Source organism: Sturnira hondurensis, unplaced genomic scaffold (assembly GCF_014824575.4).
Source record: "Sturnira hondurensis isolate 20B ecotype Veracruz unplaced genomic scaffold, ASM1482457v3 Scaffold0020237, whole genome shotgun sequence".
Lineage (NCBI taxonomy): Eukaryota > Metazoa > Chordata > Mammalia > Chiroptera > Phyllostomidae > Sturnira > Sturnira hondurensis.
In genome coordinates, this window is record NW_028092868.1 from 2,677,958 (window position 1) to 2,747,722 (window position 69,765).

At 48.9% G+C, this 69,765-nt stretch overlaps 2 protein-coding genes, 1 non-coding gene and 1 pseudogene across 5 annotated transcripts; 1 reads left to right on the forward strand and 3 right to left on the reverse strand.

Moving 5' to 3' along the window:
* The first annotated feature begins 2,871 nt into the window (after positions 1–2,871).
* CYP27A1 (cytochrome P450 family 27 subfamily A member 1) lies at positions 2,872–38,271 on the forward strand. The gene is made up of 9 exons (XM_037029383.1): positions 2,872–3,608; positions 31,947–32,137; positions 35,541–35,740; positions 35,866–36,063; positions 36,227–36,399; positions 36,997–37,163; positions 37,364–37,445; positions 37,526–37,738; positions 37,892–38,271. The coding sequence occupies exons 1-9, from the start codon at positions 3,339–3,341 to the stop codon at positions 38,009–38,011; spliced, it is 1,614 nt and encodes a 537-aa protein (XP_036885278.1). The 5' UTR covers positions 2,872–3,338; the 3' UTR covers positions 38,012–38,271.
* On the reverse strand, positions 33,276–33,411 carry LOC118975464 (small nucleolar RNA SNORA48). Its single transcript, XR_005064066.1, has one exon. It is a non-coding gene; the product is annotated as a small nucleolar RNA SNORA48 (small nucleolar RNA).
* Positions 38,272–42,609: 4,338 nt separating the features above from the next.
* PRKAG3 (protein kinase AMP-activated non-catalytic subunit gamma 3) lies at positions 42,610–51,162 on the reverse strand. 3 transcript variants are annotated; one of them, XM_037029386.1, is made up of 14 exons: positions 51,046–51,162; positions 50,676–50,715; positions 50,068–50,223; positions 49,344–49,717; positions 48,326–48,407; positions 47,855–47,913; positions 47,694–47,739; positions 47,449–47,503; positions 47,128–47,254; positions 46,842–47,007; positions 45,537–45,574; positions 45,225–45,371; positions 44,666–44,896; positions 42,610–44,079 (listed from the first exon to the last, which is right to left on the reverse strand). In XM_037029386.1, the coding sequence occupies exons 1-13, from the start codon at positions 51,076–51,078 to the stop codon at positions 44,780–44,782; spliced, it is 1,440 nt and encodes a 479-aa protein (XP_036885281.1). In that variant the 5' UTR covers positions 51,079–51,162; the 3' UTR covers positions 42,610–44,079; positions 44,666–44,779. The 3 variants fall into 3 exon arrangements, with proteins under 3 accessions (XP_036885281.1, XP_036885279.1, XP_036885280.1); XM_037029384.1 differs by having other exon boundaries at positions 50,068–50,241; XM_037029385.1 differs by lacking the exon at positions 42,610–44,079 and having other exon boundaries at positions 44,246–44,896; positions 50,068–50,241.
* A 15,783-nt stretch (positions 51,163–66,945) lies between these two features.
* On the reverse strand, positions 66,946–67,493 carry LOC118975291 (60S ribosomal protein L12-like; annotated as a pseudogene).
* Positions 67,494–69,765: the final 2,272 nt, after the last annotated feature.

The window sequence follows — 69,765 nt, forward strand, 5'->3', positions numbered from 1 at the left end:
AGCGGGGAAGAGGGAGGGAGGGGGAGAGACCTGAGAGCCTTTTGGTCAGGAAAGGGTACAGGGTGAGGTCAGGCAGAAATGAGGATGTTTCAGTTAATGGCAGCATCGGCCAATGGCAGCTGAAGATGAGTTTGGGAAACCTCATATGTGTTGAGCACAATGTAATCCCTCAGTATGAGACCCGACCCCAAGGAAAGAAAAGGGCAGGTGCAATACTTCAATTCTGACATTAACTACTCAGAGTCAGTGCAAACTCACAGGTTTAGGGCACAGTCTGCAATAAGACTGCCTTCCCTTCCCATGCCAACCACAAGCTTGGGGGTTCCCAGGCCTCCCGTACTTTTGTCCAACTGGATATAAACTCAAGGGTTCTCACAACCCCCTTAGACTTGATATTCACTAGAATGACTTTGAAAACTAGAAACGCTTTATATGTACAATTACAATTTTATTATAAAGTACATGAATTAAGACCAGCCCAAAGAAGAGACCTATGGAATGAAATTATTGTATATCAGTGTATATAGGGCTATATCATAGATTTTTAAGGCTACAAATAATTTCAATGCATTGAGTAACCATAATTTATATCATTAGTCCCTTACCGATGGGCCTCCACGTTGTTTTCAATATTTTATTCATCTGTGCAAACAATGCTGTGATAAATATCCTGTGTATTTGTGATTTTGCAAAAGTGCAAGTATATTTATCTGTAGAGTAAACCCCTAGAAGTAGGTAAATTTCTTTTAAAAAAAACTTTAAATTTTGAGAGGTCTGTAGCAATTTGCACTCCCTTGAACCATGACTGAGAATTGTTTTCCTAAGCCCTCCACAGTGTAGTGGTATCAAACTTTTGGTCTTTGCCAATATTATAAGTGAAAAATGGTTTCTTATGCAGTTTTGAGTTGTCTTTTATTATAAGTGAAGTTGAACAATTTTGTATATGTTTAAGAACCATTTTAATTCCTCTTCTATGAATTACCCATTATGTTTTCATTTCATTTATTTATTTTTAAACTTTTATTCAAATTATAAAATAATATTTGCTATTTGAAAATTCTTTTGTTGAGTAAAAAAAAATCCAGCTACATGTTTTTGATTTATGAGAGATACTTCTAAGTCAAGATAACTTATAATCATTGAAAATAGAGGAATGGCCTTGGCTGGTATGGCTCAGTGGATTGAGTGCGGGCCTGCGAACTAAGGGATCTTGGTTCGATTCCCAGTCAGGGCACATGCCTGGGTTGCAGGCCAGTTCCCAGCAGGGGACCCATGAGGCAACCATACATTGATATTTCTCTCCCTCTCTCCTTCCCTTCCTCTCTAAAGATAAATAAATAAAATCTTTAAAAAAAGAAAATAGAGGAATGAATGAGGATATGTCAAACAAATGCTCAAAAATAAGGTGGGAATAATTATAAAATCAATCAAACTAGATCAAAGCAATTTAATGTTTCAAATTTATAAGCAGTGTTATTCATCCAGAACACGTAACTGCCAGGAACCTTTATGAACCTGGCAATAGATCTTCAAAAGCATAAAACAAAAACTGTTGGAAATTCAATAATGTTTTATAAATCTTTATTTTGGAGATACTTGAATGTTTTTCTCTGAGATGTTACCAAATCAAGAAAACAAAAATTAGTAAGGCTGGAGAGGATTTAAATAACAAAATTAGTAAGTCAGTAAAAAATATGTGTTTTTCAAAAATACACACTGGACATGCAGAAAAATAAGCAAACACTAGTTCATCACAAGCATTTTAATAATTCTAAAAAGCAGAACATAGGCACTCTGACCATAATGTAATGACATTAAAAATTAATAACAAAAGAATGATCTCTTTTAAAACAAAACTCCAAGTATTTGCAAGCAAATAAAAACATTTTCCTTACATGGCTCAATAACACAGTAATCAAAATGGAAATGAAAAACTATTTGGAGATGGATGTTAATGAGAGAAACTGTTACTGAATCTTGTTGGATATGGCTGAAATAGCATCATGATATATGTATCATGATATATATATATCTCTCTTGAAGGATCTCTATCTCTATATCTTGAAGTCCTGCTAGGAGAAGGGAAATGGAAATGGGATAGAAGCAGTGTTTAAACAGATAATGCCTGAAAAACTCCCCACACTCAGGAAAGACCCGCAGTCACACATGCAAGAAACCATGACCCCTAACTGGGCAAGTGAAGAGAGATCCACACTCAGCGCCGCCGCTGTCCCTCTGAAGTGAATGTGCCCTTCCCCTCCGGCTGTAAACAACCAGTTCTGCAAATGCCCCGAGAACAGGCTTCACTGTCCTGCTGGTTCTGTCACTAACCGGTCGACTAATCTTTGACCCTGTGTTTCTTTTTTATTTATACAAGTTGTGTTTTTAACGTTTTGAGAAGTGTATTTTGAATATGTAATGAAACAAAGAATTCATGAAGCAATACTTTTTCTTCTTGCAATATTTTCTGTACTTTTTGTTTTCTTTTCCATCTTACTGAAGAGTAATTCTGCTCACACACTGCCCTGATGATGTCAACCTGCAGTCTGAAAAACCCGGCCTTAGCAAACCTGGGGCTGGGTGTGGGGTGCGGAGGAAGAGGGGGGAGCGGGTGGAACGGCATTTAAAAAACCTATTTAAATTCGGTGGTCTGTTCGGCTTCCCGCTCTCCCTCCAGGAACCGGATGACCTCGGACACAGGGCCTTTTAGTTCAGTTTTGTTTTTTCTGCTCTCTCAGCACTCAGACGCTGGGGGCAACTCGGGGCGGGAACGAGAGTGGGGCGGGGCGGGAACGAGAGTGGGGTGGGTGCAGGGGGGGCGGGGGGCGGGGCGGGAACGGGAGGGGCGGGGCGTGTGCCTTAGGACGAGCCGGCGGCCAGTTTAATCTCAGCCGCCGGTTCCCTGGGGCACGAGGGCTGGCTGCACTGGGTGGGGCCTCCTGGCCTTTGGGGGTCTCCGGACCTCCTACAACTTTTTGTGACACAGCGAACTTCAGGTTCTCCTTGAGAGTTCTCGGAAGTGCGAGGTGCGGAGTCACGGAAGGGCCGGCCGTGGTCCGCGCTCTCGGGGTCTCCCTGGGGTCCCTGCGTCTTCTGCCTTTGTGTTGCCTCGTCCCTTCCTGGGGCTGGCAGGCACAGTTGCAGAAAGTGACTTCTCTGTGCTCGTTAGGTCCTGTTTGGAGGGATTGAGGGCCGCGAGGTGAAGTGAGCAGTAAGGGGCCTGGCCGGCCTTTTCCTGTCCCACTCAGGGATACTGGTGCCCTTGAACCTGCTCCTATCTTTGGGCGGGACCCGGGCGTTCAGCACTTGTTTCCAAAGGCGCTGCAGCGGCGAGAGCCATGGATCGTATTGCTGCCTTGGGCTTCGAGAGGTTGCGGTGGGCGCTGCTGGGAACGCGAGTGGCCTGCCTGGGCCTCGGTCCACACGGGGCCAGAGCCAAGGCTTCGATGCCCAATGCCCTCCCAGCGGCCGCCGCAGCCGGGGCTCCCCAAACCGGGCCTGGTGACCAGAGGCTGCGGAGCCTGGAGGAGCTTTCAGGACCAGGGCACCTGCGCTTCTTCTTCCAGCTATTAGGGCAAGGCTACGTTCTGCACATGCACCAGCTCCAGGTAAGCGAGGGACCTTGTGCCTGGGGAAGAGGGGTGAATGAGCCCTGGGACACGGAGGCTGGGAATGGGGAGACACTGGACAAAAAGTGAAGAACGTGGGAACTCAGACCAGCGCTCTGGTCATAACCTGGACATCTGTACGCGTTGTGTGCAAAGGGTAGGCAGAGCCCTTGGAACTGAAATGAGCAGATGGAGGAGTGTTGAGAATCAGGAGGGCACTGGAAAGGAGGTGGCTCTGAAGGCTAGGTTTAAAGTGGACAGAGCCTGAGAGAGGAGGGAACTGTTTTGACAACAGAATGACAGATGCAAGTTGTATAGGCTGCCAGGGGTTTATAGGACCACAGTTTAGTTCTGTGGTCGTACTGGCTACCACAGACTTCTTCCAAAGGAAATGGCTTCAGGAGGATTACAGCGATTCCCCAATTCGCCAGGTAAATTTCCCCTTAGGGGAAAAAAGATGTAACTTCTCAGGGAGTGAAACCGAAATCATAGGCATTAAGAAAAAGGTGTACTTATTGTTATTAAGAAATTGATTTCCAGTGAGGAGTATTTTTTAAAATATTTTTATTGATTTTGTTGATTTGTATTGTTACGGTTGTCCCAGTTTTCTGCCTCTGACCCTCTCCCAGTACCCTACTTCCCTCCATCAATCCCCTCCCTTAGTTCATGGCCATGAGTCATGCATATGAATTCTCTGGCTTCTCCATTTCCTATACTGTTCTTAACAACCCCCTGTCTGTTTTGTGCCTACCAATTTCTATTTCTTAATCCCTGCACCTTTCCCCCATTCTCCTTCCCCCTGCCAGCTAATGACCCTCCAAATGATCTCCATATCTATGATTCAGTTCCTGTCTTGCTTGTTTACTTAGTTTGTTTTTGAGGTTCAGTTATTGATAGTTGTGCATTTGTTGCCATTTTAGTGTCTATAGTTTTGATCTTTTGCTTGTATAGTTCCCTTTAACATTTCATCTAATAATGGCTTGGTGATGATGAACTCTGTTAGTTTTACCTTGTCTGGGAAGCACTTTATCTGCCCTCCCATTCTGAATGATAGCTTTTCTGGATAGAGTGAGTGATCTAGGTTGTAGGTCCTTGCTTTTCATCACTTTGAATACTTCTTGCCAGTCCCTTCTTGCCTGCAAAGTTTCTTTTGAGATATCAGCTGACAGTGTTAGGACAACTCCTTTGTAGGTAACTCTCTGCTTTTCTCTAGCTGCCTTTAAGATTCTCTCTTTATCTTTAATCTCTGGCATTTTAATTATGGTATGTCTTGGTGTGTTCATCTTTAGGTCCAACTTATTTGGGACTCTCTCTGCTTCCTGGACTTGTATGTGTATATTCCTTCACCAAAATGGGGAAGTTTTTTTTCATTATTTTTTTTTTCAAATAAGTTTTCAATTTCTTGCTCTTCCTCTTCTCTTTCTGGCACCCCTATGATTCGGATGTTGGTACAATTGGAGCTATCCCAGAGGCTCCTTATTCTATTCTCATTTTTTAAAAATTATTTTTTCTCTTTGTTGCTCTGGTTTAATGCTTATTTCTTCCTTATGTTCCAAATCATTGATTTAAATCTCAGGTTCATCCCCTCCATCATTGGTTCCCTGTGGATTTTTCTTTATTTCACTTAATGCAACCTTCATTTCTGCCTGGTTCTGTTTTGTGTTGTTGCAGTACCCAGTAATTTCTTTGAGTGTCCTGATCACCAGTGTTTTGAACTCTGCATCTGATAGGTTGCTGATCTCCATTTCATTTAGTTCTTTTTCTGGAGTTGTTTCTGTTCTGTTGTTTGGGCCATATTTCTTTGTCTCCTCAATTTGGCAGCCTCTCTGTGTTTCTTTCTGTGTCTTAGGCAGAGCTGTTTTGACTCCCTGTCTTAACAGTGTGGCCTGTTATAGAAAAGCACCCATCTGGATGAATGTAGCTTCTTTAAACCCTTGGTTGTTAGGCCCTGGCTGGTGTGGCTCAGTGGACTGAGCACCAGCCTGCGAACCAAAGGGTTGCTGGTTTGATTCCCAGCCAGGGCATGTGCCTGGGTTGTGGACTGGGTCCCCAGTAGGGAGGGCATGTGAGAGGCAACCACACATTGATGTTTCTTTCTGTCTCTTTCTCCCTCCCTTCCCCTATGCCTAAAATAAATACAATCCTTAAAATAAATAAATCCTTGGTTGTTGGACCTCTATGCAGCCCAATTATCTGAGAATCTGGGTGATGTTTGTTTTGTAGTTTAGTTGTAACTTTTACTGTAGTTGTGTGTGGAGGTGAATCATGTTTACCTACACCTCCATCTTGGCTAGAAGTCTCTTAATCTGCCCGTGGTCAGCCAGGTGGTCTGTGCAGTGGCCCCTTGTACCCACTGTGCCACAGCCAATTTCCAGTAAGAAGGATTTATCCAGCAAAACACTGATACAAGTGAGGGATGAATGGTTAGCCCACTGACATGGACAGAGACAAGAAAACCCAGTATTGGTTAAGTTGGAGAGGTTTTTAGGAGATCAGCTGAATTAATGCATGCACTCTGCCCCAGGCATTTTCCAAGTGTTAGAATTCAATGAGATAAAGCCAACACCCTGTTAAGGTTTATATACTTTTGGGGGAAGAGGGATGTAAGTGTTATATGCCATTGAGTTGGCTCCAACTCCAGGGGACCCTATGAATGAGCAATGTCCACAGTGTTCTCACCTCAACAGCCCTGTTCAGCCACTATAGGCTCATGTCCTTGGCTTCTTTTACAGAGTCATTCCATCTCATATTTGGCCTTCCTCTTTTCTAGGTCCTAGACTGGGCTGGTGAACAGACTGGCTACCATGTCGCTTTGCTGGGCTGTGGTCAAAAAACAGGAGGAGATATGGGGAGTGGGATAGGACAAGCCTTTCAGGAGGGCTTTGGGGGCCAGAGTAAGGCCCCAGTTCCTCCGAGGGACCATGGTGGGCTCTTGAGCAGACATGGGGTGAAGGTGCCTTCCCAGAGACACTGTCCAGGTTATGGTGTGTGTAGTAGGATGGATTATACAGCAGAGGTGGAGAGGGTCTCAGGCGATGAGGGCTTGGGCGTGGCAGGACCCACCCTCCAGAAAAAGCTGGAGTGGGAGTTGAGTATGAGGGGAAAAAGGACTCTGAGGGTTTGAACACGTAAATTGACCAGTTTCTCTGCACCTGCCCAGACTACTGCTGTCTCCTCTGGGACCTTTCCTGCTGGGGTTGTTTGTGTTTCTGAGACTTGGCAGGCAAATCCTATGGTACTCAGAGATGTTTAAAAAATTATTCCCTTTGGGCTCAGGTCTGAGTAACTAAGCAAGCTAAGAAAACAGAGTCCTGTATACTACTTCTGCTTGATTTGGCCTCTAGAAATTTGAGAGGCCCAGTGAATGGTCCAGGGTGGAGGCTAAAGATTTCTCATCATTTCTGAGTGGGAGTTTACTGGGAGGTTTTGCTCAGGATTTTCTATAGAGCAGTAGCTACCAAAGAAATTCTAGATGGTCCTAGGAGGAGCAGGAGGAAGCAGGAGAAAGCCAGGAATGTGTGTCCTTTTAAAGGAGAGGCCAAGGCCAGGACTCAGGAGAGCCACCTGTCTCCAGCCCTTACACATGGACCTGGGCTATCCCATGGGAAATATTAGCCCTTCCCACCACAACATGTGGATGGTGTGAGTTAATGAAAGACAGAATGCTACACATCTATAAAACCCAGTTAATACCCCTGTTGAGCAATAAGGTGCATTCTAGTGACCCATTTTGTATCATTTCAGATTCATTTGGTTGCCACTCACACTGGCTTAAACTATAAGACAATTTTATTGGTTCATATGATCCAAAAGTCTAGTAGTTGGGTGCCCTTCAGGTACAATTTGCTCTAGGAATTGATAAGATCATCAAAGCTACAGTTTTGTTTTTCTGCAGTTCTCTTGGCTCTGCTGTCTTGCAGAAGTTAGTTGACTGGCTTGGGTTAATTGGCCATCCCTGGACTCACTGTAGTGGCCACAAGCATACTCTAACTTAGCCTAGACCTGTGAAGGTTCATCCTTAAATCTGGGGTTGGGGTCTTTCCCTCTAAGCTCATACAAGGGGGAGGAGTGGAAATAGTATAAGGGCATCTGACTATAATGTTCCCAGCACCTTCAGTTGTGGGAAACTGTACATCCCACATAAAAATTGTTGAATCAGCTCAGGGAAGCATTGTAGGTCTTAGGGGGGTGGAGTGAAAACTGGGACATGTGTAAATCATGCTAGTCCATACATGCTAGTTCCTTTCTTTTTCCTAGCCAAAATAATGTCAAGAGTGTTGGAAAAATAAAATGTCAGTGTATTAAATGTATATGTAAATTTATATTGAGTTGGTATCTTTTAAAGATGTCGACCCTAAAATGGTGTGATCAGCTGTCTATTCTGTAACTCTTATGGCCGACCCCCTAGATCCGTGAGCTCTCTAATGCCCTGTGCACATACTTGTCACTTCATGTATCGTGCTTCTTTTTTTTATAGCTACAAAATATTTTCTTGTGATGAGAACTTTTAAGATCTACTCTCTTAGCAACTTTCAAATATATAATGTGATATTATTCATTCTAGTCACCATGCTGTACTTTACATCCTCAGGGATTATTTATGTTATAACTGGGAGTTGGTCCTTCTGGAGCACCTTCAGTCATTTTGCCCACCCACCCTCCCCCTCTGGCAACCAGCAATCTGTTCTCTATGAGTTCTGTTCTATTTTATTTTAGATTCGTATATATGTGGATCGTTCAGTATTTGTCTCTCTCTGTGTGACATTTCATTGGGCAGAGTGCTCTCAAGGTCTGTCCATGTGGTTGTAAATGGCAAGATTTCCTTCTTTTTATGGCTGGATAATATTCCATTGTGTATGTGTATCACATTTTCTTTATCCACTCATCCATCGATAGACACTTAGGTTGCTTTCATGTTTTGGCTATTGTAAGTAATGCTGCATTGAATACAGGGTTGCATAGATCTTTTCAAGTTAGTCCTTTCATTTTCTTTGGGTAAATAAACAGAAGTGAAATTGCTGACTCCTATGGTAGTTCTATTTTTAATATGTTTAAGGAATCACCACACCATTTTCCACAGTGGCTGCCCCGGTTTACAGTCTCCCACCAGCAGTGCACAAGCGTCCCTTTCTCTGCCTCCTCACCAAGGCTTGTTATTTCTTGTCTTCTTTGATGATAGCCACTCTGACAGGTGTGGAGTGACATCCTCGTGGTTTTGATTTTCATTTCCCTCATGACTAGTGTTGTTGAGCACTTTTCATGTACTTGTTGGCCACCTGTATATCTTCTTTGGAAAAATGTTTATTTAGATCTTTTGCCCATTTTTAAATTAGATTATTTTGCTACTGAGTTGTATGAGTTCTCTATATATTTTGGATATTAACCCTTATCAGACATATGATTTGCAAATATTTTTCTTATTCAGTAGGTTGCTTTTTCATGTAGTTGATGATTTCTTTTTTATTTTTTTAAGATTTAAAAAAATTATCTTTAGAGGAGAAGGGAAGGAGAGAGGGAGAGAATATCAGTGTATGGTTGCTTCTCGTGAGTCCCCTGCTGGGAACTGGCCTGCAACCCAGGCATGTGCCCTGACTGGGAATAGAACCAATATCCTCTAGTTTGCAGGCCCGCACTCAATCCACTGAGCTACGCCAGCCAGGACTACTTGATGATTTCTTTTGCTATGCAAAAGTCTTTTAGTTTGATATGGTCCCACTTGTTTATTTTTGCTTTTGTTGCCCTTACTTTTGGTGTCAAATCCCCCCCCCCAAATGAAGGGGCTTATTGCCTATGTTTTCTTCTAGAAGTTTTATGGCTTCAGGTCTTAAGTTCAATTCCTTAATCCATTTTGAGCTAATTTTTGTGTATGGTATATGCTAGTGGTTATGTTTTATTCTTTTGCATGTTGTTATCCAGTTTTCCCAACACCATGAATTGAAGAATACATGCCCTTTCTTTACTCTGTATTCTTGGCTCCTTTATTGTAAATTAACCATATATGCATGGGCTTATTTCTGGGTTCTCTATTCTGTTCGATTGATCCATGCATCTGTTTTTTATGTCAGTACAATACTATTTTGATTACTACAGCTTTGTAATACAGTTTGAAAATAAGGAAGTATGATGCCTCCAGCATTGTTCTTTTTTCCTCAAAACTGTTTTGGCTATTCAGTATCTTTTGTTGTTCCATACAAATTTTAGAATTGTTTGTTGTAATTCCGTGAAAAAATTTCATTGGAATTTTAATAGGGATTGCATTGAATCTGTAGATTTGTTTTGGATACTATGAAAATTTAACAATAGTAGTTCTTCCAGTCCTTGAACATGGAGTATCTTTTATTTTGCATCTTCTCAATTTCTTTCTTCAGTGCCATAGTTTTCAATGCACAGTGCATAGGTTCATTATTAGCATAGAAACAAGTGATTTTGTATATTAATTTATATACTGCCACTTTGCTGAGTTCATTTATTAGTTCTAACAGTTTTTTTGGTGAAGTCTTTAGGGTTTTCTAAAGACTATATAATATGTCATCTACAAATAGTGACAGTTTTTAGTACTTCCTTTCTGATTTGTATGTCTTTTATTTATTTTTCTTACCTAATTGCTCTGGCTAGAATTTCCAATACTATGTTGAATAAAAGTGGTGAGAGTTGGCACCCTTGTCTTGTTCCTGATGTCAAAGGGAAATCCTTCAGCTTTTCACTGTAGACTCTACTGTTAGCTAGGGGCAGGGGAGGTTTGTCATGTATGGCCTTTATTTTGTTGTGGTTTATGAGAGTTTTATCATTAATGGATGTTGAACTTTGTCAAATGTTTTTAATGCATGTATTGAGATGACCATATGATTTTTATCCTTTATTTTGTTAATGTGGTGTATAACAGTCACTTGCAAATGTTTATCCTGGCATCCCTGGCATAAATCCCACTTGATCATGGTATATGATCTTTTTTAATGTATTGTTGAATTTGGTTTGTTAATACTTTGTTGAGGATTTTTGCATCTATGTTTGTCAGGGATATTCACCTGTAATTTCCTTTTCTAGTACTGTCCTTGTCTAGTTTTAGCATCAGGAAAATGCTGGCTTTGTAAAATGAGTTTGGAAGTATTTCCTCCTCTTCTCCTTTTTGGAGGAATTTGAGAAGATTGGTACTATTTCTTCTTTAAATGGTAGAATTCACCAATGAAGCCAGCTGGTCCTCAGCTTTTGTTTGTCAGGAAGTTCTTGATTACTGCTTGACTCTTCTTACTAGTAACTGGCCTGTTCAGATTTTCTACATCTTCATGATGCAATCTTGGTAGTTGGTATGTTTCTAGGAATTTATCCATTTCTTCTAGGTTGTCCAATGTTTTGGTGTATAGTTGTTCACTGTAGTCTCCTACAGTGAGACTTTGTATTTCTGTGGTATCATTTGTAACATCTCTTTCATTTCTGATTTTATCTGTCTGGGTCCTCTTATCTTTTTTTCTTGGTGAGTCTAGCCAAAGATTGTCTATTTTGTTTATATTTTTTAAATAGCTCTTAGTGTTTTTAAATATTTTATTTATTTATCTTTAGAGGGGAAGGGAAGGAGACAAGGAGAGAAATACCAATGTATGGTTGCCTCTCTTGTGTCCCCTGCTGGGAACCGGCCCACAACCCAGGCATGTGCCCCGACTGGGAATTGAACTGCGAACCTTTGGTTCTCAGGCCTGTGCTCAGTCCACTGAGCTACACCAGCCAGGGCAAATAGCTCTTAGTTTTATTGACCCTTTCTATCGTCTTTCTAACCTCAAGTTCAATTGTTTCCACTGTGATTGTTCTTTCTTCCTTCTACTAACTTTTGAGTCAGCTTGTTCTCCTTCTTTGCTTGCTCCTTGAGGTGTAAAGTTGTGTTGTTTATTTGAGATCATTCTTGTTTCTTATTCTATGTATTTATTGCTGTGAACATCCTTCTTAGGGCTGTTTTGCTGCTTCCCATAAGTTATGGCTTTTATCACTTTTTGCATCCTTCATCTGAGGCCTCGAGTCCAACTCTCCACCAGACAGTAGCATCAAAGGCTAGATAACCCATGACCTTCTCAACCTGGCGGGCTTTGTCCTGCCCAACACAGAGGATGTCATTTCCAGCTCCAGCAGCTCCAGCAGCCCCACCAGGTCAGCCTCTTTGCTTACCTGTGCCTTGGCTGGCAGCGTGAACAGCCCCATCATGACTCTGGGAAAATACGATACCTGGGCTTAGTCTCCCTTGCTTCTTGATCTCCCCAGCTGTCCACTCATGCACCACTGCCACACCGGTGCCCCGAAGAGCATGTTTGGTTATACTGCTCCCCTGCTCAGGCATCACCACAGGGTCCAGGGACTCAGCTCGAAGCTCCTCATATGCACATTTGAGGCCCCAGCTTCCTTTTCCCCAGCACCCCTCCCTTTAAGCGTTGGCATGTTGTATTTCCATTCTCATTTGTCTTTAGGTATTTTTTTATGTTTCTTTTGATTTCTTCTTTGACCCAGTGGATGTTCAGAAGCATGTTGTTTAATCTTCATGTATTTGTGAATTTTCCAATTCTCCTCTTGTTATTGATTTTGAATTTCATACCATGGTGGTGAGAAAAGAGGCTCCATATCATTTTTTAAAATATTTTTGGATTTTATTTATATATTTATATTTATATAGAGAAAAGGGAAGGGAAGAGGAAAGAGAGGGAGAGAAACATCAATCCATTACCTCTGGCATGCCCCCAGTGGGGGACTCAGCCCTCCATCCCAGGCATGTGCCCCGACTGGAAATCGAACTGGCAACTTTTTGGTTCACAGGACAGCACTCAATCCACTGAGCCACATCAACCAGGGTGCTTCATATGATTTACATGTTAAATTTATTTATGATCTATACTGGAGAATGTTCCATGTGTGCTCAAGAAGAATGTGTATTCTGTTGCATTTTATTTTTTGGAATAATGAAAGGTTTGTTGATCAAGAAGGCCCCAACTGAGAAGGTAGAGACCTAATGGTGTGTCAAATCCCTCTTGCTGGACTAAGTAGTAGGGGAGCAGGTATGCTGAAGTGCTGGTGGAGAAGGTTTTAATTGGAGGACCTTGGAAATTGGCCATTTATAACAAACGGGCATCTACTCCAGATCTTCCTGGATGAGAAAGTGTTCTTCCAAAAGCACTCCAATGTTTACGTTCTAGTTCTGTCCTGGTTCTTTGTTCAATGTATATGTGTTGGGTGTAGTCCGCAGCTCAAAGTTCTTACCTCTGCACATGATTTGGCTGCATGACTTGTGGCTTCGGTTTACTAATGAAACACAGCTCAGTATCTCATTACACAGAATAGGATCACGTTGAGCTGCTTTTGTGATTACAAATCTCCCCTTTTTGTTGCTCATTCCTCAGTCTTGAGGGGAAAAGGGCAACTGGTCCAGGTGCAGTTAAGATGGAAGATTAGCCCCGACTGGTGTGGCTCAGTGGGGTGGATGTCGTACAGCAAACTGTGAGGTCACAGTTTTGGTTTGGTTCCCAGTCAGGGCACATGCCTGGGTTGCAGGCCAGGTCTCCAGTTGAGGGCGTGTGAAAGGCAACCAATCAGTCTCTTTCTCTCTCAAAATCAATGATAACAAATTAAAAAAATAAGAGGAGTCATTTGGATTGGGTTCTGGGGAAAAAGCATTTTGAACAGCGGAGTGTGGGCTGCTTAAACATTCTCTCTATAACATACATTAGAAAAGGATAAGCAGAGAATTTTGTAACCCAGGTCAGAAGGATCCAGTGCACTGGAGGAGCCAGACCAAACTCAACACCATCTTTAGTATCAAATATTTTCCTAGATCATGTGAATCTAAAAAGCATGTGGACTAGTTTCTGTCCCAAGAGAGCATGCATAGATAGAGCATCCCAGCTGTTCACACCCAAGCAGCTTTCCCCAGAAATGAAGCAACTTACTCAGAAACTAAACCAACAGTAGACTGAAGCCCAAAGCTCTTTGTTTATTCCAAATGAGCCGTGTGCTGAGGGTGGCCAGCATCTGCCAGGAAAGTCCCTCCAGAGTCTTCGAGGCACAACTTCCTTGGCAACTGCTCAGGACTCATGGAGGGGAACTCCAGCTGGAGTTGGCATGCCATGGCTCCTGGCTGGCTTGCCAAATTGTTACTGAACCCACATTCATGTGTCCCAATTCTTCAAAAGGCCAAAACTCAAAGTGGCAGAGTTTGGAGTAAGGAAAGGATTATTGATGGAGAAGGCACCAACCCAGAATTTGAGAGACCTAATAATGGCTCAGATCTACCTTCTCTGGTGCTTTGGGTATGGAATGTTCTGTACATAACTGCTGTCTCTCTGGTTTAATGTGTCGTTAAGGCCAGTGTTTTCTTATTCATTTTCTACCTGGATGATCTATTCACTGATGAAAGTGGGACGTTAAAGTCATCTACTATTACTGAATGGCCATCTGTTTCTTCCTGTGCAGAAAAGCAAATATCTGTTAATATTTGCTTTGTATATTTAGGTGCACATTTTTAGAAAAGATTTTCTTTCTTTATTTTTAGAGAGAGGAGAAGGAAGGGAGGGTGAGAAACATCAATGTAAAAGAGAAACATCAGTTGGTTGCCCCTTGCATGCACCCCAACCAGCACCCAGGCATGCCCTGACCAGGAATCAAACTGGCAACCTTTCAGTTTTGGAGGACAATGCCCAACCAACCAAGCCACATCAGTCAGGGCATAGGTGCATGTGTTTCTTAACATACCCCATGTATAAAGCTTGGAGGCTGAGCTGTGAAGCTGTGAAGGCTGGACCTATGTCTTTCCCCACTCTTTGCTGCCCCACACCCAATGCCAGGTACAGCCCTGGGCACAGGAGAGGTTCTCAGTAATGTTTGATAAATAAGTAAATGTCATGCATCAGCCAAGGGCTGTGAGTGATAACGAGCAGCAGCTGTATCTGGTGATAAACTTTGAGAGACTCTTCCCAGCTCCTTCATCTGGGTTGGAGTGAAGATGAGGCAGTAAGGGAGGTGGACGGATTGACTAGCCTGGCCCTTCTGCTCTCAGCTTTCCAGGTCAGAAACTAAATTTTGTTAGTATATCCAGCATGGGTGGAGTATTGGGAACTGACCCACACTGGCCAAAGCTACAGAAACTGGCGAACTAGAGTGCCCATGTGTTTCTTTACTGAGGAAGTTAGCACCCCCCCCCCAGGGATCATAACATTCCATCACATAGACACTCCTGTCCTAGTTGTCTATGGCTGTGTAACAAACTGTCCCGAAATGCAGTGACCACGCATGTCAGAAATGGCTTGTCTCTGCTTCACAGTGGAGTGGGGCTTCAGGTCGAATAGCTGAAGATCACGAGGGTGACTCAGTCGAGGTCATATGTCTGAACCTTGAGTCTGGCTTTTGGCTGGCTTCCTCCGTTTTTCACCATAACACGTCTGCTAGGGTTAGAATTTCCGACTTGGCTTCTTTAATTGCCTGTTGGGTGCCTGGCATGGTTTGGCCACAACAGCTGAGTATCTCTCTCTTTCCATGTGTCTGGCTTGGGCTTCCTCACAGTATGGTGGTGTCTGGATAGTCAGACTCCTTCCAGAATTCTGGCTTTCTCCAAAGTGAGTGTTCCAAGAGATAGAAAGTGGAAGTTGGCAGTTTCTTAAGGCCTGGGCCTGGAAACTGGCACAGCATCATTTCCACTGTGTTCTACCCATGGGAGCTGTTACAGAGCCCATCCAGACTCTGGAGGAGAAGGTGTAGGCTTCACCTCTTAGTGAGAGGGATGTCAGAGGCTGTGGCTGTCTTTAATCCACTGTGTCCTCTTCCTAGGACCCAGGTATCTGGGAGAGAAATCTGTGACTGCATCCGTGTGCAGACCCCAGAACTAGAGGAAGGTAACTGTACAGAAGGACCTTTCCTCTAGGCCTCGGAGAAACCTGGTTGGATATGCTTCTCTGGAGTCTGTCCATTACATTAAGTATCTCTATCTTGAGAGAGAAGCGCTGCCAAATTCTTGCTGTCTGGCTCCCTCTTCTGGGTTTTGTAACGGCCACTTCTGTTCTGTTAACACGTTCTTTCTTCAGTTTGGTTAATGCCATCGATTAGGTGGATTTTCTTTCTCAGTACTCACATTACCTCAAGCCTTTCAGAGATTATCCTCTAGGTTACTCTGACTTGGCTCGAGTGTTTCTGCCTCATTTGGCAGACATTGACAGGTGCCCTTGAGGGGCAGCAGAATTAGGTGTACTGTTTATGCCTTCAGGATGGGAAATTTGAAACTAGGTGGTAAGGCCAAGAATGCAAATACCACTTATCAACTGCACAGCCAGAATTTTTATCTTCCAGATAAAGGGAAAGTTTAGCACATTTGAGGTAGCAATATTTCTGATTGGGAAAAATTAGACTGACTTCCGTGTTTCAGTAGGGAAATAATTAAATTATAATACATGTGTATGATGAAGTTTTATGCAAGCATTAGAAAGAATAGGGGCAGATCTGTGTGTGTTAACATGAATCACTTGCTAAGAGATGGGAGGAAAGGAAGGTGCAAAACTGTGTATGTCATCATATGTGGATAATAAGGAGTATGAGGTATATATGCATTTATATGTTTGTGCTGTGCACAAAATATCTCTGGGAAGACACACAAGGAATTGATAGTGATGGTTGCCTCTGTGAAGGGGTCTTGGAGTCTGGAGGTGAGAACCAGGGGAAGATTGGATTTTCATTGCAGGTCTGCATGGACCTCAATCAGAGTTCCTTCTGGCTTCACCCTGTCCAGGCGTAGTTCAACAGCAAAAGAATGGTGAGCAGGAGATAAATGATGGCTGACCAACATAGTATCTGGAGGTTTTTGATGGCCCCTCCTGTTGTGCTTATGTCTGGCTTTGGGTCCTTACTTTCTGTATGCACCTCTATGTCTGCTTCCTCTTTTGACATCTGCATCTGTGGCTGATCATCGACTACTTGTTCCTGAAATACTCTCATTGCTTCACTCCAGCCCAGCCCAGCCCGCAGGTAAAGCTGGGCTTGGCCTACCGCGGTTTGCCTCTGGCTGTGCGAGGGCTGCAGGGGGGTGGTGCTCTGCTTCCTGCAGGCCTCTCTGAGGTCATCCCAGGCAACACCTTTTCTTGGATCTCAGCCTGTTGTTTCTCTGGGGTGCGAAATCAGAAGGGGATTCTTACTGCCTAACTACCTGGTAGCTTACGACGGTTCTGCCTTCTTGCACAAAACCATGTTTTTTGAATGGCTGCACAGGTGTACACATTTTTTGCAGCTTTTTGGGTAAAATCAAAAATTCAGAAACATGTTAGATGGCTATCAACAGGATAAATAAATTGTGATACAGTGGAACACTATACAATAGTCAGAATGAATACACATGATTTTTGTGTATCAAAGTTGAATATAGAATGATGGTACAGTAGAATAGTATTTCTGTAAAATAAAAACCACACAAAAATTCTATAGGCCATTTTCAGATACACGTATATAGTAAAATTATATAAACATAGAAAGGCTACACTTCAAATTTCAGATAGTAGTTACTTTGTGGAGGGAGAGAGGGAGAGGATAAGAAGGGAAGTTTATGTCTGAAGTGTTTTTATTTTTAGAAGATGTGTAGCAAATACGACAAATATTAACAGTTCTTAATTCTGGAGGGTGGGTACATGGGTATTTATAATTTATTTTCTTTCATTATCCACATTAAAGTGTTCACAATACAAAAACACAAGTAATATTGCTCATCAGGTGTCCAGGAGTATCACTGGCTAGGTCTCATCTTGGAAATCATTCAAGGCAAAGTTTGGAGCAAGGGTGACCTGAGAATGCTGTTCATTATTTAGCACCTCTGTCACTTTGAAAAGTGAATTTCACTTGCGTGAGGCTAAAGCCCTGACAACCCTTTGACAGCAGTGGCCCAGCCGGACTCTTTTTCACCTTTGACCCTGTATGCCCGCCTTCCCGGCGTCCATCAGTGTGGGCAAACAAGTGGCCTGGGCCTGAAGTCAGCTCTGCTGTTGAGCCAGCTGCTGGCTGCCCACTTTCAGGGTCAGGTGTGTTGACACTGGCAAAACAGCCCTTGGTGTTTGTGAGTTCACATTTGTCCTCGAGCTGCTCACTTGCGGTTTCAGAGGAGTTTTGCTGTGCTCACACCTTCCCTAAGGAGCCACTAGGGGTGTACTGCACAGCTCCCTAAGGAGAATAGGACATTGTGATCCAGTATCGGTTTTTCCAGGGGGAAATTTTTGGAAGATTTTCATGGTTTTTTTGGATAACAGCTTCATTGACTGCATCTCAATGCAGTCACATACCATGCAGTTCACCCAGTTAACAATGTAATGGCTATTCAGTATATTCAGAGTTGTGCAACTGTTGCCAGGAGAGACCTGGTTCTTCTTGCTGACACATGTAAAGAATTACAGATCAGTAGATCTATTAGTGTGTAATCAGTTTATTAATGACCCACTCCATGGAAGAGAATGGGACTGGGTAGAGTAGGGGGTGAAAGACAAAGTTTCAGGGCAAAGCAGGGAGGCAAAAGTTGAGAGGCTGAAGACCAGGGTGGCGAGCCCCCTGGGCAGCCCGAGGCCAGGTGGCCAGAGGCCAGTGGCCCAGGAGCCAAGAGCATCAAGAGCGCCTGGAGCCAGAGAGAGAGAGACAGACACAGAGAGAGAGAGACCTTTGTTCTGAGGACTTACATAGTTGGTGGAATAGGAGGAAAAAAGTTACATATTGATTAACGGGTCAATGTGGTGCCAGCTTTCCTGGGGGAATGTGACTACCCAAACTTAGGTATGTGTGGGGGTTCGTTAGCCCAAATCCTTACCTTGCTCCAGACCCCATTTGTTCACCTTGTTGTAAAATAAATATGTGACAGGAGGCAGTTGATTAAAATTGGGGCAGTTGCCCAGAGTTATTTATGGGCTCTTTCTGTAAGCATTAGGGACTCCCTGGTAAAACAGAGAGTGACCAGAGGTAGGCAATTAACCAAAGTTGTTTTATGGGCTTTTTCTTTGGGCACCGGGGAACCCTCTCCCACATTCAGGCCTTGGGATGAAAGCACAGTTCCAAGGCTTTCTTTCCTGGATAGTGGAAATGTTACGTAGAATTTTAAGGACTTGCCTTCTTTCTTGCTAACATAGTGTTTCTTGTGGTGTTGGAACACCTGGCAATATTATCAGACCAGGCTCAGGACTGCTGAGTTAGCATATGAGATTAGTCTCCTTTCTCCTCCCTGCCTCGGTTTACTATTTATTCTACCTGTTTGGTAAAAGGGTTTCCTGGCAACCAGGGTGCTAAATGCTGGCCAGGAAGAGTACTGCAGTCTCAGAGATCTTCCTGTGCTGTCTCCTGCCTCACTGCGTCACCACACAATCAATGTTAGGACATGTCCATTCCCTCAGAAAGAAGCCTGTACCTGTTAGCAGTCAGCCCCTTCCCCTCGCTGTGCAGGGACTGTACTCCCCGAGCCGTCCACCCCCCTCATCGGCCCCTGGCACCGCGGATCTACTTTCCATCCCTATGGACTTGCCTGTTATGAACACTCCATTTAAAGGGACTCAGTGAATATGTGGTCTGTTGCGAAAGGCTTCTTTCGCTTAGCATGCTGTTTTCAAGGTTCATCCGTGTCGTAGCAGGTATCAGGGGTCACTACTTGGCTCCTTTTCATGGCTGAGTAATCCTCCATTGAAGGGATGTACCACCGCCTGTTCGTTCATTTTACCCGTCGGCGCACACTTGGGTTGTTTCTACTTTTGGCTTAAGGATACTTCTTGAGTTTTCAAGGTAACTGTCAAAGGTGTTAATTAAAGTGGTGAGCACTGATTTTATTCAGGTCTACTGACAACAGGGAAGCCAGATGAACCCCATTCCAGTCGCGCAGAGGGTGTTTGGAAGGGAGCATGAAGGAGTGGGGAGGGGGACCCGCAGGGGCTTGAGGGGAGTCAGGGAAGTGAAAAATTTCAAAAGCAGGAAGGGAGGACTGGTTTGTGTGAATCTCGTCTGGGTTCGCCAGACAGTGTTTATCTTGTTGAAGTGAGGCTCCTCTCATCCCGCGGAGGCTGGGAGACAGGGGCCTGTCTTCAGGCGTTGGCCGGAACCGACAGCAAGTTCTTCGAGCAGCCTTGAGTTCCCTCAGGCAGGCACTTTCAGGGGGGCTTCATCCTAGTGGTCAAGGTCACCCTAGGGATGGGACCCGGAATTGTTGGAAACTGTGTTGATGGGTTCAAGTCTTTATAGGCCAAGGCTGGGGCCTAGTCAAAAAGAGGGCTGAGAGGAGCCTGGCTAGAATTGAGTTAAGGGGAGAATGTTTGTCACAACCCAAAGCCCATTTGGAGTGTAGGCTGCAGCCAGGCTCCCCATCGGGAAGGCGACTGGAGGCATCAGCAGCCACACACCACCCCCCCACCCCGCCCCTGCTGGCCCCTGGGGGGTCCCAGCCTGGCCGATTGCCCTCTACAATCTGAAGAGTTTAGAAAGCCTCTGCCAGGATGAGGCTAAGGAACAGAAAGCCAATCTCGCTCTGTCGTCTGCAGAGGAAGCCAATCCTTTCTGAAGTCAGCGGCTCTTGGGGGGTTTCTTAATGTTTCCAGGCCCAGGTGCTCTTTGGCCAAAAGTCAGTAGAGGGTGGGTGGTGGCAGTCTGGGTGGTTTCGGCCAGATGCCCTGCAGATAAGTGCTGAGAAAGCGGGAGTAACAGTTCCTCCCTTGGCCCCCAACTGGTCAGCGTTGACCCCTGACACACCACAAGCCAGAGGTGTTGCTCTTTCCACAGCCGTGTGATCTGCGTGACCAGTCCCTCCAGTGATTGCTTCACTCCATGTCCCAATCCTCCTCGTGTCGTACCCTCACAAGAGCCCTGACTTCCCTGAGGTGCCTCTGTCATTTCTTCCTTGTCTACCTCACGCCATCTTAGAACATCTCCCACCCCCTGTCACCTGGGCCACATCAGGACTGTTTGAAGAACTGTCTTCTCATATACATGGTCATTGGCATCGATGCCCACAGCTGCCCAAGGGCAGGAAGCATAGCCAGTGGCATAAGAAGCACCAGGTTAGTTCACTCCCTGACTCTTCCCGCTACTTGTGAATCCCCATAGGCTGCTTCCCCAGGGCTTGGTATGGGAAGACAAGTAGTAGAGTGAGAAAAGTTAGTCATGTGGCTTGGCTCTCTTACAGCCTCTGGGCCTCCTCCCACCTGCCCGGCTCACAGTGAGAAATTCTGTTTAAATGGGCAGTACCCTTCTGCTGAATTGCCACATTTATAGTCCAAACTTTGTTAAGTGTGTGTTCCACTGGGCGCCGAGTCTCGGTCATCCGGTTACCTTTTTCAGTTTCTCCTTTAAGAATCCGTTCTGTTTTTCAGTGGCACCTGCTTCCTGGAGATGGTCCAGGGCAGGGAAGGTCCAGCGCATGTCCCAGGGAGCTGCCCACTGCAGGGTACTTTTGACTACAAAGGTGGCACCCTTGTCTGACTGGATGGTCTTGGGGGATCTGACTGTGCAGCACAGTTCATCTGTGGAAGGGCATTTGAACAGCATGCCCCCCCCACCGTCTGCTGTGTGGGTGGCGATAGCAGCGCCATACCTGGAAGAGGTGTCTACTGCAGTCAGTGCCAACAGTGCCCTTGAGAGCATGGTAGGAGACCTGTGTGGTCTGTTTGCCGGGACAGGCCAGGCCTGATACCCCTCACTGGGTCCCCCAGTCCCCTTTCCCGCTGGGCTGTGTGGCTGGCAGTTGGGGCACAATTGCCGTGCTTCCTTGGTTCCATGAGCCAGAGCCCCTGGTTTTGGAGCCCAGTCTTGGGTTGTAGAAGAGTTGCCGTGACGGGAAATGGCATATTCTCCTGGTCATGGTCCTTACATGGGCACACAGGCCTCGCCCACTTGTCGATTCCACTGATGCTCATCCAAGGAGCCCTTTCCCGTGGGCATCCACCCGGGTCACAAACAGCGGGTGTGGGTCTTGTGTGATCTGCTGCCATAATGTTCATCCCCAAGGAGGCGAAGATTTGGTCTTCCAGGCATTCTGCTGCCTGGCACCAGCCCATGCCACCATGAGGACCAGTGAAAACACAGCAGGGTGAGATGTAGGAGGTCATTTCCAGGGCAAGCACCACAGCTAACAGCTGTGCCTGTTGAGCGGAGTTGTCTTTTCCATGCCAGTTTTAAGCAATGGGGGTTGGGGGGGAACATTGTACAGCCGCAGGCCAGTATACCCCAGGGCCTTCAATTTGGCTGATTCACCCGTGAACCAGGTCTTCGGTGTCCCCCGGCTCTGTCAAGAGTGTCAGCGTAGTGAAGTTCCCAGGAACCACGAGGTGTTGGCATAGACCATGCTTCTTAATCAGCACGTCAGGAGGGCACCTGGCCCCTTCATGCTCAGTTTACTTCTTTTCCTGGAACTATCACTTCCACATATGGCTTGTTAGGTAATACCCACTTTATGGCTGTTCTCGTTTGTGCTCCATTTCGTAACAGGGACATCAGGGCATAGGAGCACTTTGTTTGGCAGTCTCTCAGCGTCCGCCAGCACGGTCGCTCAGACGGGGAGTTCCAGGTGGCGACGGCAGGCTAACCTCATATCCAAAGCCCCGGAGGACCGTTCCCTAAATGGCCACATATTTTTTTTGACGCAGGCTCCAGTCTGCAGAATTGTCGGCCACTGCTGCATGCTGCTCAGGAGTTCCCTGAGCGCGGACTGGTCCACGAGGAAGGCAGTGTGGACTGTGTGGGGCAGGGGGGAGTTTTCTTAGGAGTGTCTGTCTAGTTCTTTGATCAAGGCTGTGATCTCCCTTCCGCCCCTTGCCTTTCCCTGAAGTCCTCCACTTCCCTAAGGATGCCCCATGGGAGCTGGGAGAACTGGGTGAACGCCTGGCAGTCCCCTCAACTTCTCTCGACTACCACTCTTCTTGACGGGGCGTTTCCTCGCTGGGAATGTGCTTCACAGTCCAGAGAAGAATTACATGCGCCGGATGTGTCTAATCTCATGGCACACTCAGCGGTCTCTGTTACAAACCACCCCTTGAGTGCTGAGGCTCATCTCCTGTGAACCTCGTGTATGTCGGCTCGGTGGGGCTATGGGGCCTGGTCAAACACCAGTCTGGGGTTGTGGAGTAGACTGAGTACGGCAGTTTACCCTCCACTGTGTGCGTGGGCCTCGGCCAGTCAGTGGAAGGCCTGTGCGTGAACAGACTACAGTCCCCAGAAGAGGAAGGAATTCTGCCCCTGGACTGCCTTTCCACTCGAGCCTGCAGCATGGACTCCTGATGGGATGTCCAGACTTCTGACCTACCCTGCAAATTTCAGACTTGCCAGCCCCACAGTTGCATGAGCCAGTTCCTTAAAATAAATCAATACATATCCATGTTGAGTAAGTTCCCACTTCGTGTGTCACCAGGTTTTGCAACTGTAAGCAAAGCAACATATAAAGAAACCACTTTGACCAGGGGTTAATTGATCTAAACAAGAGGTTAGGTCCTGTGGCCTTCCATCATTCTGGGTGCCCGTATCCCTACATTCTGCCCCTGTATTCGTTTGCCACGGCTGCCACAAAGTGCCACAAACTGAGCAGCTTAAACAACCGAAATTCATGGTATCACAGCTCTGGAGGTCAGAAGCCCCAAGTCAGGGGTCGGCAGGGCTGCTTTTATCTGCGGGCTAGGAGGGGAGCCCCTCTGCTGCCCTGTAAAATGCCTGTCTTCACGTGGCTGCCTCCCTGGGCGCTCGGGCGCCTGCATCCGCATCCCCTCTCTTCAGGAGGGCCTCAGTTGCACTGAACTCGCACTGAACTCGGGCCACCCCTAGTGACCTCCCTTCTATAGAAGATCATACCTTGCCCTGGCTGGTGTAGCTCAGTGGATTGAGTGCGGGCCTGTGAAGCAAAGGATCGAGGTTCGATTCCCAGTCAGGGCACATGCCTGGGTTATAGACCAGTTCCCAGTAGGGGACACATGAGAGGCAACCACACATTGATATTTCTCTCCCTCTCTCCTTCCCTTCCCCTCTTTCTGAAAATAAATAAATAAAATATTAAAAAATACAAGAAATTTTTTAAAAAAGAAGGTCATACCTTCTACAGAGGTATGACCTCTGTACAGATTCTATATTAAAATAAGGTCACATTCAGAGGTAGTGGGGGTTAGAACTGCAACATATGAATTTTGAGGGGACACAATTCAACCCATCACACCCACCTAACCTGCAGGGCATTTATCTTGGAATTTATCCAGGCTTCCACTCTGGGAAGTTGGTTGCCCAGAGCTAGTTTTTCAGAATGTTTGGGGGGTGCAAGAGAAGATTTGGCTGTCCCCAAAGGCCTGAGGGTGCCTGTTTAACAAACCATAGTCTCTAACCTTGAGTGACTATCTGATCACCTGGGAACTCACGTTTTCCACGATAGATCTAGGCTGGCTTACGGCAGCTCTGAGGGAAGTTATGGCTTCTTCTCTGATCATCCACAGTGCTGATCAGATGGTGGTTTCCTTGTGGGTGTAAAGTTTCACCATAACCAGCACAGTCACTCTTTACTTATTCCTCCTCCATGCTCCTGTCATCAGATAGTCTATCTGTGGCCTGGGCGGCTAGGAAATGGGGTCAGTCATTAGCTGACCAAGTGATTTCTGTTCCTTTCCCATCCAGCAGAACTGGTATGGCTTTCTCTTCTGCAAGCCGGTGCAACCAAACTTCTAGCATCTCAACAGGTTTTTGCCCAAACCTGTGTCTCATTTCTCCTCTCTTGCTCTTTGTACAAAGGGACCTCAGTATACTTCTTAGGGGCTAACTGCCCTTGATGACCGGGGACTATTTTACCTGTGGTCACGGCAACCTATCCAAGCAAAGCAGTTTCACTTTCTTGGTGATTCAGAAAGGAAAGGAACAACCATGAAATGCTTTAAAATTTTTAAGGGGGCTTCTCCTCTTTTACTCCAAACACCAATACAACTAACTCACCAGGACTATCAGGGACAACAAGGACCCTTATCATCTTGTCACCGAACACGTGGGCAGCCAGGTCTGCTAATGCCTGCCAGGATCCTACTCTGTACCTTGCTAGTCAGGCTGCAGGCTCTCCCTGTCTTTTTTTCCAAAAGGATATTGTGACCTTATCGGCTTTGGAGAGGAAAGTTGAAAACCCCGTGGAGTTCATCTTGGGGGTGGGGAGTGTGCGAAGTTTATATCAGGAGCACACTGCTTTTGAGTTGCTAAAAGACAGCAGTTTTTCTTTGTCTGTCAGAGGGATTCAGTGCCGTCATTCCACCAACATTGTTTCCAGAAACCACTCGGATTGTTGCTGGGGACCTTCAACTCGCTCATCAACAGCGTGTTATGTAGTGAAAACTCCAGACATCAGAGGAATTTTCCTAACACCTTGGGAATGCTCACAATGAAGCATTTCCTTGTCTCACATTTCCACCACCAGTCCGTGGGAGGGGATGGGCTCACAGGTCACCTTCCCTTTTGTTCTCTCTTTGCTGTAATTCTCAGCTGTTGGTCGCTGCTTGCAGAAACACGGATGGAAAGGTTTGACACAGGCACTTTAGGAATTTTGCAGAGGCTGGAAGCTGAGGGAGTCTAGGGATGGAGGATGAGGCAGGTGGCAGGGCATATTCTACTGGAAAGCACAGTTTTACACTCACTTTCAATTTGCACTGGCCACTTATGGACAGAATCGATGGGACTGTGGGACGACCCCTATTCCTCTGCAATGCCAATCTTTTTTTTTTTTTTTTAGATTTTATTTATTTATCTTTAGAGGGGAAGGGAAGGAGAGAGGGAGAGAAATATCAATGTATGGTTGCCTCTTGTGCGTCCCCTGCTGGCAACTGGCCTGCAACCCAGGCATGTGCCCTGACTGGGAGTCGAACCTCGGTTGTTTGGTTCGCTCAATCCACCGAGCTACACCAGCCAGGGCCTAATCTTTTTTTTTTTTTAAATAATTTTTATTTATTGGTGAGAGATGTTGTTTCACTTGAGAGAGAGAGAGAGAGAGAGAGAGAGACTTGCTGTTCCACTTACTCATTCTTTGATTGACTCTTGTATGTGCCCCGTCCAGGGATTGATCCTGCAACCTAAGTATATCAGGACGACGCTCTAACCAGCTGAGCTACTCTGCCGGGGCTGCACTGCCAGCTTTATTTGACCTAATCTGACCTGCACACCCCCCACTGTGAATATCGTACCCCTGCCACACCCTCCCTCACACATTCATCCACCTAGCCAGACCATGTGCTATTGGATCACAGAAGTCGATTTATCTCCTACCTGGCCAGGTCTTAAAAGAGCATTGTAACCAACCCTATGTTGGGCACCAACCACGTCAAGTTCACACCTTAGACAAGGCAAGGCCAAGGCCTAACGAATTCTTCTGGGAAAGATACAGTGGGCCACATTTAGATGTAGAGTTTATTACTTGTATAGAAAATGAAAAGAATAATAAGCTAAAGGTCCCAGTTTCCCCAGATCATTGCCCCTGACGCTCCAAAGGATAATCCTGAAACAAAATGGGCCAGATGACTGTAATGCAAGTCCGGGCATACTCCATTGTTGATGCGCCCCCCTATTTTGTGAGGGGGGTAAGGCTGAAAACCCACACCCCATCAAAATCCACAGAGCATGAGAAACTGCCTCACGACAGACTCCTAGGGGACATGGGCAGGTGAGAACGCGGTGGCCTCAGGGCAGCCCGTTGCCGGCATCCGGCCTCTGGCGTTCCTGGAGGACCGCGGGGCCCCCAGCCTGAAGACTCGCAGGAGGCTGGGTTCAAGCCCACATGCAAGGCAGGCAGCGTGACTTGGCAGAGCTGTTGCCCAGCAGAGTGACAAAGGCCGTCGGTGTTGGGGCTGGAGCTGGAACAAAATCTGCTGCCAAGGACTCCCTGACTCGGCGGCTGCCCCTGCCGGCTGTGGGNCAGAGGCTGGAAGCTGAGGGAGTCTAGGGATGGAGGATGAGGCAGGTGGCGGGGCATATTCTACTGGAAAGCACAGTTTTACGCTCACTTTCAATTTGCACTGGCCACTTATGGACAGAATCGATGGGACTGTGGGACAACCCCTACTCCTCTGCAATGCAAATCTTTTTTTTTTTTTTTTAGATTTTATTTATTTATCTTTGGAGGGGAAGGGAAGGAGAGAGGGAGAGAAATATCAATGTATGGTTGCCTCTTGTGCGTCCCCTGCTGGCAACTGGCCTGCAACCCAGGCATGTACCCTGACTGGGAGTCGAACCTCGGTTGTTTGGTTCGCTCAATCCACTGAGCTACACCAGCCAGGGCCTAATCTTTTTTTTTTTTAATAATTTTTATTTATTGGTGAGAGATGTTGTTTCACTTGAGAGAGAGAGAGAGAGAGAGAGACTTGCTGTTCCACTTACTCATTCTTTGATTGACTCTTGTATGTGCCCCGTCCAGGGATTGATCCTGCAACCTAAGCATATCAGGACGACGCTCTAACCAGCTGAGCTACTCTGCCGGGGCTGCACTGCCAGCTTTATTTGACCTAATCTGACCTGCACACCCCCCACTGTGAATATCGTACCCCTGCCACACCCTCCCTCACACATTCATCCACCTAGCCAGACCATGTGCTATTGGATCACAGAAGTCGATTTATCTCCTACCTGGCCAGGTCTTAAAAGAGCATTGTAACCAACCCTATGTTGGGCACCAACCACGTCAAGTTCACACCTTAGACAAGGCAAGGCCAAGGCCTAACGAATTCTTCTGGGAAAGATACAGTGGGCCACATTTAGATGTAGAGTTTATTACTTGTATAGAAAATGAAAAGAATAATAAGCTAAAGGTCCCAGTTTCCCCAGATCATTGCCCCTGACGCTCCAAAGGATAATCCTGAAACAAAATGGGCCAGATGACTGTAATGCAAGTCCGGGCATACTCCATTGTTGATGCGCCCCCCTATTTTGTGAGGGGGGTAAGGCTGAAAACCCACACCCCATCAAAATCCACAGAGCATGAGAAACTGCCTCACGACAGACTCCTAGGGGACATGGGCAGGTGAGAACGCGGTGGCCTCAGGGCAGCCCGTTGCCGGCATCCGGCCTCTGGCGTTCCTGGAGGACCGCGGGGCCCCCAGCCTGAAGACTCGCAGGAGGCTGGGTTCAAGCCCACATGCAAGGCAGGCAGCGTGACTTGGCAGAGCTGTTGCCCAGCAGAGTGACAAAGGCCGTCGGTGTTGGGGCTGGAGCTGGAACAAAATCTGCTGCCAAGGACTCCCTGACTCGGCGGCTGCCCCTGCCGGCTGTGGGTGACCGAGCCGAGAGAAAGCACATGACAGCGAGACAGGCGCTTCTTTCCCATGAAAATTACCCCTGTTCAGAAAAATCCCGTAAGTATGAGTTATGTGCTAATTATGTGTGATTACTTGCCACATTTAAGAGAGAGCATCATTTTGATTTAGTTGAAATTATTTGCAGGATTGGAGAGGGCAGAAAATACGAAGATGCAAAAAGAAGAAAACCCATATTGCCCCCAACCCTAACACCCCAGACGAGTCAGGGTGCCTGTGTACTCGGGTGCTTCACAGGCATTCGTGAGAGGAATCCGTGAAAACCCTCACGACCCCGGGAGTGAGTGAGCCTTGCCCCTGCTTGCTCGTCTGTCCTTGGTGAATGGGCTCCCTCCACACTTGCCCTCATGTGTCATCTGCATGTGCATGGCTTTAAAAACGAAAGCATACCACATACCACATACCACATACCGTATAGTCTCTTTTGCTACTTGCCATTTACTAAAAAATAAATATGAGTAGCTTTCTACATCAGTAAACGCTTCTATAACGGTTTTGAATGAATGAATTCCACACTCCCTCTTTGGAATGTCACTGGGCAGAGGCTAGCCCTGCCACTCAAGCTGGAAGATTCCTCAGGAGACCTGGGTCTGCAACGGGGCACTTAGACAGGGCCTCTCCGAGCAGCTCGGGGCTTTCTAACCAGCTCGGGTTACAGTCTGGTGGTTGCTACGCGGACACAGCACACATCTCTCAGCAAGCNAACGGTTTTGAATGAATGAATTCCACACTCCCTCTTTGGAATGTCACTGGGCAGAGGCTAGCCCTGCCACTCAAGCTGGAAGATTCCTCAGGAGACCTGGTTCTGCAACGGGGCACTTAGACAGGGCCTCTCCGAGCAGCTCGGGGCTTTCTAACCAGCTCGGGTTACAGTCTGGTGGTTGCTACGCGGACACAGCACACATCTCTCAGCAAGCATGCCCCTGTCTTTCTAAAATAAGTTCTTACGTAAATAGATCCTCATTAAGTTCCACTGAGCAAACTTACTGAGAAGAGGAATACAAAGGAAGAGGGGAGAAAGCAAGAGGGGACATGTCCCAGAAAACGCCAGACCTCCAGCTGGGAAGTTGTGCCGGAGTCTTTGGGTTCCCGGGAAGAAGCCGGTGCCTGAGCGAATGGTTGTTGGGTTAGTCTTTTAAAGCAGGACCTTTGTTACCGGCCGATTCCCAGATCACGGTGGACATGTTGACAAACAAATCACGGTCTAGAGGCGAAGGTAAACTGCCTATAAACTATGACCCAGAGGTAACCGCTGTTCAGGTGTCCATAAAAACATGACGTGTAATTTTATTCTAACTTAACAGAAGGAAAAGAAACTAAACTTCAGAGAAATATTTTTTCAAAGTTAGGTATTATTTCTTTAAAAGAGTCTTCTAAAATTAAATCATTGAGACACATATCAAGAGTCTGGAGGTATGTGTGAGGGTCGCACCGTGGGGTGATTGTACCCCTCCGGGGACACCTTTTGGTTGTCACATCCTGAGGCAGCTAGTGGGGAAAGTCCTCCTTCTATGTACACGACAGGCCCCACGACACAGAATTATCCAGCCCCAATGTCAACTGCGTCGTGAGAAACCCTGGGTTGTTGCATAGTTGTGGTGTTCTAAATAGTGCTCCATTTTAAAGGGCCTACATTTGTTTCTAGTTAGTAAGCCATGGTTTCCTTAGGGGTTGCATCACAAGTGGCTGAGAGCAAAGTCAGACCACCTGAAAGTCAGGTGGTCTGCCTCACCAGTATAGTGACCTTGAACAACCAGTATATATGAGCCTTAGTTTTCTTGGCCTCGAAATTGCAGTAATGGTAAACCTATGTTACACAGCTGTGGTGAGGACTGAATGAGCTTGAGACAGTGTCTGGTTTATGCTAAGCTCCATGGAAATATTTGCTGTTGTTATTACTACTAATAATACTAACAGATTAATACTTTGAATAAACCAAATAGAAAATGCAAATTAAGTGTACTTTTAGGATAATTCTCCAATGAAATTTAGGAGACAAAAATAGATTAATAAGAATAGTATTTTTTAATAGAAACTTTAAGAAAAATAAATGAACCTTGGCTGGTGTGGCTCAGTGGATTGAGTGCCAGCCTGAAAACCAAAGGGTCATAGGTTCTATTCCCAGTCAGGGCATGTGCATGGGTTACGGGCCAGGTTCCCAGTAGGGGGTGCATGAGAGGCACACATTGATGTTTCTCTCCTTCTCTTTCTCTCTCCCTCCCCCTCTCAAAAATAAATAAATAAAATCTTTTTCAAAAAAAGAAAAGGAAATGAAATGAATGTCTAGGGCCCACTTCTCAATCTAAGGAGTGTGTATGTGAATTCAGCAATTCAGGAAGGCTTTCCTGGTTTCTTGAATTACCTGATCAATGGTGGGTAACATTGTTTCAGAAAACACTTTCTTTTTCCCCACTTTAGATTTTAAAAATGTGAATGAATTGTCGCAGTTCAAAATTCAGAGCAATAGAATAAGATCGACATCGCAAAGCCCCGCCCCCACTGCTGTCCCCTCCAGCCTCCCTCAGGTGATCACGTCACCTGATGTAATACACCTTTAGTTCCTGATGTATTTCCAGTGTTTCTCTATGAAAGCAAATGTAAATGCTGTGTATTCTTACATAGCCCCTCTTTCTCAGACAAAAGTATCCTATTTTTCCACTTAACAGTCTACCTTGGCCATCTATCTCTCCATGTTAGACACAAGGAGCTGCTTTATTCTCTTGCAAGGTGACATAGTATTCGGTTATGTAGATGTCCTAGACTTTGCTTACAAATGTGTTTGTAAGTTTTACAGATACCAACACATTGTCCTCCACGTGCAGTTGTGTCACTTTAGACTCCCAGTGGTAATGGGTGACGGGCCTGTTTCTCTCCAGGAGTTGCTCTAGTTTACAGCGATCAAGTGGTTAAAGCCTCATGGCACCGACAGGCATCCTGGGAGGTCAAAGTGGAAACACGCCCACATGGACGATGGGGCGTGCCAAGGCTGCCCTAGAACTGGCAGAATGAATGTTAGTTCAGGGTGGATTCTGGGCAGTTGGATACTATATTGAGGGCAATCATGTTGTCTTGGTCCAAGGACAAGCCAGCTTAATGCCAGTAGTAAGACGCAATAAGACTGGTGTTTTTCTAGACTATGAGTTGGGCGAAGTTTCCTTCTGTAATTTGAATGACAGATTTCTACAACTTTGATGTCTATTTTACAGAAGCCCTTTGGCCTAATTTCTACACCGGAGCAGATTCAATTCTCTTAAAATCTCTTTAGTAATATTGTGAAAGATAAATTCCTGAAAGCCACTACATTTCATTTTCTTTCAGTTTGTGTCAATTAGTCAGTGAATTTAGTCTCACTATTTGTGAATTCTCTTTAGATGTCACCCCTGCTGAACCAAAATGTATTTATTTCCTCCCCCGTTCCAGCAGGTATAAAGCACCATAGAAGTATCCATTTCATAGATGCTATGGGTATTGTCAAGTGCTTTGGAAATTCTAAGATTAAATATTTGAGAATTACGTTACTTAAAACAGCAAATAATTATTTTTTAATTAAAAAAATTCCCACCACATAGTTTACTTCGTAGTTGGATTTCTTCTCATCCAGCTTCTTGTTTTTCCTTGGGTTTCTAAGTGTTACATGGGGAGTTTACCCTCAACTCCCTGACAGCAAGCTCTGGGAGATTTACATGCTTCTTTGGAGGAGCCATAGGCATCCTACCACACCTCATCAAAGGGCTCAGTTTCTGTAGAACCTGCACCCCAAATATCTATACCTCAACATACCCCGGGTTGCCACATAGCCCATTTTTTCAAAATCTCATTCCTCTGAGGACCTCAGCTCCTCCAGTTCCACCAGACGTGCATTCTCTCAATGCTCTAACTCCTGTGTGTGTCCTTTTTTTTTTTTCAGTGTTCTCTTTGGAACCACAGGCCAACCCAGTGCCTGCTTCCTACACAGTGTGATTTTGTCCAACCCTTCTGCTTTGGTGTGGCCGTCAGACACTGTCCAATCTTCTCACAATGAAGTGCCTGCCTGGTTGGGCCATGGTTATTCAGATTTGGTTGAACCCCACAGATGCTGTACAAGGCCAAGTACGGTCCAATGTGGATGACCCGTGTAGGACCTCAAAGCCATGTGAACCTGGCCAGCGCCCCGCTCCTGGAGCAAGTGATGCGGCAAGAGGGCAAGTACCCGGTGCGGAACGACATGGATCTGTGGAAGGAGCACCGGGACCTGCAGGGCCTGGCATATGGGCCCTTCACCACGTGAGCTGGGGCCTGGAGGGACTGGAAGGGGGCCCCTGAGGGCCGTGCCCAAGGCCAGTGGCACTGGGCAACCAACAGATAAAGGTTGGGTCTCCCCAGTATTCTGTCAAGAAAGCAGTGGTTGGGATGGACTAAAGCCCAGGGGCCACCCCTCAGCTTTCCCACTAGTATATTGTAGGCCTCTGGACAAATGAATAACTTCCCCTTCCTTGGCCCCGCTTTTCTCACATGTAACCTCTGACATGTGGACTAGCCTATCTTTGAGGTAACTAGGAGCTTTCCAGCTCCATTATTCTACCTTACGGTTGAAAATATACCAACTCAAATCATAAGGGGACATATCTGTTCGTAGTCGAAAAAATGTTAAAACCATATGAGTTAGGAGGGCTCAATTTAATTTTTAAAGATTATTTATTTATTTATTTATTTATTTTTAGAGAGAGGGATAGGCAGAAAGAGAAGGAGAGAAGCATCAGTGTGTGGTTGCCACTCCCACGGCCCCCACTGGGGACCTGGCCCACAACCCAGGCATGTGCCCTGACTGGGAATCGAACCAGCGACCTTTTCATTCCCATGTTGGCACTCAGTCCACTGAGCCGCACCAGCCAGGGCTAATTTCTGAAATATTTCCCAAATTATGTATCATGTAGTGGTTGTCGGATGTAAGTTTCACGGATGCTGTCCATACACAAGAGACAGATGTAGGTTCAGTCTTGAAGCGATGCCTAGAAAAGTCCAGATTATTTCAGCAGTGACAGATTGGAGGGTGGGCTGGGTATGTTATATACCCATATGTCCACTGAGGTAAATAATTGAGAATCACCAGTGATAAACCATTCCCAATGCCACCAGTTGTATTTGGGTATTTTACAGGCCTTTTTTTTTGTTATTGTTTTGCTGTAGTATGTTAACAGAGCTCCATAAACAACGAGTGGCTTTTATTGTACCTAGCTGCTCAGTGTCCCTGTTTTGGCCATTTCTTGAGGGAGTAAGGTCGATCCTGGTGGCAGGAGTAGTAGGAGCAGCAATGGTAGTGACTGTGTGTTTACAACACACCAGGCATCAGGCTGGTCTCTTTACATGCATTATTTCATTTTATCCTCATGACATGCCCATGAAGGACAGTTTTTAAAAAAATCCATGTGTCCAAGGCATGAACCAGGCATGGGCACACACCAAAAGCCAACCTGGGATAAACAAGGAGTTGCTTTGTTCCTGGCTGATATGAGCCAAGCACCACTAAGCCAGGAGCAACTCTACCCAGATCAGGGACAGCATGAAGGAAACTTTTATTCCCATTTCATAGATGAAGAAACTGGCCTAGAGGGGTTTTCGCGTCACTGGGCACAGGTGACAACCACTAGCGAGTGGAGGAATAGATCTCTGACTCTGGAGCTCAAGAACTTACCACCGCGGTGCCTTGGAAAAGAAAACTGGCTGGTTAGAGGGCTCGCCCCCTCTGCCTTTGGCGCTGACACATGCATTCTCCCATTGCTCGGTTTTCTTTCCTCTTCCCAGTTCTTCGCAGATGGACAGTTTCAGAACTGAACAATTCCTGGGCCCCTTATGCGAAGTCCTGGGAAGAGAATAGAGAAGGACTGTCCTTCAGGGGCTCTTTAACCTGCCCTGACTGGTGTGGCTCGGTTGGTTGGGCATCAGTCTGCAAAGTGAAAGATCACCGGTTCGATTCCTAGCCAGGGCACATGACTGGGTTGTGGGTTCAGCTCCCAGATGGGGCACATATTAGAAGCAAATAGATAAAATCTTTAAAAAACAAAACAAAACTCTTTAACTTGATATCTGACCCTGAGGGCAAGATCTGGGTCTCAGACTCCCCAAGTCAGGCCACCTGTGGATTTCGAGTTAGAGCTGAACATGGTGTACCCCTCTTTGCCATCAGTTTGTGCTTTCATGCTCTGAAGCCAGTTACCTATACATGTGATCTCATACGTGTGCATTCAAAGGCCATTTTGCTAACCTGTGGTAATAAGGGTGTTTTTGTTTTAATGTATATACATATTTGTATTTATGTCTCATTTTATGAAGCATTGTTTCCCCAAGAAATATTTCATCAACCACAGAAATGCTCTCATTTAAGTTCTGCAAATCTGATCCCCACTGTTGGCAAGTTTCACTCTTGGAGAAGCACCTACAACCTGCAGCTTCAGTAAATGGGTCTATTCTGGCTTTCATTTCCTTCTCGGCAACCCTTTTACTTTATCTTTTTTCAGTTGGTTTTTCTTTTTTTTTGCTATAGTATGTTCATAGAGTATAGTAAAGAAAACTTGGGTTCAAGCTTCCTTTAAAAATCAATATTTTTAAGAATTAAAAATCTGATTTTTGACTTAAGACTTTGAATGTTTTTCCTTTTAAAATACCTTATTGATTTTGAAAATTCAAAAGTAATACTTATTGTAAAAATTTCAATAATAAAATATTGTCTTTCTACCTCTCACTCCCATCCCACCCTCCTAAGTGGTCCCAGCAGTCGGGGGTGCATTCTTCCCTTCTTCTTGTAGAAACATGCAAATATACGTGTAGATGTGTAGGGCTTCCTCTCTTCCTCTTCAAATTGGACTGCATTGTACAATACTTGTTATTCTGGAACCAGCTTATAAAAAACGGACTCATCCCAGCTTTCTTAGGAAAGGTAACAGGTGTGGGGGTATCTGGGGGGCAGCACCTGAACATCAAGTGCTCCTACAGGAAGAATGCACCCACGATGCGAGCATCCCTGACTGACCAGAGTGGGGACCAAAGCACCTGCTGGATGGCTGTGGCAAGAGGGTTGAAGGCATCGGCCTAGTGGGGATCCCTGTCCCCTTGGCCTGTTGAGCCGAGAAGAGCATGAAGATTCAGAATAGGGGCACCCCGGGAACCCTGACTGTCCCCTTTTTTATTCCCCTTCTCCACACAGAGGGACGGCACCATTGCGGCGCCTCCTCCTTTCACATACCAAGGGCTCTGGAGCCGTGTGATTCTAAGATAATCACAGTCAGCAATCAGTAAGCACTCACCATGTGCCAGGCACCGATCTGAGCACCAGACAAGCCTACTATGAGAGGCACTCTTATTATTCCCATTTTACAGAAGGAGAAACTGAGACACAGAGGTATTCCATGCAGCCTGCCCACGGCCAGTCACTCAGCCAGGAATCACACTTGTGATTTGCCCCTTGGCAGCCTGGGTCTAGATGCCCACCTTAACCACTGGCTCTCTGCTTCAGTGAGATTTTAAAATTTTGTGATTTGAAGATTCTAGCCTTGGAAAGTTTGATGGTTCTATCATTTTCAATCTCAAAATGAGATTATCCTAGATTCTGTAGGGTGCTTGAGGGGAGGATGCCCTCTGATCTGAGCCCCATCGAATACCTACATTTGTGCTGTCCCTCTGTCCCCCGCAGGCAAGGACATCACTGGTACCAGTTGCGCCAGGCTCTGAACCAGAGGATGCTGAAGCCAGCTGAGGCTGCACTCTACACAGATGCTCTGAATGAGGTGATTGACAGCTTCATGGCCCGACTGAAAGAGCTTCGGGCAGAGAGTGCCTCTGGGGATCAGGTGGCTGACATGGCTCACCAGTTCTACTACTTCGCCTTGGAAGGTACCTTTGTTGGGAGAGGGGCTGGGCAGCACGGTCAGGGGTAGGGTGGCTTACCCTCCTCAAAGCCCCCCTGGGTTCTGTGTGCCATGGCACTGCCTCCCATGTTGGCCTCTGTGCACCGCCAGCTATTTGCTATATCCTGTTTGAGAAACGTATTGGCTGCCTGGAGCGCTTCATCCCCCAGGACACTGCGACCTTCGTCAGCTCTGTCGGGCTCATGTTCCAAAACTCGCTCTATGCCACCTTCCTCCCCAAGTGGACCCGTCCCTTGCTGCCCTTCTGGAGGAGATACCTGGATGGCTGGAACATCATCTTCTCTTTTGGTGAGGAACCCAGGAAATGAAGCTGGGGGTGGGTCCCAGGGACCATGCATTGGCAGTCTCCCAGAACTACCTCCCCCATGCCAGCGGCTGTTGGAGTAGATCTTGGTCCTTGGAGATTACGACTTTTAACCTTGTCCTCCCCTGTTGTCCACTGTCCCTGTAGGGAAGAAGCTCATTGATCAGAAACTCAATGAGATAGAGGCCCAACTGCAGACAAAAGGGCCAGATGAGGTCCAGATATCTGGCTACCTGCACTTCCTGCTGACCAGCGGACAGCTCAGTCCTCACGAGGCCATGGGCAGCCTCCCTGAGCTGCTCATGGCTGGAGTAGACACGGTGCGTGAGGGGGGCCAGCGAGGAGATCAGGGGCTCCCATCCTGATCCAGTTCCCCATTACCCCCCACCTGAACCTGACCTTCGTCCCTCCAGGTACCTGCTTCTATTTCTGTGACGTGGATGTAGAGCTAGAAGGAGGTGGGGAGGTCATTCAGCCCAGCAGAGACGGGCAGGGAATTGTCCTCTTATAGGAGGGACTCTGTCACCTTCTGGAGCCTTGCAGAAAGCTGGGAAGCTTCATCTCACACCTAGGTGAACCCTCTCGTGCTCTAATTTAAGTGGAGAGTTGGAGAGCTTGTCCATCTGCAGCCTCTTTGTAGGACTTCTTTTCATGTTGGGTGTTTTTTTTAATGTTGGGTTTCTCTGTGTTAGAGTCTCCTCTGTTGCTTGAGTGCCATTCTCCATCATTGGTCCTTGTCCCACGGTGGAGTCGCATTTAGCGCAGAGGGCCCCACAGACCCCCGACTTATCCTGTCCTACTCATGGCAAATTAGTTTTTTCCCACATGTTGCATGCACCCACCCACACCCTCCCACTGCCTAACTGGCTTCTTTCCTGCAAATCCCTTCTCACTTCCTCTCCTGCTCTATTCCGCAGACGTCCAATACGCTGACATGGGCCTTGTACCACCTTTCAAGGAGCCCGGAGATCCAGGCGGCCTTGCACGAGGAAGTGGTGGGTGTGGTGCCAGCTGGGCAGGTGCCCCAGCACAAGGACTTTGCCCACATGCCCCTACTCAAAGCTGTGCTTAAGGAGACCCTGCGGTAAGCTGCTGCTCCCGGAACACAGGGTCTGTGCATGGGGGGTGACGCAGGAGTGGGCAGTGGGGCCTGGTGGGCTGAGGTTCATTGGCCAGAGGCGAGATGGCAGAGGGGCCTAGAGAACCAAAGAGGTGGGGTGGAAGGGGCGGCACTCTGCCCCACCTCGGATCCAGAGGCAGGCCTGCCTTTCCTTTTCCCTGCAGTCTCTACCCTGTGGTCCCCATAAACTCCCGGGTAATCACGGAAAAAGAGATTGAAGTTGGTGGCTTCCTCTTCCCCAAGAACGTGAGTGGGGCCGGATGGCTGGGGTTCCTAGGGGTGCCCCACAGCCCGAAGCTGATGTGCTGCCCGTTCTTCCTCTGAAGACCCAGTTCGTGTTCTGCCACTATGTGGTGTCCCGGGACCCTAGCATCTTCCCTGAGCCTGAGCGCTTCCATCCCCACCGCTGGCTGAAGAAGAGTCAGCCTGACACCCTCGGGGTCCAACACCCATTTGGCTCTGTGCCTTTCGGCTATGGGGTCCGGGCTTGCCTGGGCCGCAGGATCGCAGAGCTGGAGATGCAGCTGCTGCTGGCAAGGGTGAGTGGGGAGAGGCAGGAGGTGTGTGGGCCAGGGAGGGGCGAAGGAGGCCTCAGGGAGGAGAGGAAGGGAGGCAAGGGTGAGGGCGTGCAGGGGAGGGCAGTGGATGAAGACCACAGACATTAACTGCCCCGTGTGCATTTTACCTCCCAGCTGGTCCAGCAGTACGAGGTAGTCCTGGCTCCTGAGACAGGGGAGGTGAAGAGTGTGGCCCGCATTGTCCTGGTTCCTAATAAGAAGGTGGGCCTGCGTTTCCTGGAGAGACGGAGCTAAGTGGGGCCCCTGCCATCCTTGGGCTCACCCTAGAGGCCCTGGCCCTGGTGCAGTAATTTCTGGCCACTGCTGTGTCTCAGATGAGGGGAAAAGGGGGGCTGCCAGATACCAAAGGTTGGAGGAACTCAGTGCACTTCCCATAGAACCCTGAGCTGTTGCTACTTTTATCATTTTGTGCATCTCCCCTCTAGATAAAAGGCCATGCCCTTGTCACATTGCTGTCCTTTGGAAAGCAGAATAAAGGAACTTTTGTGGTAATTTGAGACCTTGGTCACTCTTTTTGGTGACCGAACATCTGAACCCCTTCCTGTGTTTGGGGACTGCACCCTTCCCACTTAGGGATCTTGGTGGGAGGCAGAACTGCCTCCCTCTATGGAAAATGAGAGCCCCGTGTGCTTTCCCAGACCTCACAGAAAGGCCTTGGTCTCAAGTGGGACTGGCTGAGGCCCCGCAGGAGCTGCTGCGGAGGTGCTCCCAGGCCCCGAGCACAGCACCCTCTGTTGAATAGAAAGTGCCTGGATACAGGCAGTGCAGTGCCACACAAATTGTTGTGGGAACTCTAGGCTAAGCCTACAGGAGTGTGACTTTTAGGACATCACCAGGGCACTGACCAGCCTGGGGAACAGCACGTTGGCCACCCTCAGAAGACTGAGAGCTGGGAAGCTCTCACTGCAACTATTGGCCCCAGCGCTGCTCCGTGTCTCTCAGGTCTATGCTGGCCAAAAGAAAGAGAGGAGGGAAGGAGGGAAGGGAGGGAGGAAGAAAGGAAGGGAGCGAGAAGTGGGGAGAGGGAAAAAGGAAGGGAAAGGGAAGGGAAGGGAAGGGAAGGGAGGAAGGAAGAAAGAAGGGAAGAGAAGGGAAGGAAAGGAAGAAAGAAGGGAGGGAGGGAGGGAGGGAGGGAGGGAGGAAGGAAGGAAGGAAGGAAGGAAGGAAGGAAGGAAGGAAGGAAGGAAGGAAGGAAGGAAGGAAGGATTCTCTCTCCACTCCTGCCCCTGAATATCTATGAGGCCAGTGGGCACTGGACCTGGACCTCTGTTAGCGCCTCCAGAAAGATCAGGAGTAGCAGGTGTGTGACCTCTGTCTCATTGCCACCCTCCACATCTGTCTCACATGCGTTTGAGAGGTGGGACCTAACTCCCACCTGGAACTCTAGCTTCAAGGAAGTCTGAAGATTATAGTTTTTTTTTTTGTTTCCAAACTTCTGCAGCACAGAAAGCCAGCTAGAGTGAAAGCGAGTTTGCACTGAGACCCAATGTACCGAATCAGCAGCCTAAGAACTCAGTGAGTCCCAGCTTCATAGAGGCCCAGTCCCGGTTGCAAATTTCTGCTGAGTCATAGAAAACAAAAGTCAAGTTTCTTATGTCTGTGGGGATCTGAGTTTGCACCCATTTAAAAAGCACACAGTTGTCCTAACTAAAATCCTTCAGTGGTCTCCTTCAGTACTGCTCAAGGTCAAAATCCTTCCTGTGGCTTGGAAGACTCCTGTTCTGCCTGACACACTGGCCTCTGTACTCCCCTGTCAGCCTCAGCTCTTCCCTCAGCTGAGCCCAAATTCCTTGTGTTTCCGAAGCACGGTGTGCTCTTTCTGGTCTCAGTACTTTGTACTGCATGTCCCCTCTCCTTGGAACGTCCTCTTCACCAACTGTCATGTCATCGCAGAGAACCTGCTTTTTCTTAGAACTCATCTCAAATGTCACTGCCTCTGCAAAGCCTTCCCTGACCTCCCTGGGCAGTGTGAGCACTGCCTTCTGTGCCTCCCCCGCCCCCTTCCTCTTACAGAACCGAGCCCTCAGTCTGTTCCCTGCGCTGTAAACACACCTGTCTCCCCAGCCAGCCGAGAGCCCCCTGGAAGGCACCAGTCAAGCCCCTTTCAGTTTGGATCCTAGTGTCTAACTCCGGCTCTAGCACTGGGGAGGTGATTAATAAATGTTTTCTGAATGACAAGAGACAGGAATTGGAGGAAGGAAAGGGAAGGACGGGGATGCGTATGAGCTTCCCATATTGAGAAGAGAAACCTGGAGAGCGCTGAAAGGAAGTCCTGATTATAAAGGTGTGGCTCTTGACCCTGCTTCTGGAGGGGCTCACCAGGGAGAGTCCCCTAGAAACGCAGAGGACTGGGGCTGGGCTCGGAGGTGCCAGGATCCCTGTCACAGTCACCCAAAGCTGGCGTCTGCCTTTCCCCGTGTGCTGCTCCTCCTTCAGACTGCCAAAGGTGAGCCCTCCAAGCCACATGAACCCCTTAGTGCTGGCACCTGGGTCGGGGGATAGGACTTGGAGTTGGGGATTTGTAGCATCTCTCCAAGAGGGTCAGGATCTGCAGCTCAGTGAGTGGATGTACAGGCTGATCTCCCACTAAAAGCTTGTATATCCATGGATAGAACATTATTCGGCCATAAAAAGAAATGAAACACTGATTCATGCTACGTCATGGATGAACCTTGAAAACCAGAATGAAGGAAACTAGATGCAAAAAAAAAGAGACTACATCTTTTTAAATTAAAGTTATTGGCGTGATGTTGGTTAATAAGAGTATGTCGGTTTCAAGTGTTCATTTCTGTAATACACAATCTCTGTATTGCCCTGTGTGCTCACCACCCAACCTTGAATCAGCTTCTGTCACCAGGGATTTGGAAAAGACCACATCCTTTGTGATTCTGTTTACACAAAGTGTCCAGAATAGGCAAATCCATGGGGACAAAAGGTAGATTAGTAGTTGCCAGAAGCCTGGGGTGTGGGGAGGGATCATGGGGTGATTGTTAATGAGTGTGGAGTTTCTACTGGATGAAGAATATGGCCTGGACTTAGACAGTGGCGATGGTTGCAGAACTTCATGAATGTATTAAATACCACTGAATTGTACACTTTAAGAGAATGAATTTAAATGGTATGTGAATATATCTCAGTTGAAAAAAATCTGTGGCGCTGAGTTGGTAGAAATAGCTGCTGATGGTGATGGTACCTCTAGCGGCACCGCAGGGCGTCCCGGGGCGGGGCTGTCCCAAGGAGCGTCTCTGCGTCCTAAAGTGCAGCCTCCAATCAGAAATTAGAAATGCCGAAACAAGAGCTAGGCAGTTGGTGAAATAGTGATGTCCGTGTGAGGACCAGTTAAAGAGCAGGTGAGGTGCAGGCACAGCCTCTGAGGGTCCCCCAGACAGCCTTGGCCACCAGTGACGGGTGAACGCTGGGTCCCACGGACGTAAGGGCTGAAGAGCTATTAACAGGGTGAGGGAATCTGGCCCACAGACAGAGCTCTGGGAAGAAGGATCAAAGACTTCTCCCCCGAACAGAGAAAAACAAAATGCAACATGGCCAAAGAGGTTTTCTTTTTTTATACTAGATATACTTTTTTTTTAATTTTAAAAAGACTGATTGAAATGTACCTGGGGACAGCACATGTACACCATGTATGCACATGAAGTTCTTTCTCTTATCTTGGGGCGGGTGGTGAAAATGGCCTCTGTCAGTTTATATTCTGGCACCATGCCTGCACGAGGTGTTTCATGTAAATGAAAAAAGCACTTTCTTTGGCAATGTAATAGCGTGGGCTCTTTCCTTTGCACCTTTCTCTCTGGAGGGTGAGAAACATCAGCTGTGGTTTGAGGTTTGGCACAAAGCCCATCAGAGGCCAGAGGGTGAAGAGGCGCACTTCCGGGGTCTGGGGTCTCAGGGACGGTGTGTTGCCCCAGGTGGGGGTGAGGGGGTGGGGGGGTGTCCTGGGGAGGCTCCCTGACACCCCACCCTGATAACCCAACTCTGTAAAGAAAGAAGAGCACCCTGGCTGGCGTAGCTCAGTGGATTGAGCGCGGGCCTGTGAGCCAGACGATCGCAGTTCGATTCCCAGTCAGGGCACATGCCTGGGTTGCAGGCTGGTTCCCAGCGGGGGACACACCAGATGCAACCACACACTGATGTTTCTCTCCCTCTTTCCTTCCCTTCCCCTCTAAAGATAAATGAATAAAATCTTTAAAAAAAAAGAACAATAGGATTTGGAGTAACTGCAGGAGGGTACACATTACCTCAGCTGCTGGGACCTCGGGAGGGTGGAGACCTGTCAGCTCTGGAGGGAGACTGCCTTCCCCAGGCTGCCCCTTTCCCCTAAGGCCTGTGCTGGGACCTCTGACGGCCTGAGCACCCCAGGGCACCACCCCCGAAGCCTGAGACTGCCACACTGCCACACTTTCCCTAGAGCCCGCGCGGTCAGGGGCAGCCTGCCCTGCCCACCCCCATCCAAGGACATTGTCACTTGAGCGGGCAAACACCTGCATCCCATCCTCCTAGTTGAGCCCAAGACCCAGTACCTTCCCAGGCAGAGCCAGAGAAGAGCCAGCACCTGACCTGTGGGCTAAAGCCAAACCGGACGTGGAAGCTAGGAGTCTGGGAAAATGCCCGCATTTGCTACCTGACCCAGCAGGCTCCTACCTGCACTCTGCTGCTCTGTTTGGTAAATGGGGCAGGAGCACACTTCAGATGCGTTAGCCTCTCCCTCCCCACTGGCCAGCTCTACCTGCAGTGTCCTGGTCACAGTGAGGGCAACACAGCAGAAGCTCGGACCTGACTTTGGAATTTCAAAAGCCCAACTCAGGACACACACAGCAGATTTGGAAGAGCATAGGATGGGTTAGAGAAAAATGCCCCTTCTTCCCCACTGGGTAAAGATTCCACAGGCCAGTGGGGCTTGGGGAAATAAAGAGTATAGACTGTTCTGGAGTCCCTGAGAAGGAGCTGTGTCTGGGGCAGTGGGAATAATGGCAAATACCCCAAGAGAGGTTTGGAGGATATAGGCTAGAAGCCCCCCTGGGACCCATGTTGCCTGAGAAAACCCACAAGACTCACAACAGAACAGGTCACTTGCTGTCCATCTCAGCAGATGGGCTTTCAACAGCCCCACAGAGCTTCCTGAAGCCCAAAGGGGTGCAGGGCCAGAAACTAGAATGTCCTCATGGCCCAAGGGCAAGCAGGCCCAAAGAGGCTTCATGGCAGTGAGTGAGGGGTCACTGAGCAGGGGCCGTGCCCACCAAGGACCCACCCTGTGACAACCGGGTGGAATGGGGATGTGTTAACAGGAGGTGACATGGGTGGATGATGACGGCCGAGGAAGAAATTCTTACATCGTCGAAAGCGGCCTCCTCCTCGCCTAACTTAACCGCAGGAGAAGATGGGAGGGGAACCTCAACCTGAGATTGATTTCTACCTCCTGGCAAAGGGGTCTTCATAATAGAAAGGACATTCAGTGCTAGAAAAACGAAGTTGAGTTTCTTGCAGACTAGAGTTTATGGAGTGAGTTGTAGCTACTGTGCAAAGAACTAATATTTTCTTTGTGGCTTTGTTATAAGTAAAAGATGAAACGGAAATGTCAGTGGAGTAACACTGTGTGCACCAAAGGAATGCCGCTTGCGGCACTGGCCAATTACAGATTTTCCTTCATGTCTTTGAATTCAGAAAGTACAAGTTCAGGGATCTTGCCACAAGTGCAGGTCAAATGACTGTAGCATTTTCTGAGTGAAACATAAAAATCTAAGTTCACAGGCTGCTCTCTTTGTTTTCTCTATCGTTCCTCCTCATGATTTGAACTCAGGGCCGTCACTGGGCCCTGGGAACACTGCTGGTGAGAGCTGAGGACACTGGTGGAGGGAAGACCCCACTCCCACCGGCAGCTCTACAAATAACTGTCGCTCCATGGCGCCCCCAGCAGCCCGGAAATGTCAGTGCAGGGGAGTAGGAGGGCAATGGCATCGAGGTAGGAACCACCAAGGCAGTTCTCATGGGGGGAAGAACAGCCAGACTCCCAGGAGCTGGGACTCAGAGCAGCAGGTAGTCCAGAAGCTGAAGGATCCAGAGCCCCTGACTAAACCCATGGGCTTGCCGCCCCAAAAGGGGCAGAGGGGAAAGTGACGTGGGTGAACGTGGAGCAGTCAGCCCTGGGGCGATCCCAGTGTCTCTGGTTCAGGGATCTCTAGGCTTGACTCAGCTTTTCTCCTTAATTTCACCATCCCATAGTGCACTGGGCATTCCTGAGGGCTTCTGGGAGCATAGGCAGGGCAGGGGCATTTAGGGAGGGCTGGAGAAGCCTGTGAGGAAAAGAGAAGGGAAGACGGTGACCAGATGGGGAGGAGAGGGTGCCTTTCTGGCAGGAGAACCTCGGTCTCGCCACCCACTTCCAAGCAGGTGGGATCTGCACCCCACCACTCTGCAAACCCCGAGCAAATGCACTCCTAGGCAAAGGTCTGAGATCATTCAAATTTACTAAGAAGAGTATTAGAAGCTCCCTCCTTCTAGCCTTAGTTCTTACGGAGCAGGGAGATGCCATTTAACAAAGTGGCATTAACTTGCTTCCTTCCAGTAGCAGCATTCCAAGCAGGGGGAACTGAATTGTGAAAGGGCAGGTCCTTCTCCCCAGAGCACCTGAAGTCACATCACGCTGCCCTTGCCTTTATCCTGGCCCCTGTGCCTCCTCTCAGGAGGGGCTCTGTGACCTCGACTGAGAAGGGAACGACACGGTGGCCCCACGATGAGTTCTGACTCTTGTGGTTTTCATGGGGCTGTTCAGCTAGGAGCTGGGCCACTCCCCATCCTCAGGGTGCCCGGTGTGAGATCTGGGGGCCCAGAAAGCCCGCGGGGCTGGTGCTGAGGCCAGCAGCCCAGAGCAAAGCCTACCTGAACCAGAGTCCAACCAGCTAATGGGGGTGGGGGAGATGAAGGCTGACGCCCCAGCTCCCTTCATGGGCTCCGGGTGTGGAAGGCGGCCTAGGAATGAGGACTCATATCTTCTCAGGCACTGAGGGCCTCGATGCCAGCAGGGCTGAGCACCAGCGCCTGGAGAATGTCGGAGAGGGACACCACGCCCAGGAGATGCTGGCTCTCATCCAGTAGCACCAACCGGTGGACCTGTGGGCCGGCAGATGTCCAGTAAGGGGCAGGGCCATGCAGCTATGGCAGCCAATGAGGTTGGCATCAAGAATCAGGGGCAACAACTTCATATAGACGGGAACAGGAGAGTGGCTCTTAGGAACCAGTTAAGGGAGGTTCTGACCTCCCTGGGGTGATCAGCTGGCCATGGCCATGACCCTTGGGCCCCATGGACAAGACCAGTTGCTGGCCAGTGTGGACACCCAGAGCTTGGCTGTGAAGGAGGACAAGGCAGATGCCTGGTGTGCAGGGAGAGCTGGAGCCGACTGTGAGAGGGACCGGCCGTGTGCCTTGGGAGCATGGGTACCTGCTCCCGCACGATCCGGTCGATGACTTCCCCCAAGGCCTCGTTGGGCTGGCAGGAAAGCACGCCCTCCAGACACAGCGTCCTCCGCCTCAGCGCTTCTCCCACACTCATGTCCAGGTGGTTGTAGGTGTGCTGGGCGGCCAGGTGCTGGCGGGAGGGGCGTGCTGCTTAGTCACCCCGTCACCCGGGCTCTAGCCCCACAGGCACTGCTCCCTACACACCTAGAAAGGCCCTCCTGGTCCACAGACGCCTCTGGTTTCCACCCTGAGCCTCCCCGCAGCCTCCCTGCCCCTCTGTTCCCCAGACACTTACGATCACGTCAAAGCGGGAGTACAGGCCCACGACCTGACCTGCAGGGTGGTGGGTGGGGGGAGAGAGACAGGGAATGGCTTCCGATCAGAATCAGGGTGCTGTGCAAGGGTCTGGGCCGGTTTGGAACTCCTCGACATCCCCACCCCCAGATTACTGGCTTCATAGTGAGGCATCCGTCAGCCATGCTGATCCCATAGATCGAAAGTTGTCACACAGAGAGGGACACCCTGACACCACGCCTCTGGGTGTGAGACGGTGAGTACATCACATCACCTATGAAACAGTCTAGCCTGAATCTGATCAAACCTTAAATCTGATTTCTGGTTTACAGGAAACAGGAGGAGAAGAACAGGCAAAGGCCACCTGCGGCAGGCGGACAGGCAGACCCGGGGGTGGGCTCTCTGCAGGGCGAAGGACCCAGGCTTCTCATCCTCAGTGTTGTCAGTGTCGTGAAAGTTAAGTGGGGAGGGAACTGTTTCAGCTCAGGAGAGACTCGTGGGGTAAAAGAAACAGATGCAAAGTGTAGTCCTAGTCGACTCTGGTTCGAAAAAAATCAAATGTGAAAAAAATAAGTTGTTCTTGGGGAAAATGGGGCAATGAGAATTAGGACTGAATAGTAGATGATGGTAACTAATTATTTATAATTTTGTTAGGTAGTATAGGAAATACACTTATTTTAAGAGACACAGACTGTAACGTTTAGGGCTGCAATGGCATGATGTCTGTAATTTATTTTTAACTACTTCATCAAGAGAAAAGAAACTGATGGGGTAATATGTGAATCGTATTAATCCTGGCCATGGATATGCAGAGTTCATTATACAGCTTTTTCTACCATGTTCCTACATTCAAAATTTTTCATAATCAAAAGTAAGCTAGAATGCATCTGATATCTACTTCAGTATGGCAATTTCAACTTTGAAATCACCTACAACCATGATTTACCAAAGCAGTCTCGTAATTCCTCTCACCCTTTCTCAGAGCAAGAAATGGAGGTCTGCCTGGGTCCCCTGCCCCATTTTAGGATGAATTAAAATGAAAAACCTCATCTGCTGTTTCCTCTCATTATGCTCATTTAGTTGCACATAATCCTTCTAAATCACCCTGTGGAGTCAGAAGATGGGTGTTAGTTACTAAAATTCCCACGTGAAGGACCTGAGGCATAGACAGGCTAAGTAGCTGGACCCAGGCTCAAAGCAGGCAGGAGCTTCTAACTGGGACTCGACCCTGGGCCCCAGGCTGAAGCAGCATGGACCTCTGCCCCCACTGCCGCCTGTCCCCCCAGCCCCATCCAGGGGGTGGTACCGTCTTCGTTGACCACAGGCAGCGCAGACACGTGCCGGTCCACGAAGATGTCCAGTGCGGTCAGGACAGGTGCCGTTTCAAGCACCACGGCTAAGTCTCGGAATGTGCCGATGCCCAAATCTTGGATGGTCCGGGAGAGGAAGGAGGGCCGGGGCAGCAGGGTGCCCTGGTTGGGTTGGGGACACGTGGGGCTGTCAGGGTGGAGCGGCCCCCAAGGCTCCCGGTTGCCCCCTTCCCCATGGTCAGGGTCAGGGTCACCCCCGCCCCAAGGCTGTCCCCAGCTCACAAAGATGTGCAGGAACTTGAGCAGCCGCTTGTGCGTGATGATGTGGAGCACGTCACCTGAGCCTGGGTCCAGGACAGGCAGGCGATGGATTCGGTTCTTGATGAGACTGTAGACGGCTTCAAACAGGCTGCGGGGTGGGAGAAGTGAGCCTGAGGCAGCCTGGGAAGAGACACCCTCCATCCCAGCCCCCTGGAAGGGAGGATGGGGTGCCAAGGCTGCCTTGTGGGCCTCTCAAGATTTGCAGGTGAATTCAGAATTGAGGGGTGGGGGAGGAGACTGTGCAGAGCAAAGAAGCTCAGGTGGGTGGTTGGGGATGCTCACCTGTCATTGGGAGAGATGGAGACCAGAGGCTTGACACAGCCTTGGAGGTAGATCTCTGCAGAAAAAGCCCAAATCAGGCCAAAGGAACTGGATACACTGCCTTACCGCACAGCCCACCGGAGAGCAGCCCCTCCCTGAGGGCCCCCTGTACGAAATCCCCACTGCCTGGCCTCTCCCTCAGGCCCTTGGGCCCACGGTCACCCACACACACTCAGGCCCCTTCCAGGTCCCCTCTCCCCACTCACCCCTCCAGGTCTCAATCTTATGTTCTTCAATCTCATAGATCTGGACCTAGAGACAGACAGGACTCCACAAGTCAGACAGGGGCCTCTTGGGCACCAGGCTCCCCAAACTCCCCACCACCCAACTCAGGGGGCACCCTCAGGGCTCCCAGCCCCCTTCTCACCAGGGGGGACCTGTAATACCGATGCAGCACCAAGATAAAGTCTGTGATGGTCAGCATCCCTGTGGAGTCGAGGGGTACAGGGGCATCAGCCTGGGGCCTTGTGGCGGGAGGCAGGTTGAGGGCCCAGACTCCCCTCGCAGGCCCCACCAGCATCCTGGTACTGAGACAACACTGGGAATTATGGGAAGAGGGGAGCAGGGCAGACCCTCCTGTGCCTGAGAAGTGGGGCTCTCCCTTTTCCCTCCAGTTTCTCTCCTCCCTGCACCCTCTTCTATTCTCCTAACTTCTTCCTCCCCCTTTTCCTTTTTTCTACTTATCACCTACGCCCCGGGACCGCAGGGCACTAGTGCTAGAGGGGTCAACTGGCGGCCACGCCCCTGCAGGTGGGGGCATGGAATGCAGAAGCACCTGGCAAGGTCCCTGCTCCGAGGGCCCTTCCCCACCACCTCTGCCTCCCCAGCCCCTCCTCACCCACAAAGCTCTGCTTCTTGCTGTCCCACAGAGGTGCTGCCCGGACACCATTGGCCACCAGGGCGAAGAAGGCCTTCTTGATCTGCGGGCAGGGGAGAACGGGGGGAGTAAGTGCCTCACCGCTCCCCATTGGTGCCCCGTCCCCACCAGGCTCCCCCTCTGCGGGGCCTTCTCATGGACTCCTGCACATGAGCCAGCCGGCCTCCCTCGGGTCACAGCGCACACCAGACTTAATCCTTGTTGGGGACATTTGCTCCAGAGATAAGGCTGCTGGTGGCCAGAGGCCCCAAGGTGACCCCCTCACCAGGCACTCAGAGTGTGGAAAGCTGTTTCCACTCAGAAGTCAGATGTGTGAAGACACATGCAGTATAATTCTGTTGATCTAACTACTAGACGTATAGTTATTTACATAGAATTTACAAAATATTTTTCTTGAAACAAATTTTACATTGACTCATTTTGGCCTCAACCTCAGCAATGCTATCTAAACATGCTGGTTTCATTTCTAATGCCTATTTTAAAAAATACAAAACTACTACTAGAAATACATTCATTTCTACGTCGCTAGAATCAGACCACGTAGCGTGGACAGCGCAGACACGCTGCTTCGGGACAGCGCAGACACGCTGCACCGAGATTCCCCTGATCTTTGTCCTAAGCTGTTCTTCAGTGTCTCCTACATACATCGTTCAGGGGTTACAAAGTGCTCCTACCTACCCTGAGTTGCCCCAGGGTCCTCTCAAACATGGAGGGCCAAGCAGGCATTCCTACCCCGACCTTGGAGATGAGAGGTAATGTAACTGACTCAAGATCCTACAGATTCCAAGTGGCAGGGCTGTGATGACAATTAGAGGTTTCTCACAGAGGGTGGCAGCCCTCCCTGCACTGGTCACCATGGTGCTGAGAAAGAGCTCTGGAAACGGACATGCAGGGAGGCCTGGCCGGGCAGGCTATCCTGGAAGGTGGGGGTGAAGGTTGCAGCCCGTGAGGATGGAGGTGGGCAGAGCCGTGGCCTCACCTCCAGCGTGGTGTCGAAGATGACCAGCTTGGAGCTGGTTGCCATGGCATCGTAGCAGGTGTGCTTCTGCATGAAGTGCATGTAGACCTGGGCCCCCGGCTTCTTCAGCTCATCATCCAGGCCCTGCCTGGGTAACGGGGCCTGCAGGGGTGGGCACAGGGCAGGCCTTTCTTCCACCAGGCTGAGCTCATACCCGCAGGCTGCTGTGGCTGGGACCTCTTTGCCCAGCTCCTGATCGTCTGTGCTGGAGCCAGGGGCTGAGGCTCCACACTCGGAGGGGAGGATGTCCAAGGGAGAAGCCTGGGCCGAGGGTGTGGCCTTGGGGAATGTGGCCTCCAGCCCGATGGACTCAGCAGCTGGCCTGGACTGGGGACCTGTTTGAGGGGGAGAGGGCAGTAATTCCATTGTCCAAAATACTTCTATTATCTGCTGTGTCAGTTTATCCTCACAGCAGCCTTGGGAAGCCTGGATTTTGTGTGCCCCATTTTGCAGGTGAGAAAGCTGGGGCTCAGGGAGTCACGCGAGATAGCGGCTCCGTCCCAGGTACCCCATGTGGAGGGTTCCTGGCTCTGCAGTGCGGTGGTCCTCTCTCATGTGGGGAGACTGAGGCTGCAGGATGGAGGTTGGGTCCAGCTCTGTGTTATGGAAGAATCAAGGGCAGGCTTCTGGGACTTCCCACTGCATGCCCGCCAGCATTTCCCCCCAGAACTGGCCTTGGCCTCACCTTCCACCAGGCCTGACAGGTCCTCTTCCTCCACAGCCTCCTGCCTTGTCCACCTTGAGGCCTTGGCCCCCCGTTTCCCGTGGCTTCTTTCTGAGCTGCTGTTCGTGGCTGGCGATGGCCATAACGTACCAGCTCCCTGCTCTAGGAAGCTCAGCTCTGAAGGGGGAATGGGGCCTGTTTGGTTAATAGGGCGTGACATAACAGAATCTATGAAAACATTATTAATAATGTTATTTGGTATTTGCAAGCTTTCAAAGGGCTTTTCTCCAACATCTTCTCACTCAAACCTCACGGCAATCTTACAAGGGAGGCACTGTTACCGTCCCTAGTTCACTAACAGGGGACTTGAGATTAGAGAGGGTGAAAAATCTGCCACAAACCACACAGCCAGTAAATGGTAAAGTCAGACCCAGGGTCCAAGCCCTCAGACCGCAGACCCGCCTCCTCTGCTGCGGAGAGGGGAAGGAGCAGGTGAGGAAGGAGGAGACACAAAGAAGAGCGAAACAAGACAAAAGGGGAGGAAGACAAAAGTGAAGCTGGTGGAGTGGGTGAGACTGGGGGCCCAGAAAAAAGAGGCAGGGCCCAGCCCGAGGGGCAGCCCCACCTACCTCGGTTCTGAAGTCCCACGAGGCTGCTCCAGGACGGGGTCTGTGGGGAGAAGGGCGTCTGAAGGGTGGGCAAAATGCCCCGCATTCCCGAACGTGTGTGGGTCCTTCCTTGCTTTCCCACAGTGCGCATGTGAGCACACCCATCCCCCACACACCCATAAACACACCCACCCACACACAAATACTTACACACACTCAGAAACACACATCCTCAACCATTCCCAGACACGGAACCACGCGCACTCACTTACACAAAGAATATGTGTACACAGACACAAACACACTCATACACAAAGAAAATCCAGGTCACATGCACACATGCACACACATGCACACAACGTGGCGTGTCCCCAGCCTGGAGCCCCAGTACCCTGCGCAGTGCGTGCTCCAGCTCGGGCTCCATGCGGCCGGCACGACCAACAGAGAGCGAGTGCTGGAACCTGTGGCTGGGCAGCACTATTCTGGGCCTGGCCCCTGGCACCCCGCCCTCCCGTATCAGTTTCTCTCTGGGTGTCAGGCAGCTGGGAGGGAGGGGTCCACCCGTTCAGCTCAGAGGCTCCAGCCCAGCAGCCTGGGGGCGGGGTGGGGAGGAAATGGGCAACCTGGAATCTTGACGTCTGATCCTGGGCTGCCTCCAGGATCTCAGAGGACAAGCAGGAAGGACCCTGCTGGGGGGCGGTGGCTTGGGTCAGCTTGGGAGGTGGGCCCTGTGTCCTGGGTTCTTTCTCTGAGGGCCTCTCTCATCTTTTTCAGGGCCCCAGTGAGGGAAAAAGGAGGCAGGTTGAGCTTAACTTTCTTCCTCATACAAACTTCAGTTGTGGGTGGTGCTGGAGTTGGAAAGGGTGAGCTGCAGCCAGCTGGGAGGCTGGGGAGATGGGGTGTGTGGGCGGCCCCGGGGCAGTGGCCCATGTACGTCCAGATGTCCCCATTTGAGTCCTAGGAGCCTGTCCCTCTCTCTGTGGTGGATTGGAATGGTTCGGGCAGGTGAAGGTGGCTGTGATGATCACCTTTAGGGTGCTCAGTGAGCTTGAGGGCTTGGGGCTACACTGGGCCATGGGTGAGAGACACCTGTTTCCACCTGCGGCATGGAGGTAGGTCCAGGTGTGCAGCAGCCCCAGTCCCCTCATCCTGCTTATTTCCCGTCCCTACCTCTTCTGGTGCCAGCAGGATCCCATCCTGGCCCTGGCGGCTGCCCGTCCCCCTTCCCTGGCATTCCTGGGGCCTGAGTCAACGTCCCAACCAGAAACGCTGACCCAGCTGCTCCAGCTCTCCTCTCTCTCTGCCCCTCCCTTCCTTTCTTTCGATCAGCTTCTCCCATCGCAGTCTCTGGCCCTGGAGTGGGCACTTGGGAACGTATTACTGGGTTTCTTGTTGAATGCACTGAACATATTTCCCCTCATCCCTCAAAGCCCCCTACCCAGGGGGTGGGGGTGGGGGTGGAGGAGAACAGAGCAGGGAAGGGACTTCATCCCTCCCAGTGTGTCTTGGGCAGCACAGGGGCGAGTGCCACTGTCCTTCCGCAGGATCCCTGTGGCCCATTCCTGTCTGGAACTTCTCAGGCACAGCTAAGGGGACACCTCAAGTGGTAGAAAGATCAAGTGAACCATCCCTGGACGTGTGCGATGCATCGGACCTGGAAAACCCCCACCCTCTATGCTTCCCCCAGTGACCCTCACAGACAAGACAGGCACGCATCAGGCTCAGCTGACAGCACTGCCTTCTCCTGCACTATTTTCCTGTCCCCTCCACCTGCACCTTGGTCCACCCACAGGGCCGGAAGCAGGGGCTCCTTGTGAGAAGGTCTCCCCTGATGGCATCGCCCTCCCCGCACAGGCCTTCTAGTGAGTGTTCTGTGGACCATCGCCGTGCAGGCCAGGCTGGTGTTTCCGTGGCTACTCACATGCCAGAATCTTTTGTCTCCAGGTAAACAGTGCTCACCTTGATGACCAAATTTGCCGGCTGGGTGTGATGGACAGCCTGTTTGGGGTCAGGCTGACCTGATTAAAATTTATGCTCTGCTGTATGCCTGCCAAATGACCTTGGCAACAGCCCACTTCTGCTGAGTCTGTTTCTACAAATGGGAAATGAGGGGAAAACATTAGTTGGCCAAGACTGCCAGTTGCCTCTCCATGTCTATTTTTCTTTTCTTCCTTTAATAATAGAATCACTTGCATTATAGCTGGAATGGCTGCCTTTTATCCACACAGATTCCCAGTCTTCCCTGAAGCTAAATACGGCCTTGTGACTAAATCTGGCTAATGCAACATGAGTGGAAGTGATGTGAGCAACTTCCAGGTCAGGCCTTAAAAGAAAGAAGCATGAGTTCCTCTCTTACTGTTGCCTGGAATGCTAATGTGATGGCAGGAGCCAGAGCAGCTATCTGGTATCAAGATGAAAGATGTTTATTAAGGGTTTCAGGGTCACCCTGCCAGGTTTGGACTTTCAACAGACTAGTATAAGAAAAAAAACCTAAACTTTCTTTTTTAAAAAATTATTTTATTTATTTAGAGAGGGGAAGGGAGGGAGAAAGAGAGGGAGAGGAACATCAATGTGTGGTTGCCTCTTGTGTGCCCCTTACTGGAGACCCGGCTCCCAACCCAGGCATATGCCCTGACTGGGAATTGAACTTGAGACCTTTTGGTTCGCATTCTGGTGCTCAGTGTACTGAGCCACACCAGCCGGGGCTTAAACTTTTCTTGTTTAGTTCATTTAAATGGTGTCTTCTTTACAACAACCAAACATGTACACTGACTAATGCAGAATTTGGTATCTGGAAGTAGCATTGCTTTAAAAGCCTAAAATAAGGGTCATTGATTTAGAGAGTGGAGAGCAGATAGCAAAGGAAAATATTGTTTGCTGGTAAGCTGGTGACTGTTGCTATGTTACAGCAAAACCTAAGCCACCTCTGTTATCTGTGATCCCTTGGAAGGGAAAGCACAAGCTAGCAGCCTGTAAACACTCACTGGAACTGGACCGAAGCACTGAAATTGTTGCCTGGTGTTGGCTGCTGCTGGCTGCCACAAGCAAAGTCCCACAAGAGAAATGCACTGAGGCACGTTCTGAGAGGTGGTTCGGAGGAGGCAGGCTTGGCCAGGGCTATACCTGTGGTCCCAAATCTTTCTCAAGCACACCCTGTTCAGCAAACAGTGCAAGCCAGCCCAGTGGGCCGGGTAAGGGAGTTCCCTCCACAGTCAAGAATATTTGTTTCAGATGGCCTCAAGATAGCTACTGGCAGCTAGAGAAAGAGTAGGAAGGACCCCGAGTCTGGAGTATTCGAGCATAAAACTTGTATCTATATGAGACGTTGGCTACAGTTACTCGAATGGGAAGCCAGTCAGAAGACTTATATGATTTTGAGGATATTGTATTCATGAAGAAACCCCAAACCCATCCACAAACCCTGGTTTGACACCCTGACCCCCAGCTATTCCCATTCGCCCAAATCTGTACCAGCAGGAAGAGGGTGTGAAAGTTATAACGTCCTCAGTGCGGCTGCAGAGGGTACTGGGTGGGAAGAGCTCCCAGGAGCAATGCCAGAGGCCACCAAGGCGGGTAGAAAGGGGAGATCTTTCCGGACAGCAGAAGCGGGGGTTGGCCAGGCGCGCTGCCCAACTTCTCCCAAGGCTAGGGAGCGGCTTTGCAACTCCTGCCCAGCTGGACTTAGTGACTGTTAAGATTCAGTGACTGCCAGGTGTTTGCCATTTTCTTTTTGTTGAGTGGATTTTTTTTTCAGTTACAGTTTACAATATTTATTTGTATTAGTTTCAGGTGTACAGCATAGCAGTTAGACAATCATATACTTTACAAAATGGTCCCCCTGATATTTCCAGTACCCACCTGGAACCATGCATAGTTATTACAATATTATTGACCATATTTCCTATGCTGTACTATACATCCCCATGAGTATTTTGCAATTACTGATCTGTGCTTCTCAATATCTTTACTTTTTTTTGCCCAGTTCCCCAATCCTCCTCCCCTCTGGTAACCATCCGTCTGTTCTCTGTGTCTCAGTCTGTTTCTGTTTTGTTTGCTCGTCATTTCTTGGCCTTTTGGCTAAGATCAAGGGTAATACCTGGTTTGTTCATTTACATTGTTCTTTAGATTCCACATATGAGTGAAACCATATGGCAATTGTCTTTCTCCGACTGACTTATTTCACTCAGCACAATACCCTCCAGGTCCATCTGTGCTGTAAGATTCCACCCTTTTTTATAGCTGAGCAATATTTTATTGTATATACCACAGCTTTTTTGTTCTTGAGTGGATGTTTTGATTGAGTTTATCCTCTTCCTCCTCCCCTGTTGTCAGGGGGCAGGACCACCTGCCTTCCGGTTTATAAATCACCGGATCATGAGGACCTCGTCCACACCTGGCCCCTCAGAGACCCTTGGCTCCGGGCCGGGCTACGTCTGGATGGAAGGCTGCCTCCCCTTCCTTCCAGGGGCACTAAATGTGCTCTTTGTACGGGGCGGGCAGACCTTGGACTCTGGCACAGCAATATCTACTTTCCCTTTCTTTTTCCTCAACTAGTAAGTCCCCACAATTTAGCTCAAGGAATGACTGTATTTTCCAGCTTCCTTTGCAGACAGGATGGCCATGCGACTAAGTTTGCCCAGTGGGGTCTAAGCAGCAATGTTGTGTGCAGCCTTTCTTGGTTGGGTCCCCTTGGAAGGCAGGAGTTGGTGTGCCCCTTCCTTCCTGCTGGGATTGAAATATGCTGGTGGGAGCTGACTCAGCCACGGGGACCTAATGGTGGAAGCTGCAGGTTGAACACGATAGAACCTGCCACTCCTGTGCTGGTCTGCCTACCCCTGCACTGTCGTAAGGGGAAGTAAACTTCTATTTTGCTTAAGGCACAAATAGAACCTTTGCTACAACAGCCAAACCTCTCTCTAACTAGTGGATTTACACTGCAGGATTGGGGATAGGGTTAGAAATCACAAGCGTGTATAACGATGCTCCACATTTATGCAAGGCTTAGTATCTGACACTGCAGAACACATTCTGCGCAATATCCCATGTAATCCCTCACGATTCTTTGTGGTAGGTACTTCTATTATTAGCATTTTACAGATGGAAGACATCAAGTCACCAAGAGATCCAGTAACTTGATGAAAATCCCAAAGTGGGCGAGATGGAGCCGAGTCAAAGCCAGCATTTCTGTACTCCGGCGTCACGCTTCCAACCACCAAGCTTCGTGTAAATAAAGTACAGGCCTGGCATGCAATAGATGCTCCGGAAGTGGTTACTGAAACTATTACTTTGCCATCTGCTTCTAGTCCGCTAGTACCTCCAGCTGCGAGGCTCTGCCTGAAGGCACGAGCAGGGACCCTTCACCAGTCATTTCCAGCAGCATCACCGGTGGGACGGAGGAGGGCTCCAGCGGGGGACAGACGCCAGCGCTGCTCAACACTAAACTCACAGCGATTTTCTAGTCGTGATAACGGAGCTGTCTGCCTGGTCCTACCGGTTACCTCTCAGAGTTCCCGCACCTGCTTCCGCCAGCCCCCCCCCAGCCCTCCCGCGCTTGTTGGCAGGGCAAATCAGCAGAAGGCACTGGCTTTGGTTGGGAAACAAATACTCCATGAGTGTTCGGTTTTAGTCTCTGATCATGGTATCTTATTTCTTGAAACCCTATTTCTTGGCTCGCTCTCCAGACAGGGTGCAGTAAGGACACTGCCCCCTGACCCCAGGGAGTTTGGTTGCCACCCTGGGTAGCTTACTTGTCTGGGACATGGGGTCGGGATCCTCTTGAGGTGTTATTTTTGTATTAGAGAAGGAAAAACTGGCATGAGGTGGCCTGGGAAGTAACCTGGGTTTCAGACCCATGACTGGCACGTCATAAATGGGGTTCCCTGTGCCAGAGGGGTTGGGAGGTGGGGGCGCGGGCAGCCGCCGTGCCGGTCACCGGGCACTCCGCGTCCCACCCTGTGTGTGTGGAGCTGACACCTGGCAGCGTCAAAGCCAGGGTTCCGGGGCCCTGGACAGACTCAGCATCTTACGAATGTAATTCAGCCTGCCCCACATTACCGAACCTTTTCTGTGGGCTGCGGAGATTGACGTGGACAGATGGCGCTTTTATCTATCCAGTATCCCTTTCACCCTCTCTTGGCAACCCCCCAGTTTTCCTTTAAGGAACCACAGCTCCTCCAGTCTCAGAGCACAGGGTTTTCCGAGGGGCTTAACTGTGGGTTCTAGGAAATACACTTCTGATTCAGGCTTATCCAATTCATTGCTGTGGTAGAATGAGCAGCCAGAGGGGACATAAAGGCAGGGCTCTCACTGTTGCTATCTAACAAAGATTTAGTACAGGAGGATAAAGCAAGAGAAGTAGCCCGTTAACACCTCAGGGTGTTCATGTCCACAGTGCCCAGAGGAAGAAGCCCATAAACACCTTCGGGTACCCGCCCCCCTGCAAAGCTGGCACCGCCTTTACCTGTCAGTCAGTATGTCACCTCCTCACCCCTCATCCTGCCAACTATGTAAGTCCTCAGAACAAAGGACCTGGTGCTCTTGCCCCCCGGCCTTTGCCTGCCCTGATCCTGCTTTGCCCTGAACCTCGGCCTTTCCTCCCCCCACCTCAACAAAGCCCATCTCTTCCATGAGAACATATCACTAATAAACCCTGCTCGCATGCTAAAAGATTTGCTGATCTGTAATTCTTCATGGCAGCGGCAAGAACCAGATCTTTCCCGGTAATGCAGTCAGCACATCATATTCCTCTCACCACAGTGAGGGGGGCATTGACCTAATGAGTCCAATAGAGGTGAATCCTGGGACTTCCGCTAGAGCTAAGGCGGACTCTCTCCCCACTGGATGTGGAGCTGTGAAATGTGTGGAGACCTGCTGCCATGCAAAGTGGAGCTGCCAGAGAAGAAGATAAAACAGAGGACAAAAGACCATGACCTGATGAGAAAGGGCAGGTCCCCATGGCATTCACTGAGCCCCAGACCAAACTGCACCTGAACATCTACCCCAGGTTTTTCACTTACATTAACTGAATCTATTTTTTAAAGTTTTTATTTATTTATCTTTAGAGGGGAAGGGAAGGAGAAAGGGAGAGAAATATCAGTGTATGGTTGCCTCTCGTGCATCCCCTGCTGGGAACTGGCCTGCAACCCAGGCATGTGCCCTGACTGGGAATCGAACCTCGATTCGCAGGCCCACGCTCAACCCACCTATTTTTGTTTAACACAGTTTGAAAACAATCATCTGCACCTGCAATTGAAAGAGTTCTGATACCAGCGTTAAAGAAACAAGACCTAGACGCCTTCAGAAGCTTCTGGGGGTGGTGTTCACCCACTGCACTTTCCTGAGGAGAAACGCGCATTTGAAAAAATAATTGGGTGACAACGGGGGCAAAAAGGTACTTGGAGAAAACACAGTAAAAGATGAATTNCCCCATGGCATTCACTGAGCCCCAGATCAAACTGCACCTGAACATCTACCCCAGGTTTTTCACTTACATTAACTGAATCTATTTTTTAAAGATTTTATTTATTTATCTTTAGAGGGGAAGGGAAGGAGAAAGGGAGAGAAATATCAATGTATGGTTGCCTCTCGTGCATCCCCTGCTGGGAACTGGCCTGCAACCCAGGCATGTGCCCTGACTGGGAATCGAACCTCAATCCTTTGGTTCGCAGGCCCACGCTCAACCCACCTATTTTTGTTTAACACAGTTTGAAAACAATCGTCTGCACCTGCAATTGAAAGAGTTCTGATACCAGCGTTAAAGAAACAAGACCTAGACGCCTTCAGAAGCTTCTGGGGGTGGTGTTCACCCACTGCACTTTCCTGAGGAGAAACGCGCATTTGAAAAAATAATTGGGTGACAACGGGGGCAAAAAGGTACTTGGAGAAAACACAGTAAAAGATGAATTGGAATGAGACGGAGAAGGGCTTCCTCAAGAAGGTGAGTTTGGGTACGGAAATAATAATCATGACAGTAGCAACTGTTTACAGAGCCCTAAATATGTGCTGGGCACTGGGTTAAGCAATTTACATATGTGGTGGGAGAATATTTGAAATTCTAACCAGACTGAGGGATGCCTCCTTCTACCACATAGCCCTTTTCTCACTCGGGTTTGGCACGTCCTTGTTTGTCGCCTCAGGGAAGCACTCATCCATCACAGGAGAAAACACGTCCTCTGGCTTTTGAGTTTCAAAAATGAGGTCTACTGGGAGGGAAGGGAATACCTTTGGCTTAAGCAAGAGATTGGGAAGTTTTAGCAGGCTGGGTTATTCAAAAAACAACCGAAAATGCTGAATGTAAATGCTGAAAATGTAAAGAGCATCTTTTCAAAAGCACTGAAAAGACACGATAGTAATGATTCACCGGACCAACTGAAGGAGCAATAGACACAGTAAAGTGAGAGAGGAAAAAATGTCTCTGCTCCAGGGCATCTACCAATTCTAATAAGTATGTGGGGGTAATGGGGGCCCAGGACCTATATACCTGGGAGTACCATAGAAAACCCCGTCTATAAAGAGCTGGAACACCACAGGACCACACCCTCAGAGTCAGCACAATTCATTAGCAAACTAGCTCTTAGACTGGTTCCTCATCTGAATGGTTCAGAGAGTAGCAAACCTTCAACTTGGCTTACGGTGATCCTAAACCATTAATGACCACAGGTGCCCGGCTGCCGCAAACATAAATGTTCTCTGGGGGAAGTCATCTCTTCCAAAGACACAAACTCTCCCAATGATACCCAGCACATAGGTGAAAATAACTGGGTGCTAGGAGTCTAGGAATCATGAACAAGAATCAGCAGAAAAGACAACAGGACCAAATACCTACTCTCACGCCCCAAACCTCAGCCTTATATAAGTGCTCAGGAACTTGGACAAAACTCCAGAGGGGTCGAGGAGAACCTGAATTAATTGAGATTAAATTTCTCAGAGGGCAGGCTGTATTAGTCAGGATGATTACAGGCACGTGTAATAGAAAACCCAATTCAAATTGGTTCAAGCCAGATGGAGATTTATTGGTTCACTTAACAGGGCATCCAGGGGCAGGTTGGGCTCCCAGCGGATTTAATTTAGTGGTTTTCAAAGATTCCCCTTTGATTCTCTTAGCTCAGATTTCCTCCCGTGACAGCCTCAAGCCCTGAGGTGGCCATAGCAGTTCTGGGCCCCTTATTGATGCCCAGCAACATCCAGAGACCATCTTTTCCTACACTTTCTTCTAAGAGAAGGAAATATATTTCAAAAGCCCTCAGCAAATTTCTCTTTCTATCTCATTAGCCCAACGTGGGCCACATGCTCCTACCAAAACCATGACCCAGAGAAGTAGTTTGACTTAGACCTCTCAGCACTTATCCTTGACTAAGGTCAGTTCTCCCAATTTCATGGCCACTCTGAAATGAGGAGGAATGGAGTGGGCCTCACAGAGCAACCGCAGCGACGGCCCTCCCCTGTGGCTGCCCAGCACTCGTACACAGCCTCTGTGCTGTGCTGCACCCAACCCCAGAAATCCCCGTGCCTAATGAAATGCACTCTGGCCCCTCTAAAAAACATACCACCTGAACTTCATCCCATTCGGTGTCCAGGTGCAAACCCAGGACCTCTGTGAGGTGTTGCAGGTCCCTCCCTGTAGTCAGTTACGTGCACCCAGATTTGAAAGAAACTGAGTGGAAGAATGAGGTGATCATTTCTTGTTATGTGAGCTGGGAAGACTCTGAGCTTCAGGGCCCTCACGTATTCGTTGATAACAATGTCTTTTGTGCAGCTTGTGATGCCTATTTAAAGTAAAATAAATGACAAAAATAAAGCCATGCGAGCTGTGTGCCTTCATATCTCACCTGCTGATCATAAGGACTGTGCCACAGTTGCAGCTTATCTACCACAATCTCGGAGCTCAGAATTATACCCCTTAGACCAGCGAAAAGGCCTGCTCTGGTCCTCTCTGGGATACCCCCTCCCCGCAGGTTCTTCTAGGAGTTTTGAGCCTGTTCCTCACCTAGTCAGAGCTATCAGGCAGGCTGCAGTCCCCTGCCTTGCTGCCCTCTGCTCCGCCACCCCTCTCTCCACTGGCCCAGGCCACCCTACCACCCACACCACTGCATGTGCCATTTCCCTCCTCTTCTGGCCACAGACCGCTGTGGCTTCCGTCTCCCTCTAGGCCAACAGACACTGTCTGTCTAGATATTTAGACCAGCTCTTTCAAAGTTGTTTCTGCAGGGGAGCTGCTGGCCTCTAGGAATACCCTTCCCCCACCGTGTCAAGCTTTCTCCTTCCAGGTCTCAGGGTGTGGAGTGAGTATCGGATTACGGTCAGGAGCGGACTCACTTCCCACCTGGACTCCCAGCGTTGTCCGGCATCCTGGCCCTGCTGCCCAGCACAGCCTCTTCTGCCGGGTTGTTTTTCACACACAGTACCTCTGCCTCAGGGCCCATTACACTGTGCTAGAGCGAGCTCGCTCTCTCCCTGTCCATTCCCTCCCTCAGTCTATCTTCAGAAAAATCCCAGTCCGCAAGCTGCACATGTTTAAGTACTAATCATAGGCCAGGTCCAAGCTTTCTCCTTCAGAGTCCCTGGGTAGCATGCATACTCAAGTGGACATTTGTCCCAAGAAGTCCTAGCTTGCCCAGTGGCCACACAGAAGCTTTGAGAACAGCCTGGGCCTCAACAGACCTGTTCTGCTCAGCTAAGTGTCATCAAGCTGACTTTCGGCAAATCACTCGCTTTCTTTGAGCCCTGACTTGCACATCCCTCAAATGGCTTAAACAGTGCCGAGGGGGAAGGTTACAGCACTGAATGCTTACATTAGAAAAGGGGGGGAGAGGGGAGGGAGAGTTGTGAGAGATTTTTTTAGTGATATAGACATCCAGAACACACCATTAAATGGAAAAAGCAAGGTGCAAGGCAGTGGACACAGAATGTCGACTTCTGTATGAGAAAAGGGGACTAAATATGCCCTTGTATGTCTCTGTTCTGCACAAAGAAACACTGGCAGCGTATGGGAAACAATAGCAGGGGTCACCCTGAGGATACACAACAGAGTGAGATGCCTGGCCTCTCTGGCTGCATCCTGTTCGAGCCTGCTTTGTTCCCATGGCCTTCAGGCTAGTTGGCTTCTGCTGAGTCCTGCATATAGACACGCTAAACATTAGAGGAATTCTGCTTGCAGCTCGAGGAGATAAGCGAAGTATGTCTTGTCCAGATTCCTGCAAGTCTTTGATAAGACTCGACTCACTGGCAACTGGCACAACCGTTCTCAGACCCCTGCTGGCACCCAGAGGTTAGCCTTGGCCCCTCACCTCTTGCCCCTCCCATTTCCCCTTCCCTTTACATAAAAGGAGCCTGAATCCTGTACTTTCTTAAGATGGTTTTGGGGTACCACTAGGGCTCCCATCTTCTCAGTTGGTGCGTTCTCAATCAATAAACCTGTCTGGTTTACTGGCCTTCAGTCCAGTAACAGATTGGCAGAAGATGGGCCGGGGGAGGGAAGGGAAGAGAGTGGGGCGAGGAGAACAGGGCGGGAGTGAGACTTCTGCCTGCGTTTTATTATGTTGCCCCGGTTTGGGGGACCTTATCATGTACAGCCCATCAAAATACCAATCTTCACATCTTTAATGTAAAATATAAAAACCAAAAAATGATATACCATCTTCCTACCAGATCATCCCTGTTGACATTTAAAAATATAATACATACATATGGTCACAGAATTCCAAAGCAGCGCTCAGACGAGTAACACGGAAAAGCCCATCTCCCTTGCCCGCGTCACCCCGCCACGAACCGCTTCTGTGTTTCCTTCCAGAAATTTACCTCTTAGAGGATTTACGCTGGTGCACTGTTCGTGTTTTCTTCATGAGCAGTATGTCTTGACCCCATCAGTCTGTGTAGAGAGTTTATATTTTATGATATTTGCTATAATTGTCTCCTATCTGTAGATAATTGTCCTCTATTGGACATTTAGGTTGTTTCTAGGTTTATTATTATAATAATAATTATTATTACCAGTAATGTGGTAATGAACTGCCTGTTTTAAACATATTTTTTTAGTTATTTATTTTTAGAGCGAGGGGAAGAGAGGGAGAGAAACACCCGTGAGAGGCCCCCTGCGACCCAGACCCGTGCCTTGGCAGGGAGCGGAACCACGGGCCTTTTGCTTTGTGGGCTGATGCCCGACCATCCACTCCGGCCAGGGCTTGTTTAAAGACCCTTGAAAGACAAATTCGTTCTGAACTTAGATGAGGTAAAAATGAGACATTTGAGTCTTCTGTAGAACATAATAGTGTTCCATGTAGCCACATTTCTTTCCCCCGAGTATTTAAAAATATTTTTTGTAAGGGGGGAGAGAGACTAGGAGTGAATCTCACCTTCAACCCCCACCCAATTGTGGGGGCGCCCCAGGGAAGGTGGTGCTGGAATGAAATGCTGCCTTTTGAATACCAGCCAGTTGGTCTCTAACTGCTATTAACTCAGAGAGATAAAGTGCCTTGCCCCGTCAGCTGGGGCACCGCTAACCCTGTCCCTACATAGAGCTCTGTCTCCTGTGCAGCCCTGTCCCTCCGTCAGTCCCCAGGATTGCCCCATCTCTGTCTGAACCTCTCACTTCTCCTGTCTCACTGGGCTCTTTCTGGTGGTCTGAAGGCTTCTTTGAATCTGCTCCTTAGGGTCTGCTGCCCTCTGCTGGCCTTCGGGATTCACCACCATTGCCACAGGATCCCAGACCTGCGCTCACCTTTGAGTTCATCCATTCCCACCCTGTACTGTCATATGGGGAAACTGAGGCAGTAAGTGGGGAAGTGATTTGCCTATGAATCAAAGCGAATCAGCTCTTCAAACCCCAATACAGGCCTTCTTTCCACTGCTGTTTCCAGCATAGCTTTGCTGCGGAGAAGGGCCAGGACTGGTCAGACGGAACTCCCAGGCTTGGGAAGCCGCCTTCCACACATACCCCAGGAACTCTCTGGAGCTGCCTGTCAGGCAGGTGACCCACGGGCGGGAAGGAACGAACGCCAGCTGAACGCTGCTATGCTGTGGGCGGCGGCCCTGTCATCTCCTCCGGGACACCTCGCTTCTCCATTAGAGCATGGGTGCACGTCGCAGTGGCCTCAGCATAGGCCATGCTCCCCCAGATGCCATCTTTTGTAGGCCCCTTCATGGATTTTGCCGTATCCATGTGCCACCTAGACTATAATTTACGTACTTCTTTTCTTTAGGTGGTATCGTTGAAGCTTAAAGGTCCAGCCCTGACAGTGTGGCTCAGTCGGTTGGGCATCATCCCATGAAGCAAAAGATCCTGCAAAGTGGAAAGTCACCTGTTCGTCACCGGTTCAACCCCGAGTCAGGGCACAAGCCTGGGCTGTGGATTTGGTCCCTGGTCAGGACACATTTGAGAGGCAACTGATCAATGTTTCTCTCTCACATTGATACTTTTCTCCCACTTTTTCTACCTCCCTTCCCCTCTCTCGAACTAAATAAATAAATAAATAAATTAATTAATTAAATTTAAAAAATCTTTAAAAACTATTTTAACCTTAATGGTCCAAGGAAATGCATCCCCTTCCCCTGGGTGATAACATACGGATGCAACTGGGTCCCTAGGAATTGTCTTGGAGTTCTGCTGACTTTATTTAGTGCAAGAGAACTTGATGAACCCAGAGTTCTTCACTTAAAAAAGCAAGCGTCACTAGAAAATAAGAGCCTGGTATCTCCCAGGCACTGGTCTTGTTGCACATCTTTGTGGTGTTATTGAACCCTCATCAGAGCTCTAGGGCATGGGAAACTGAGGCACGGACAGACTATCACTTACTCAAGGTCCCACAGTTGGTAAATGGTTGAGCTGGATTTAACCCCACTCTATTCCCAGAGCCAACTGATGTGATCTTGCTTGTCATTTGACATTAAAAGTGAAATGATACAAAGGTATAGTTAGGAGACAATGGGCTGTGCAGGGATTTGTTGATCCAGAGGGATGCAGACCATGGATAGCTAAGCCGGGTGGGTAGTGCTGTCACAGGGGCGTGTACAAGGTGTGGAATAGAGGGAGACCAGACAACAGGTGGGCACAAGTCTGGGGGAGTAGGGACAGAGAGAGGAGAGGGTATGGATTGGAGGGGCATTCCAGGGCCTGCCTTGCTGATGCCCTGAGGAATGTTACTGATGTGCCTGCTGGGTACGCTGTGGCCTCTTCTGACCACTTACATGCCGTCCTATAACATTTTGTCCACGGAAGCCTTCCTGACGGGCGAGGTCTGCCTGGGGCCTTCTCTGGGGTACAGCTGGGCCACTGCAGGACAGCAGAGGAGAGCGAAGATAAGGGTGCAGGCAAACCTGCAAGCTGGGCTCCTAGCTCTCCCACTTGATGGCTCTGACTCTGGCCTCGGTCTCCTCATCTGCCACATGTTCCGTAGTAAACAGGGAGATGCACCGCTCAGTTTCCCCTTCAAGGAAAGCACTTGCTGCCCAGTCATAGGGGCTACTGACTGCGTTCGGCTGCCCGCTGCTTCGAAAGCCAGTACTCGAGAGGCAAGTGCTGATGTGAAGGAAAGTGGTTTTATCCAGGTGCCGGCCACCTGGAAGATGAGGAACTGTCGCCTCCAGGCGCATCTTAGCATCTCAGGTGTCCTGGCGAGTTTATGTAGGGGGTCCTTGGGAAGAGGGGAACTAGGGAACTGGCACGAAGCAGTTCCTCAGCTCTGCTCCCAGCTGGTTTCAGTGTTGCCTCCTGCGTGCGTCCTCCTGCGGGGTCATTGCTCCATCCGCAGTTTCTCCATCCACAGTTTCACGTCTGATATGTGGGAACAGGATGTGTGGGCAGTGCTTCTGGGGCTTCTGATGTGAGTCGCTGACATTGGCCCAGTTTCCTGTGGTCACAGTCACTCCTTGGTTAAGCAGGAGCTGCAACTGCTGACGTCTATACAATATGTATGAGGAAATACTTTTGATACATGAATCCTCTATGAGTCTGTTAATATGGCCTCTTCTATAATTACCACCTGATTAGTCTGTTCTGATTACTTCAGTCACTGTTACACAGGGCGTGGGGGCAGCCAACAGTCCCCGGCTGTCAGCTCCTTCAGGATCAGCTTCAGAGGACGCCCTCTGAACATCCTTCTTGGAGCTGCCCACGTATTGGTGACCCAGTGAGGTGGGGTTTGGACGACCAGCCATTTCAGTCCGGCCAGACACTCTGCTGGGTAAAACTCTCTCCAGAGCTCTTGAGAAAAGAATGGCCCCAAGGAAGATGGTCGATATTTCAGGCAGCTAGTCATTTTAACTTAGTGGCTCCACAGACATTTACTGAACACATGTTGTGTGCAAGACCTTGTGCTTAGAGGTGGAAAGTTCTGGAGAAAAGCCCAAGGGAAGATATCTGACCACGAATGCCCTTAAGGGATATTCCTCGGCCTCCTGAGCTTTGGACATTTCCCTAATCACTTCTCTCCTTATTTGATTTCTTTTCACTCAGTAGCTGAAGCCTTGATAATAAAAACAAGCTCTGCCCTGGCTGGTGTAGCTCAGTGGATTGAGCACAGGCCTGTGAAGCAAAGGGTTGCCGGTTCAATTCCCGGTCGGGGCGCATGCCTGGGCTGCAGGCCAGGTCCCCAGTGTGGGGTACGTGAGAGGCAACCACACATCAATGTTTCTCTTCCTCTCTTTCTCTCTAAAAATAAATAAGTAAAATTTAAAAAAAAAACAAGCTCCAACCAAAGAGTCAATAAATAAGCAAAAACAAAAAACAAAAAACCCAAGCCCAAAATGTTCCTTTAGTATTGAAGAACATCAACTACTTCTAAGATTTTTTAAACTTTATTTTTTATTGCATTTTCCCATTACTTCTAAGATTTGGAATCCTCTTCTGATCCTTACTGCTGCGTGCACTGTCCCTGTTTCGTAGACTTTACTTTCAAAATAATATTTGGGGTGTCCTTTTTGTCACTTGGGGTTATTTTACAGAGATTGTTCCCTGTTTCCAATCACACCTGGTGTAGCCACACCCTGCTTTGGGCTGGGCATTACATAAGATTCTAGCTCTTCACCAACATAGTAAATACAATGTAATCACGTGTGCACGCATAGAGCAGGTTGTTGTGTTTCTCTTCACTAACTTACACTGGGTATCGCCCCAGAAGTACAGTGATGCAAGTATCCGACCCGTGCGTCCGCGCGCCCTCCCGAAGGCACCGCGGGGCTTACAGGGCCAGGGCGCTCACAGAGGCTCCTCCCCGCTGCTTCCAGGGTGGGGTTTCACACCTTCCGCAGTTTTGTTGTTAGCAGGCTGGTGCGCTTCCTGGTTCTGTTGTCATTATTGTCAAATGATCTTTAATTGAAACATTTTCCTTTGTTGTTGTGAACTAGCTGGGCATTCCCCTGCCCCACCGCTGATGTCATCTGTGACGTCATGAGGGTGGCGGCCACCAACACTGCAGCCCACAGACTGGGCCTTCCCCGGGGATCTCTTTAATGGTTCCAGAGAGTTCTCTAGCTCAAGATCGGTGCCACCTCTGTTGGACAACGTTGACAATCTCATTGAAAGTGACGTTTCCACTGTGCGCTTTTATTTTATTTATTCATCATTCATTCATTCATTTATGTTTTTGCTTCTTCCTTTCTCTTTGAGGCAGTTCTTTGAGGGCTTCGATGATCAGGGCAGAGGCAGAAGGCACCGCCTCAGTCTGGGCCTGTGTATTCCGAATGGTCAGCTTCACTGTGATCCTCAGACTGTTCCATTCACCGGTTGCTTTGGTCACGTTATCACCAAACATTTTCGGAGGCAGACCCAGGGGGCCAATCTTGGGGGCTAGGGCAGCACCTCAGATATTTGACCCTGATCTGGTTGGCGTTGCACTCCGGAGGCATAGTGGAGGCATCTGGTGTGAATGAACCAGGATTTCAGGCGACTGGAGAAAGTTGCACCCACCCCTCCCCTCCTCCAAGCCGAAAGCCTCTGAAAGCTGGCTCTTATTTTTGATTTGTATCTGTTTTGGAGACCACCTCTCTTGAGGAACAGTGCCCCATCTTGGCAGGAGATGGCGCTGTGACTCTGTGCTTAGGCTCCCTGAGAAGCCGCCCACCGCTGGGGTGGGCTGTGTGTAAGCCCCGGTGAGGGGATGTTAGGAAATCTCCTGGTCTCCCCTGAAGCCCCAATTTCCAACCAGAGTTCAGAAGGCTTGGTTTTGGTGAGGACGTTGTTCACCACACCTGCTGAGAGTGTCTTGCCCTGCCCACAGCGTATCTTCAACTGTCTCAAAGTTCAACGGAACTCAAGTTTATGAAGTGCCCACTGAGGGCCAGACGTAGTTCACACCCTCCAGGAAACTCACAAGCAAGTGGGAAAAAAATATACAACCAAAATCAACTCTAAAAGCTGTACTTCCTTTAAAACAGCCTCAAGGTGCTAAGAGTTCTTGGGAATGGGAGAGATTGCCTCCAACTCTAGGTATGTGGGATCTTGGAGGATGTGGGGGCTGAGCTGGGCCTGCTGGGGAGCAGAGTTGGGGGGGGAAGTGGGGGCAGGGCTTGGAGGCCTGACCAAGAGCCACGGTGAACCGGAAGCTCAGATGGAAACAAAAAGGAAGATGAGGCCGGGATGACAAAGAGACAAACTGTGGCAGGACCTGAATGCCAAGCTAAGAAGCATGACCTTGATTTGGTAAGTGAAGGCACGCCGATGGAAGTATTACAGCAAGAAAATGGTGGGGTCATACCTGTGCTTTGGCAAATCGGCCTGAGCTGTAAGTGACTCAGTGATTTTCCTCGTGTGTTCTACAGACGCATTTTCCTCTCCACCTGACTGACTCGGGAGCGGTCGATGGGGCTGTCCATGGCCCTCTGCTCCAGGAGCTGTCTCTTTGTGGCTCCTGTGAGACCACAATGCTCTTTATTCCCTCCTGCCTCTGGAGCCCTCCCCGAGTCTCCTTTGCAGCCTCTTCCTTTCCCGAAGCCACGAAACAGTGCCCTCCATCAGGGCTCTGCTTGCTCTTCACTCTGCCTTGGGCGATCTCAGTGTGCTCTCAGCTTAATTACACCTTACCCGTGACTCGCCCAGGCCTCCCCTCTGAGCTCCAGACCCATATATCCAACTGCCTCCTTGACAGCTCTTGTTAATGTTTCGGAAGCACCTTTAATTCATGTCCCAAACTCCCCACCCCACCTCGCCTAATGCCGCTGCTCTTCCAGTGCTCCGCACCTGAGTAGACACCACTGTTCACCCTGTTAGGCCCGTTAAAAACCTCAGATGCATCCTTGCTGCCTCCCTCTTCCTGACCCCCACTTCCAACCTCTCCCAAGTCCACTGGTCCCTACTTCCCCGATACCAGGTGGAATTGCCTGCTTCTTTCTGACTCCCTGTCTCTCCTCTGCCATTGACCCAGGCCAAAGCTGTGAGGACTGTTCACCTGGGTCACTTCAGAGCCTCCTGATTGGTCCTATGTTTCTGCCCTGGCTCCTCTCCACTCCAGTCTTCACGCTGTGGCCAGAACCATCTTTTCAACATGTAGAACTGGCTGGTGTCATTCACTGTCCCAGTGAAATCCCCACAGTGGCTCCCTATTGCTTTTCTTCTTCCACCCTTTGATTCAGTTAACACAGAAAAGAGCACAGATCAGATATGAGCTGGAAAGAGCCTTGAACGAACTGCCAGGAAAAGGGTCAGAACCTTGCCAGCCATGCCCCTCAAAACAGAACTGCCCTCTCCCGCTCCCCCAGTGCAAGCACTAGCCTGACTTTTATGGGAAGCATCAACTTATTTTTGTCATCTACACATGCATCTCTAACAACTGTAGTTCACCTGTTTCTTTATTTTGTGTGTCTGTTAGTTCTCCTTTAAATTAGAATTCCCCCTCCATCTCTTTTTCTTTCCTCTTGCAATGTTTTTATTGTGTAGCATTCCCATTGCTCTCAAAATAAGGGAAAATGTCCTTCTATGCCTGTGAGGCTTTACTTGGTCTGACCATCCAAGTGCCTTTCAGCTTCGTCTCCCACCAGGCTGCTTGCCACCCTTTTCCACCCCACGCCGCCCTTGATCCGGTGCCCACACACCTTCTCCTTATCCCCACAGGGCTCGGACAAAGGCTGTTCCCTCTGCCTGAAATGTCCCCCCACCTCGTGCCTCCCAGTGAACCCTAACTAA

Excerpts from the sequence above, each read along its gene's own strand:
- CYP27A1 (XM_037029383.1), top strand. The coding sequence starts at position 3,339 with ATGGATCGTATTGCTGCCTTGGGCTTCGAGAGGTTGCGGTGGGCGCTG. Across the intron at positions 3,609-31,946 it reads TGCACATGCACCAGCTCCAG|ATGCTGTACAAGGCCAAGTA; the intron begins GTAAGCGAGGGA and ends TGAACCCCACAG. Across the intron at positions 37,446-37,525 it reads GCTTCCTCTTCCCCAAGAAC|ACCCAGTTCGTGTTCTGCCA; the intron begins GTGAGTGGGGCC and ends CTTCCTCTGAAG.
- PRKAG3 (XM_037029384.1), bottom strand. The coding sequence starts at position 51,078 with ATGGAGCCCGAGCTGGAGCACGCACTGCGCAGG. Across the intron at positions 50,716-51,045 it reads TGGAGCACGCACTGCGCAGG|ACCCCGTCCTGGAGCAGCCT; the intron begins GTACTGGGGCTC and ends TTCTCCCCACAG. Across the intron at positions 49,718-50,067 it reads CCTGTCAGGCCTGGTGGAAG|GTCCCCAGTCCAGGCCAGCT; the intron begins GTGAGGCCAAGG and ends CCCCTCAAACAG.